Source organism: Python bivittatus, unplaced genomic scaffold, assembly GCF_059951505.1.
Source record: "Python bivittatus isolate LINGU-HERP-01145 unplaced genomic scaffold, Pbiv_v1 ctg000080_np1212, whole genome shotgun sequence".
Lineage (NCBI taxonomy): Eukaryota > Metazoa > Chordata > Lepidosauria > Squamata > Pythonidae > Python > Python bivittatus.
In genome coordinates, this window is record NW_028277035.1 from 22,054,108 (window position 1) to 22,115,055 (window position 60,948).

The 60,948-nt window shown below is 41.7% G+C and overlaps 3 protein-coding genes across 3 annotated transcripts; 1 reads left to right on the forward strand and 2 right to left on the reverse strand.

The window, feature by feature from the left end:
- The first annotated feature begins 19,263 nt into the window (after positions 1 to 19,263).
- IL17B (interleukin 17B) lies at positions 19,264 to 27,461 on the forward strand. Its single transcript, XM_007421114.4, has 3 exons — positions 19,264 to 19,351; positions 20,827 to 21,152; positions 24,445 to 27,461. Exons 1-3 carry the CDS (start codon positions 19,331 to 19,333, stop codon positions 24,689 to 24,691), a joined length of 594 nt encoding a protein of 197 aa, XP_007421176.1. The 5' UTR covers positions 19,264 to 19,330; the 3' UTR covers positions 24,692 to 27,461.
- PCYOX1L (prenylcysteine oxidase 1 like) lies at positions 27,458 to 34,609 on the reverse strand. Its single transcript, XM_007421100.4, has 6 exons — positions 33,895 to 34,609; positions 32,928 to 33,134; positions 31,422 to 31,596; positions 30,759 to 30,970; positions 30,441 to 30,581; positions 27,458 to 28,191 (listed from the first exon to the last, which is right to left on the reverse strand). The coding sequence occupies exons 1-6, from the start codon at positions 34,022 to 34,024 to the stop codon at positions 27,533 to 27,535; spliced, it is 1,524 nt and encodes a 507-aa protein (XP_007421162.1). The 5' UTR covers positions 34,025 to 34,609; the 3' UTR covers positions 27,458 to 27,532.
- Positions 34,610 to 40,034: 5,425 nt separating this feature from the next.
- On the reverse strand, positions 40,035 to 59,671 carry GRPEL2 (GrpE like 2, mitochondrial). Its single transcript, XM_007421101.4, has 4 exons — positions 59,502 to 59,671; positions 52,179 to 52,335; positions 44,655 to 44,736; positions 40,035 to 43,161 (listed from the first exon to the last, which is right to left on the reverse strand). The coding sequence occupies exons 1-4, from the start codon at positions 59,585 to 59,587 to the stop codon at positions 42,794 to 42,796; spliced, it is 693 nt and encodes a 230-aa protein (XP_007421163.3). The 5' UTR covers positions 59,588 to 59,671; the 3' UTR covers positions 40,035 to 42,793.
- Between the last annotated feature and the right edge of the window lie 1,277 nt (positions 59,672 to 60,948).

Genomic DNA, 60,948 nt, shown 5'->3' on the forward strand with positions numbered 1-60,948 from the left:
TGTCCTAGGAATGGGATTAAGGCTTTTTCTCCCCTTTTCTAGACACTGATGTTTTGAGACATCAATTATTAATTTTCTCATGCTGATCTATAATCCTAGCAGTGGGTAGAATGGCCTTGGTTGTTGCTGAAGTCACCAGAATCAATTGGATGGTATTAGAAAAGTTGGCTTGAGAGTTTTGTTTAATACTGCCTAGTGGGGCAATTGCCAAACATTTGAAATAACTGGGTAATCTGGACACCAAGTGCTTCTGACTGCATTAGCAACAATCCATTCACCAAGAGACACTGTGATTTGTTTGGGCAGAAGAAGAGAGTTTAACAATCCATCTCCAAATCCCTGTGTGACAACTTAATGGTTCGAAGCGAGTGCCAGGTACAGGCATAGAAGTAAATGTTAGGATTTTGTGAGCCATAAAACCTTTTTGCAGTCAGTGTCTTGGCCAGCCTTGCTCAGAATGGGGCCAAGCTTCACTGGGCAGATATAGGACCAATTAGGGAAAGATCTGAAAGCGTGTTTAGACTGGTTTCAAAGCCAACTTGTTGGTAAGGAAACTAAAAATGTCCATATAGGCTACAACAAGCTTGTATAACCCATGGGTTGTTGAAGCCTATTGACTATATATAATGGCCAGCTAGTAGCTTTATACTTCCTTTGTTCCAGCTTATTTCTAGATCTAAAACACCAGAATTGTGACAAATAGATGGCTATGACATTCATTGGACCCAAGCTATGTCAGTGTGGCATAGAAAGTGGCAGAGCAAAGGTGGTGAAAAAGCCAAGAACTCTCTGCACATAAATAAAAGCAAGGCATGCTATGGCCAATGCACTATCAAAAGGAAGGGTATGGCTGTCGAGAGGAATGCCATTAAGTATATTTACTTTTATTAAGTATATTATTCGTGGAGGATAACTGGACATGGACCCTGATCAGGATCTCCCATGATTTCAAAATGTAGCATCTGCAAATTTCCCCATGCAAACTTTCTTAAATATTCTTTCCCCAAAACTCTCCCCATCCAACATGCTATCTGTCCCATGGGGGAAAACTATAGGCACTTGCCCTATGCTGCTGGGAATTCTGGAAGTTATAGTTCCGATTTATCCAGAAAGTACCAGCTTGGAGAAAGTTGCCCTTGAGACTTTGCATTGGGACAAACCCCTTATCAGTCACCAGTATGTGACTCTGGGTTCACCAGCAAATCTCAGACTTGTCCAGAAAATAATACTAATATCCACATATAGCTCAAGTAATAGTTCTGCCTTCACTTCTTTGCTGAACACTCTCATATAATAAACTATGGGCCATTAAGGTTCACTTCATGTGCAACCTTTTTCTGTCATCAAGATTTGTTTCTTTGTTGGACAAAAAGCATGCATTTCACAATCATGATATCAATATAAAAGAGTGTGATATGACATGTGTGTGAGTTCAGATGCATATAACATTGAGAAGCCAACATAGTTAATCCCATTCCAATGAAACCTACATTCCATGCCCTGAGAGATGCACGGACCTTCTCCTCAGTGTCTCTGCTTTTGCTACTCCAAGTCAAACAAAACAACATTATACCTTCTTCCATTCCATGGAGATCAACATACCACAAACTTTGCTTTGCGTAGGATTTGCCTCTCCCTTTTCACCAAAATACTTGAACTTCATCATGTGTATTCACGTGCCCGCGGACGCGCACACACACACACTTAATTTCTGTTCTTTTTCCCCTAGAGTAAAGTGAGCTGGTTTTTAGAAGTATAATTGTATAACATCACACATATATGGAACAGTTCTTTGTTTAGGATAGAAGAGTTGTATACTGTACTTGTGTCCCCCCAACTTTTTTTTGGTTATTGTATTTTTTTCTTAGAATAAAATAAAGTGGAAATCAATGCATTATTTGTCGAGAAATGCTTTGTGAGAAAGCCTGGGCCTGCTGTATTTAAGGTCTTATGAACTATCTGGCAACTTGGTCCATTTCTGCCCTCTTTAGTCATGTTCCAATCAGCATCCTTTTGCAAAAATACAGGATTGACTGACCAGAAGGGTGCTTCTTCCTTGCATGTTCAGGCCTCTCTAAAATCAGTAGTAACTGCCCCACTGATGATTTTTCTTGTCCCTACTACCTTTAACATAAAAACTAGTTAGAAGGCACCTGATAGGATTCCCGCAGAGATCTGTATGGCTCCTTCCCTGATGATGTCCCATAAGGCACTGCAAACCTGGCAATTTTTCCAGGCCTTGGGACAGGGTGGTGGACGAGCCTCTGTCAATTTTTATTTGGTGTGTTTTTGTTTGTTGTAGTTCCAGACACATATCATCTGTTTCTCTTTTATTATTCTGCCTTTTTTACTATGTAAAGCACCCAGAGTCATCTGGATTTAGGTGTCCTTTAAATTGATATAAATAAATTAATAAATAAATGCCCTAAATGTTCTTTGTTCTTCTTGACTTGCTTCACTGCGTCTCGCCTTGGCTAATTCACAGGATCAGCTGAGGGGAAACCCACACAGCTTCCTTGACCTGGAACAAGAATGGCCCACTAACCATTTCCAGAGGACATGTCTACAGTACATGCCATCGTCCACCTGTAGCTGAAGCAGCTGGAGGACAACTTTAGGTGCTCTGCTTTGGAAGGGGTGGTTGCCTTCTTATCCCACCTCTAGACACTGTGTGCAGTGCACCTGGATGAACATGGGGGAAATGATGTGTTCTGTATCAGCAAACTTGTGGCTTCAGTTTATACTGCTACTTTCCTGTAGGATCACCCCGTTGCATTCTTTCCCTGATCTGTTCTCCTGTCCTTCCATTCTCTTTTGGCTGTGAAGAAGACTGGAACCCTAGATTCCCTGGCCACTTTTTTTTTTTTAATGTCCATTCTGCAGTATACAGTAAGGGCATACTGTGGGAGCAGCAAGATTGGGGCAGCATGATTTCCTCTAGATCCAGGAAGGGAGGGGAACATGGCAAAACAGCTGAGTGGATGTAATTTAAGGCCAATGCATGAGAAGCTGCTGAATCTAAATTCTGGGTAAGACTACTGTAGGTTACTTGAATATATTGAACTATCTAGACCAGCCTTCAGTTTTTCAGCAAGCCACATCACTGGGCTGATGGATTGCTGTAGATTTCTTTGCATCTTAAGAGGGAATTTCTTCTATGTGCCTTAATAGATTGGACTTTTTTTTTAAAGTATATTTTGCTAACTTTGTCTGATGGGAGGTAAAGGAAAGCAGGCAGGATTGTCCCCTTGCTCCTAGACAGTTTAATATAACTTAGTCTTGGAGACTTCCACACTCCAAATCTGAGGAAAAAAGGTCATGTCAGCTTATATCAGTGTTTGTCCTGTCCCTATTGGCCTAACCTGCAATGAGATTTTTGGGGGGTGGGGTGGGGGAATGTATTATTTCATAAACATTAGATAGCACAATGTTTGATCCAATGAATGTCATCCTGTGCCTATACCTGTTGCTAAACTTCTAGCCATAAAGCATTCATGTTACTGCTTTCTTGAGCTATACTGTTTTAACATAAACCAGCCTTCTCCAATGTAGTACCTCCAGATATGCTGAATGGGCATGGCAACTTGGCTGGGAATCCTCTGAGTTGTCATCCCAGTACAACTGAAGGAAAGCAAATGGGAGAGAGTTACACAAATTTAGGTAAATAGAACTGTGCCATTTACCTTAAAATGGACCAGAGTAAATTTTTGGGAAGACAAATGGACCATTTCTAAAGAGGAATGGTGTTATAGAATGAGACTCTATTCATGAACCTGGCAAATACCTGGTGGAATGGGTATTTGCCATGGATGAAATGTGCATCATAGAACTTCTAAAAGGGCATGCTGCCTTATGGAGTTTCCCAAAGGCAGAATTGCCCTTCTTTCTCAGTGGGTTAAGTACCTTTAAAAAAAACCCCATTTAATCCCATTTTGCCTCTTCTGCTATTCTGCTCTCCTTCAAGCACATTGACTTGTCCTTCCAGCCTTTATCATCTCAGAATTGTGCTGAACTGCACTTTTGACCAGCCCAGATGGGGCTTAAACAACAAAGTAGAAGAACCACCCAGTGTGTGTCTGCATGTATCTTCATCCATTTGATCATTGATAAAGATCATCAAAGAAAGAACAACCCCTTATCCTGCATTTCTGCAGCTGGAGTGATAATTCACAAGCTTGCAAGCTATTCCTTCTAAATAAATCAAATTAGAGCTTCAAAAGGAAAACAGAGACACCATATCTGGAGGATAATTTTTCTATCTACATATGGAGCAAATACCTGTACACTAGGTATTACAATACAGGTCAGTTTTGGAGGCAGCTAAATAAATGAGAGGAGATTCAGCTTTCCTTACCCTTATGTCCTCCAGTTGTGTTTGAATATAAACTCCTTCATCTCCAGTTATGCTGGCAGGGTACAAGGAGTGTTGTAAAACACAGCTGGAAAGCACTAGACTGTGGGAGGCTGGAGTAATCTGATCACCTAGGTCCAGTCCAGCTCAGCATTGACTGATGTTGCAGCTAAGCTTTGGGGCAAAGTCATTTCCCTTTTTTGTCTTTTTCTACATTTTGCTGATGTAATTGGTGGGCTATATGTAACTGGGTGCCTAAGTTCCTTTGGAAACAAAAGCTTCAGTCTTATAACAAATATTGCACGTGATGAATAATCCTGTAGTGTCATGTAGTTGTGATGCTTAAATGCAATTCATAGTCTTTATGTATTATAGTTGAGAAAAACACCATCACGCGTGCAGGCATTTTAAATTCTCAGGTAGGGCATGACTCAGTTACGCTGGCTAGCATTGATGTGAATCCCACAGAGACCTGCTCTTGGGCTAGGATGAGATCAAAGCTGAGATGTTTTGCTTGTGTAACATCTGAAGTTCAAGCCCTGGCATCACCCAAGACTCAAAGGAACTTTGTCTAAGAGCTTGCAGGGTTGTTGCCAAGCAAGAGAGACAAAGTTGGAGAAACTGAGTACTTAAGGGTTATAGAATCTGCTCCCATTACCAGTGCCTATGTATGCTTCTAACTGGGAAGTTGAACAAGAATCCCATAAGGGAAAACTCTCCTGCAACATTGCCAAGAAAGCTCCAAGGGTGCGGGCAGCAGGCGTGAGTTCAATTTGAGGGAGGACTTTTTTAGTTTTCAAGTATGGTTCATCCTGGAAATAGCACTTTCAGATGTTCTTGGCAGCTCTAACCCACACGAGGTGCAGTTGGGACAGGAGCCTGGAGGTACAGGAAGTGGGAAGGAAGTTGACATAGTGTTTCGATGCACAATTATTCACCTAACTTTCCATCAGGTGTTTGGGATCAAGGAACAAGAAACAAAGTTATAAGAAAGGAAGAACAAAGTGAATGTTCACAAGAACTCTGAGCATCTGGAACTTGTAAGGGGATGTGATATAAACGCTGGAGTGATAAATGCTCTCTGGCTATCGCTGCAGGATACACAAGATGCCTAGACACACATCTGGGCCTGCTTTGCTAAAAAAGACTGTTTATTGACAATGAAGCTAATTTTGCTTCCAAGAGCTTCAAACAGCAATATGTTTATTAAAGTTTTTCCAAGTGTGAGCAGGAATGGGAGATGTCAAGATTGGGGACAGCTGGGGGTGGAGTGGGGAGCTAGGAATGGGTGGCTACTGCAAAGAAAGAGCTTTCTATCACATCACAAGGACTCCATATTCTCTTAGCACCATCCACTGTCTTTTGATCTAATGGTTAGCATGCTGGTTTTAAAGCCTTTCCAGATGAACACAGTTTCCAGATGGATATGTAGGGTACTTCTGGGTGGACATTTAGAATGCTTCCAGATGACATGTTAAATTGAGGCTGTTTTTAATCCAGAATCCATACCTGGGTGATATATATGTAAGGATTGACCAAAGTAAGGCAAAAAAATATGCAAGCCTTTGAGTTCCACAGAATTCTTAATCAGGCAAGATGTTACTAAATCAAAAGACATGATGCAGATACTGTTTTTTTCTTTTAAAGTATTTTTTTCCAGAATTAACATGTCAGAATAAGTAGTAAGAAAATGTGCTGGGTTAGAAATGAAAATAGCACCATCTAATCTACTCTTCTAAACCTCTGGGACTGAGAATGATTTGTACAATAAGAATGTAATCTGGAAGCACCCTTAGATGAAGGAGATTCAGGTTAAAATCCCAGTCAGGCATGAAATCAGGGTGGGAGACAGGAAGGAAATATAGCTTAATGAGAAAAAAAAGTGCCCCACTTTGCATACCAAGTCTTATGTTCAGTACCTATATGACCATGAAAAGGAAATATACTTTGCCATAGGCTCTAAAAATGATGCCAATTAAAATAGAAAATTCTGGCCTAGGCAGATTAGTATTGTGATCTCATAAAGGCAACTTTCTGTGTTCACTTGCTAGAATAGTTTGGGCTGATTGTTTTCTCCAATCTAAGAGGGTTGTTATAAGAATAAAATAGGCTGAAAATTCTTGGCGGCCTTTGGTATGCATTTTTAAACTTATAAACAAATGCATAAATAAATAGTTTGTCTTGGATCTCAAAGCCCTTTGCAGAGATTCTGCATTTATGTACTAAACCCCCCTACATGTGAGAAAATAAAGAAAGAGATTCAAATTAGTACCTTGTAACACAGCTGTGGCCCAGCCCAGATTGTCTTGTCTATTTGTTGGTGCTGCCAGATGTGAGGGTAGAAGCAGTTGCCTTTTTGGTAGGCTTCTCCAGTTTGTTGTGGCTGCTTGGAGTTTCAGCTGTGGAAGATCTGTATCTAAGCATTTGTGTATACCATCTTCAGTTGTCCATTTAGGGACAAAAACAGGCCAATCCCTCTGAAAGTTTGCTGGGTGAATGTAGTTAGGTAAAGTATACCTAACTTGGCCATCTTGTATAGATGTGCTGTCTCTAATAGCATTGTTTTAAGACCCCATAAACTCTTATCTGGCTATGATTATGCTGATAGATTATTAAGATCCCATCTCCATTCGAGCAATCTCAGTTGTGATACATGCAGGCAGTGCCTTTTGGGAGACATGCTCAAGAAAAGGACAATTTTTTTTTTCAGCATTAACACTGCAATTTAAGAAGCCTCCGAATTCCATATCATTTGTTATTTTATGAATTGAGGGTGAATAAAATGTCTAAATCCAAGTGGAAATCTCATGGGAGAATTCTGCCAGGCAGTGGGAACCGGACTCCCCTCCTGACCCACTGACACTCCTCCTGATGAATGTCCTGGAAGAGGGCATTGACCTTTGCTGGGTGCCAGTGAGAAATTCCTTGCTACCCTTTCTCCAGATGGGATGTGTCTCTGTGTTTATGCAACCCAAAGAATCTGCAGAATTAGCTGCTTTTCATTTTGCCCTTTTTTGAGAACGGAGAGTTTAATTCCCACCAAACAATGTTCTTTTCCAACAAGCTTAAAATAAGCCCTCTAGGCTGTGGTGCTCTGCAAGCTGCTAGCATTGTGCAAATATGGACTTGTGTAGAGAGTTATGACACAATGGCAAGGCTATTTACTGTTTAGGAGAGGAGATGGCCAGGATGTAATGGGAGGGGCACCAGAAAAGTCTCAGGTCTTCATGCCCCCATATGGCTATTCTTTAAACAGCAAGAGCTTTCTTCCAGTGGATGCTATAATGTGATGAACTATAATTCTAACTAATATATGGAAACTTGTATATCAACAATTTGTATACATGCCCATAAACATGCATGCACAACAAGGGGAGGCTGTATACAAACTGTTCAGTTCATACAAGGATACACACAGATATTCCTATGTGTATGAAAGGGCAGGACATACGCTGCATAGGCTTTTCTTCCTAATCAGAGAACAAAGAGGTTGAGCGTGTTGTGCATGTGTGGTCTCCTAGTTTGGATAACAACATTTCTTGATAAAGCATGACCAAATCTGACAACAGTTTTAACACACAGACATTCATGGGGCTGCCCTGGAAGACCATGCAGAAACTTCAGCTGGATCAGCATGCAGCAGCTTGAGTAGTTATGGGAATACCTGGTTCACCCATATAATGTTACTATTCTGGGAGCCGTGCTGGCTGCCAGTCAACTTCTGGGTACAATTCAAGGTGCTAGTTATTACCTTTAAAGCCCTACCTGACTCAGGCCTGAATATCTCCAAGACTGCCTTCTCTGAGTTGAATTTGCCTGCCTGGTATCACCTAGTAGAGAGGGCTTATAGGGGGTCCCAAAGCTCAGGGAATGCCATCTATGGGACCTTTGTGCTTGAGCCTTCTTAGTGATGTCCCCACATCTCTGGAATGGCTTCCCCCCAGAATTTCAAACCAGCCCCCCCCCCCATTATAATATGAAAGAATCATGCAAACACAGCTCTTCAGAGATGCATTTGTGAGCCCCCAATGATTTTGCAGCCTGATTGGTGACAGGGACTTTTTTCTGTTAAGATTATGCTGCTTGTTTTAATTTTATGTTAATTGTAAGCTACTTAGGGACTTCAGAAAAGAGTGGCGCATGAGACAAAGTAGTAAATTAAATACATAAATGCAAGCACATCTAATTACATAGGTCAATATAGACTAAAGAGTCCCCTTAAAGCTTTTCATTGTCCTGGATGACTATTAACTCTTTACATGCCTAATGAAAACAGTTTAAATCTGAGTAGAGTGTTTGCCCTATGGAACCGTCTTCATTTTCTCTGTAGTCACCCAGTTTTCAGATATCACTGTTTTAACGGAAGGCACATTTATTATGAACACTGGAGAACTGGATGGATGGATGGAGAAATGCTCATTTCATTAACTGAATTTATAACTGTTTTTAGGTAAAGTGGTTGACATTGCTGCAAGCATACACAATATTGGAAAAAGTAGCTGTGGAGAAAATAAGCCTTTCTTTTTCACTTAGAGGCCTTAAAATGATGACAACTGTTCTCTATCACCAAATCCATGCTGCCTATTTAACACTGTCTTTTCCAGCCTCAAACACAATAGATAGACTGGCTACTCTGAGCAGCTGAATACATTTGGTTGCTGCCATGTGCTTTAGTGAAATGCAGCCCAGTGCAGTCAGAGTTTGCTTAAACTTTGCATCCATAGATGGAAGTGTCAAGACAGCTGGATCATGTTTCCAGCAACAGTTGGCTGGTGGGCCAAGTGATACAGCTGAGTGGGTGGGCGCTCTTCCTAAAAGAAAGTTACTGAATAATGCAAAGAAAATAAACGTTCAAATTCTGTAGGAACTGGTAAATAAAATAGTCTGTGGTACTGTTCTACAAGTGCTGAGAAGTTGCAGAAACAACTCTACCTGGATTGCCTTGGAGTGGAATGTTTGTGATATTTATTTCCAAGTATTCCAGCAGCGTATAAAGAAGGCAGCAGTAGGCTTTCCTAGACGGCAGCAAATTTACTGACCACACCAGAACTTCAATGAGATATTCACAAACTCCAGGACAGTTCCACCAATTCACATCTCTATACGTCTCCTCTCACATATATAAATACGCATAAACTGGACCTAAGTGATATGGGCTCACATACACAGATGGGCCAAGCAATTTTGAAAAGGCACAACCTTCCAAGTTGAGTTTAACTCCTGATGACTTCATAGACACGTCCACTGAAATGGGATTCATTTGCCACTGCTTTCTTCTGGAATTTTAACTTCCCAGTCTAATGTACAGCCCTGGTATTGCCCTGGAGGAATTTCATCCAAGTACAAACTATCCTGACCTTGCTCATCTTCTAAAGCTGAGCAAGGTCAACCAGGTATAGCGATCTGCTGAGACAGGCCAAAAGAGACTTGGGATCATATTTCATTCAGCCATGAAGCTAAGCGATCTTTGGGCCAGTCCCTATTTTGGAGATTATGTGACCCAACACATAGTTTGCTGAAGACAATGAAGTCAGTCTGCATCCTAAGGATGCTTGGTGAATCGTTAACCTGCCTCTTGGTTTCTGAGCTGCTGTGCAGAAAACAATAGTCTAAGAAAGTTCTGGACCACCCACTTTAAGTGTCCTTTTTACAACAAAAACTGGGGAGAGGCCTGAGCTTAATTAGGAATCAGGAAATCTTCTTAGGAAACCAATTTGTTTGTAGAATTGCTAGTAGTACCTCTGTCTAGAGCAGAGGATCTTAGCCTCTCATATCTGAGGTCTGCCAGAGAATCTGGGTCTTGGAAAGCAAAAATGAAACACCACGTTTTAAAATGATGTGCATATGATTACAGGTATCCAGTTATTTATCACATATTGTAAGTTTTAAGGATATTAAAAATGAACAATAAAGAAACAAAGAATAATAAAAATGGAAAATGGAGAAAAGCCTTTCAGTTGCCCATCAATGGCCAGATACATGGGTTATAGACTGAGAAGACATTTATCACTTGTTCATGGTCTTTCCTTCTTTCTTGAGATGCTTGACATGTTAATTTAAATTACAGTAATTATTTCTGAAGGTGTCTTTCTCCCTGTATATATAAATGAAGCCATGCAAATTATATGCAATGTTTACAACAATTTCTACTCTTTCATCCACTTTCCTGGTGATGCATAAGAAGTCTTCCTAAAGCCTTTTATGGATTATTTGAACATTTTAGCAGGTACGGAATACCTACCTTTGCATGGGAGGGAGAACAGTTCTCCCATATTTATGTCCTTGGTTGGATCAGGAACAATGACACACAGGGTAGTGCTCTTTCTTCCCAGTCCTAGAAGAAATTCCTCATCTGGAAAGCAGAGAGCTTCTCTCTTTTTATAATCTTATTTTAAGTATCAGGATGGTTGGTAGAGGTTGTGGATATTTCATCACAAGCAATTGTAGTTGAAGTATAAATTGTACCTTTGTGACACACTTAGAACTTAAACCATTTTTTAAATAGAGTAGACTTCAACTTGTCAGCAGAACTGTAGACCAATTTATTTTCAGTGGTGCATATCCAAGCCTAAAAGTATAAAACCTTAGAATGAGAACAGTGCTTCTGGCTTTCAGAAAAGCAACACATTGTGACAGTCGAGATTTTCTACATCTTCTGAATCGAGAAGGGCAAACCTTTTTTGGTCTAAGCCCCGAAAGCACCTCATTCTTCTACAAACAGAATTTCCAAATGTTGACGGAATGAGAAATATTGGGAAAGATCCTAAGTTCTGCAATAGAAATGAGTGGACAAACTAGGTTGGCTTTCCTAAAGCCAGTGAACTTACTCTTATGTTATTATCATGCTACGTGATTACTCTAACTATTCTGTTGTTATGCTTACTCAATTCCTACACCAAATAAACAGGGATGTGGATTCAAGCTGCCTGTCCAGGCAAGAGAGGAGACATGGACATCCATTAGGCTGAAGAGTATAAGCCAATGTTTGTCCTTGCGCAGCAGGCTGGAACAATCACAGCATCTTGGTGGGAGAGTGGGTGGGTCAGTCACCTGGGGTCCTCCAGATGTGCTCTTCTACAATATCTATGATTCCTTAGCAGCGTGGGCATGCCTAGTCCAACATTGGAGGACACCAGTTTGAATAAGGCTGGACAAAGGCCCAGAAATACTAGTAAGGGCAAGAACAATCATGCCTCTTAAACTGACCCCATAGCCCCCCCTCCCCAAGCTTGGCTTTTACTCCCATTAGCACTTTTCAATACCATCAGCAGCTGCACAAAAACTTCTGGACGTTTAGTAGTAGGCACCATACTAGTTCAGAGGAAGGTGTAGCTTGTATAAGCTCTCCAAAATAGAGAACAGTGGTAGCCTAAGTCACTAACTAATGGGCTGGAAAACACATGTGCCCAGGGCCAAGCTCCTTATTAAATTAGGGAAACAATTACAGCAGCCTTATTCTTTTATCAAACATAGCTGCCCAATTCCCCCCCTCACTCCTCCCCAATTGCACAGTTGATTGATTGATTGATTGATTGAATGATTATATGCCATCAAGTCATTGTTGACTCTTAGCAACCACATAGATAGATTTCCATTATTATATTGCACACTACCGGAAGCAATGTATTTGCTACATTCTACCTTGAGGGTTACAAAGGCATAGCAGATATATCTGCAAAGCCCACAAGCCAGACCTGAGGATAATTATTACAGTTCCCTCTTGCTCATGTCCTTCAACAACTGATATTAAGAAATAGACTTCCTCTCATTGTGGGGGTAATACGGAGCCATCAGCACAGTAGCCACTGAGTCTTATCCTCCACCATGACTCTCTATGAATTCTTTTCAAGTTGGCGAATCTCCCTCCTGTTTTGTAGTAGGAAGTTCCACAGTTACTCTAGGCGCTATGTGAAGAATCTATAGCGCATCCTGAATCTGTCATTGTCTGGTTTCAATAGATCAGTGTTTCTCAACCTTGGGAACTTCAAGATGTGTGGACTTCAACTCCTAGAATTCCCCAGCCATCATGGCAGGCTGGGGGAATTCTGGGAGTTGAAGTCCACACATCTTAAAGTTCCCAAGATTGAGAAACACTGCATTAGATTGTCATGTTCAAACGTACATATTTTATATCCATGTTCTGTAGAGATGAAGCAAGCCTATCTCATTAAAAGATTAATTAATATTAGGGCTGACTTCCCCAGCCTGGGGTTTTCCAGAATTTTGGGGGATGGATGGGTGAAATCATAACTCCCAGAATTCTCAACCAGTTGGCTAATTGCCATTATTATTCATTGATAATAATTGCCCTTATTACTTATTCTATTCTATTCTATTCTATTCTATTCTATTCTATTCTATTCTATTCTATTCTATTCTATTCTATTCTATTCTATTCTATTCTATTCTATTCTATTCTAATACCAGGGCATAGTGGTCAATTTGGAAAGAAAATAGGGAGGGTATAAACTCCAGGCATAGTAACTCCTTCAAGCCTCCCTAACAAATTTGAAGAGAATATTTTCCCAAAGCAAAAAAATGAATGAAGGGAGGGTTTTTTCCAGAACTGGGAGCAGGCATAGGAGTAATCAACCTGATGATGTGTATACACTAGGATGCTAGACTGGGTGATTTCACACTCTTCAGGCCAGTGTTTTTCAACCTTGGTAATGTTAAGCTTTGTGGACTTCAACTTCTAGATTCTAGAACTTCTAGCATGCTGACTAGGGAGTTCTGGTTGAAGTCCATACAGCTTAAAGTTGCTTAGGTTGGAAAACACTGCTTTAGGCCTTACCTCTTGGAGCAATGGAATGCATATGTGCAGGAGCATCAACTCATCTCTCCTGCTTGGCTGAGGCTTCTCTGCCAAGTTGGCCATATGCTCCCAAATACCCATAGAGGAGACTGCCTCATCTGTTAAAGACTGGGAGAAGCACTGAAAGCTTAAACACCAGAGAATCTGAAGAATTTCTGGAATTGTTGTTTTGGATGTTTCTGGATCTGTTCTTCTGCAAGGCCTGACTAAGCTATAAATTAAAACAGGATAACGTCATTTTGGTACAATCTTTCTAGCTTCAAAAGCATGAAATTCAGGGACAGTCTAGGATGGGGGGTGAAGTGGTAGAATAATTTGCCTTTACAGCAGCACCACCTTGTGACACTTCCCTGGAAATACTGGGATGATCCAGCAAGAGAAGAATCACAATACTATCCATTATTTTTCCCATTAATATCTATTTTCAAGACAAGAGGAAAATTGCAGAACGTCCCCGATCTGGAGTGTCTTTAAGTGAGACTTTAATCAGTCTTGAAGCTAGCCTGGAAACCTGGAAGCTTGCCCTGGCTTTGTAAACCCTTGGTCAGTCCCACAAGGACAAAGACTTAATAGGAGCATTAAAAATAATCACATTCCTATCAAGACCATTTCAAGGCTGATTAAAGTATTTCAGTTGCCTAATAGAGATTTCTTTTAAAATCTATTTTGATTCTCACTGCTGACTCCATTCCCCACGGCTGCTTTTGCTTTTTATTTTTAATGTGGAATAGAAAGCAGAAGAGATGATTTTGCAATTAAAATCAACTCTCTGGTCACCTGCACTTTATATTCATGTTACAAACAAGGCTGAGGCAATCCCCTGCTCTCAGGCTAAAATACGTGACCCAAAGAGAAGCAGGGCTGTGATAGGAACAGGAAAAAAAAAGCAAGATAGGAAGAAATTCTTCAACTCTTACGGCAATCAGCTAGAAAGCAAAGATTTCAGGGAGAGGAAGAACCAGCCAAGCAGAATAAAGTCTTTTCTTCTTTTCTTCTGCTGCCAGGTAACAGCTGAGACACAACCATAAACGCACAACGGCTTGACCTTAAGTGTGAAAGAGACTTTTGGTCTTGAAATAAGCAGGCACAGAAGTATTAATCAGACCTCGCTGCACAATAGTGATGGCATCCTGGATCATCAGAGGATGACATCACATTACACAGCAGTTTCCATTGACTCAAATGGGGGTTGCTTCAAGGTATACTGCTTCCTTATTTGAGGGCTTCTGTGTAATAGGCTGCCTGGCCAGGTACACAGATATAAATAGCTGCCATCAATGAGGCCCAGATTCAGAAGGAGGAATTAACTCCTTCAGAATGGTTGCCTGCTGTGAAGCGGCCTTACTTAGCAATACATTCTGTTCACTGGTACTTACTTCAACAGAAATATGGTAGAGAAAGGTAGTATGTTCAGTTCATTCCCCAAGTAAGTAGAGACTGCTTTGCCAAAACAAGAACAAAACACTAGTTTTGGAAACTACAAATTGCCTGACCTTGAAAACTAATAAGGGATTAGGGGACCAGCATTTATCAGTGTTATGAGGTTCTATATTTTACCCATCCAGCTTCTCCAGAAGAATCTTGGTAGTAGTGTTATATCCCCTTTGAGTAATAAGATGTGACTGGAGGATAGAAAAAGGCATTAGTAGAGAGGGCACGAGATCCAAGGTGAACAACATCCAGTTCCTTCTTTCCTCTGCAGAATCCAAGCCAGGCAGCCATTTTCTGATTTGACCAGCACAGAACTGTAACAACCTGCATAAGTATTTTGTCATCTATCTTTAAAAATAAATGCACAGGATCACATCCTGCTGGCATTAGGCTGCCTGCATCTTCACAAAAGCTAATCAGCTTCTCATTAGCTAACTCATCCCTCATCTACTGTATAGGTTCATAAATAAGACAGAGGTGGTTATCATATTGCTCTGTCATCCTGTTCCCTCCACTATCCAAACCAAAGATATGGACAAAAAAAAAAAGAAGAATCCCAAGATACCACTGGGTCATTTCAAATACATTTATAGCAAATGTAAAACTGTTACAAATAATTGACGCTGAGCTTGAAAAGCAACCACCGTGGATGGATTGGTGTCAGGCTGGCTAGGTTGCAAGCGTACCTGGAGGATACATGACACCAAGAGAGAGGAATTCTGTGTGTGCCCGCTGGAGAAAAAACCCTGAGCGTTGGCAAATATAATTGGCTATTTTTTAAAATAAACACATTTGTGAACATTCTTGACTTGTTTTCTTTGACTGTGTATGTGCCTTGTGGCTCTGGCCCCTATGGAGGTTTTGGTATGCAGACTGCAATGCTGAGAAATGTGGTCACCCCCACGACTTACTTGGGCATTATAAACAACAACAACATCCTAGTTATTCAAGAGGAAGAAAGGGATCTGTTTTCAGTCAAGGGGATTCTACTGCTTAATACATTGCTTGATTGCTTGATTATAGATTTCAGAACATTAATTACGGAAAAGTCCTGTTGCAAATTCCAGATGGAACTATCTGGCAGAAGTCTGAATGCAAGTGATTGCAAACCAGGTGTGCCAACACATTATTGAAACTACAAGTGCCCACAGAAAACAGCTTTGGTGTACAGCAACCTTCTCCAACCAGGCACCCACCAAATATGACTATTTTCCACAGCCCAGTTACCATGTTTGTTTGTTTATGTTGGCTGGGGAAAGAAGTCCACGACATCTGGAGAGCACCAGGTTGGGAAACTGAGTGCATGGGATTAAATTATAAATTATACATCACCAGTCATTTACTAAAAAAAGGTTGGGAGCGCAAACAATTTATATTTATGCAAGAGAAATACAAGTGAAGGTGTAAAGGATAGTGACATTTTCCCAGTGAAATGTTTGACACAGAGTCAATGGAAGCATGGATGGTGTTTTCATGGCAGTCTAAGTCACCCTGCTTGGTTTTTGGAGCTGAACATGCAGCAATCTCACCCATTCCATAAAGCTCTTTAATCCAGGTTTCAAAGTTATTTAAGGTTCAGCTCGTCATGCAAACCCAGACCAGCTGCCATTTCTGGTTAGTAGGTACCAGAAACTGAAAGCCATAAGTAACCTGTGTTTTAGAGGCCAGTTCCTACTAATCCAAAACTGCAGCTATTCTGAGTTTACATGATTAAACCTTAGGTCAATATTAAATCTTGGTTAAAGGATCATGTGGGATATAAGATAAGACAGTGGTATGCACAGACCCATTAACCACGCAGATTTGCTAAATGAGTCAGAACTTGCTCATCATGCAGCAAATTCTGTACTGATCTAAAAGTGTTAAGGTCTAGCGATGGGTCATAATGTATTGGCTGTCCCATACAGGTACCTGCCCTTCCTAATAGGTTCAGGATTAAAATGGAGAATAATTCCCCATGTGTCATAATCCCAACCAAATGTAAGTACCCCTTTTTGCAGCATTAAGGAAAAAAGGAATGGTGGAAGATCTATTCATGCTCCCCCATGCCTGGTCTTCACCAAATGGGGCAATTCAGCTAAAATACTAATCAGAGACTTGGTAAACTGTTCACAATACACAGTACAGCAGGTGTTTCTCAAAACAAGCCTTTGCTGTCTTGCAAATCCTAATCTAAAAGCAGTACAGTAAGTCTAACATCTAATTTACATGTAATAGATGGTGTATTATATCCCCACCATCTATTACATCTATCCCCTGTCTGTACTCCCTGTGTGTATCCTTCCCCTGTGTGTATCCATCTCCTTCAGTATACTTAGTACCAGTATTTTAAAAAAAAATGTTGCAAGGCTAAATAGCTGGTTGAGTTGATTTAAGACTGGAAAAAGTCCAAGAGATCTCCTCACAAGAGCTTTTCCAGTCAAAATTGGAGTACACTGAAGATGCTTCTGCACACAGACTCATCCTTAGAGATGGGAATCTAATCCTAACATCTCCGATATCAGAGGAGCCCAACATTTGGCAACAGACTCACTTGCTGAGTTGGTAGAATCAGTAATGCACTATTATGGGCCACTGAGTAGTTAAAATCTTGTCTGGCCATTTTTAGGGTTATGCAATAGATATCAATAACAGCAGAAGGAAATGATAGCACAAACAATGAATAGTAATAAGGACTAGATTCCAGAAGCAGTAGAAAAAAATTAGACCACCAGGCTCATGAATTGGAGTTAGACATGCAAAAAAGCACAGAATTATAAACGGCTTTGTCTGAGAGGCAAAAAATTAACTGGTGCAGCTTTCCTCTCACATAGATATATTGATACAACAAAACAAAGATGCAGAAACTCTTGCCAGGCATACAATATGGGAAATCCAAGTCATAGTGATTTCTTAACTTGTGTGGGCAACAGGAGCATCCACAGGCAGGTTGGGTCAAAAAAAGTAAAAATGGGAGCTACTGTCATGCAACTAAAGCCCCGCCCCCCTTTACAGCCACCATCTTGATTTTTTGGACCTACCCCTACTGATGCCCCGATAGACAAACTTTTGAAATACATAAAGAGAAATTTGCTTTCTTATTTGGGCCACAATATTTGACAAGACTTGCAAATACTTTCTTCCCCTCAATTTTTGGGGGAAAAACAGTTACCAGCAGATAACATGATAAGATAATAAGATAAGATCTAAGATAAGATAGATATTTTACTTAATGAATGTTTTGCTGTTTAACTGTTATTTAAAAATGCCTATAAAATATTCCTAAAGCAATAGCACTTTGTAATTGAACTTCATGTAAACCTGCCTTACTTACATAATTTCCTTGGAGTTCTCTGTATGATTGGCCATTTCTCATCTCCAGTATTTCCCAGTGTTGCTTCTTTTTCTCTGCAGAAAAAATATCTACGGTTGACAGCATGAGAAAGTGCTTCTCGGAGAACTCCTAGGGTATGGCAAGAATGCAAGATGCATGATGCCTCTCTTAATCTATTAGACTGACCTGGCTAGTCTGGTATTTGGAAACCCTGCTGGAAACTAATGTAATGGGATTTAAATTCAATTAAACATAGGTAATGGAGTTATCTGTTTATTTTCTCTCCTGAAGAAGGGTAGATGCAGGTAACACATGCTACAGTACAAGGGTTAGAACGTCAGTACACAGCACCTGATCTTGGCCAACAAAGAAATAGTTTTAAATAAATGATAATATAACAGGACAATGCCATACTTCCCACTGGTTTACTTTCCTTATCTCGGATGATGCTTAAACTGCAGACAGCATTGAAAGGGAACTGTGAAGGCTTGAGTATCCAGTGGCCATTTCTTATTGTCCATCTTAGTCCAACCAAAGCCCAGGTTTATGCAGAATCCCATTTTTAATTCTACGGCACTGAAACCATTTTTTTTTCTTTTTTGATCTGATCTCTCTCTCCCATTCAGGTCAGTTTCATTACTTCTGGAGAAATTTGATAAAGAAGTAAATCCAGTTGCTTCTTTATACAAAAAAAAAAAAAAAATCAGACCTGATGCTCAATAAATAGGAGAGTTGTTCCCTGCTTTCTAAGCTCTGCCTTTTTAAGCTCACCACCCGTTTGGGTGGGCAGCCCTTCCATTTTCATGATGTCCCTAACTCGCCTTTGCCCTGCTCCATGTACCACCCAGGACTCTGGTTAAGCTAACGGCTCGACTCTGACACTTTCCAGGAGTTGCACAAGCCCAGTATTGAACTGCCCAGCCATTCAGGGTCTTTAGACACACACCAAGCCTCCTCTCAACAAATGTTCTTCTCTTCCCTGCTCTCCAAGGCCAAGATCTAACTGTTGTCTTTCTCTTCTGAGCAGTTTTGGAAATCCTGCCACTATGGTTAGATTATACCTGGCCTTAATTAAGCATTTGCTTAATTTGCTTAATGCTCCCCCCACTCCACTCCACTCCACTCCACTCCACTCCACTCCATCAAGCTTGCCTGTCCTGTGGCTACCCTGTTGTTCTAATCCCGGGGAAACCAGGCTGCTTGCTGGATAGCAGACAGCCCTGACGGTTGTCCCTTCTGTCAACATCCTTGCTGGCATCCTGGGAAAATGTCTTGGTGCCAGGCAGGCCCACCTCCCGGGCGATGAAGAGATTAGGGGTTGTTGCTTTCCTTTTTAAAGCGCCCGGCCCCATCTCCTTCCCTTCATTCTGCGGCAGAGGCAGGCATCTGCAGAGCCTTTGCTCACCCACCCGCCGCCGAGATGGAGTGGGCTCCCAAGCTGGTAGGTGCTTGGCCCTCTTGGTGCCTCTTCTATTTACTTTCTGTTTATTAATGGCCTGTCAGGCTTGTTTGCTTTGAGAAGGGTAAACTCTGTCTGGATGAGCAATTGCTTTCAGAGCGCTGTAAAGTGGGGGAGGCAAAATCCAGCCTCCCAAATAGAGACAAACCCAGAGAACGAAGCACCCCTGCAGTGGGGACAAAGGGACAGACAAAAGCACAGCTGCTGGCACACTGGAACGGCTGCCTGATACGCATAAGATCCACATCTGTCCCAGCAACCCCAACAGACGCACGTAAGAGAAGTAGCCTGCCAAGCAGACACATGCCCTGTGGCATCACAGGGCAGCTCTTCCTTTATTAGCCCTGTTGTTTCACCTTAGCCAAGGCAAGAAATGAAGGCAAGGGCTGAGGAGGAGAGGGTTGGAGAGATGAGTGGACAGTGGGCTTATCTCATAGAGCTCTTCCAAGCCCAGAGGCCTCCAGATGTGTCGGGCCAGCAATTCTCATCCTCCTTGCTGGGAATTCTGGAACTCCCATCACATCTGGAGACTGCCAAACTGGGAGCAGCTGATATGTAAGTGATGTGCTTGAAATGATAAAATGCCCATTTTTTTTTCTGAGTTTCAAACAAATCAGCTCCACTGGAATTTTGGCAACAGGAATGTTTTAAAAAGAAAACAAACTCTGAGTATAGAAAGGGCAAAAAGCATGGTTATTCTGACAAAGGGTTGCTTCAAGCGTTTACTATGAGAATTTTCTTTTTAAAAATATTTATCTCTGTGGGTTGTGTGATAGATAGCATTCAGTGTGACCTACTTTGGCAGCCAGGGAGTGGGGGAACAAGGAATAGGGCTTATCTCATGTTCCTATTGTTTCCTACAGAGGAGCCCTTGAAACAAAACACTTGAACTTGGAAAACTTGAGAATGCTCGAAATGCCCTGTCAATCAAACAGGAAATCTCTGGATGAGGTGCATAGATTATTGCCAGGCATCTCATGGAAGTACTGCTTTTCACCCTTAAACAAACAAACAAACAAAACAGGTTTTTTGAGCATAGTGCCTCTGTGCTCATGGACCCAGGGTTACAGAGCAGGCACTGTCAGAGACAGTCAAACTTTGACTGAGGAGAAATCCAGTTGCCACTCAGTCCTCAAGCTCATTGAAAAATCCTGAGTGAATCACCAGCTTTTAGGTTACTGCCAAAAGTTTCGTGGGAGGATACCCTAGGTTGGCCAGTAGGAAATCAAAATTATTAATCAGTTTTTATTAAATGGTCAACAATATTTTGTTATATCTGAACATCAGACCTGCTTCTGCTTTTTTGCCACTGTATCTTATTTTGTGTTGGTTTGCCCGTTGTTCTTTGATATTTGCTAGAGTTTCTGTTTCATTTTAAAACCATCACATGATGCTGTGTTTATAGAACCTAGGTTTGTGCAAATGAATGAATACAGTTTGCCTGTTTTCTTTTCCAGTTGCTTTTCTGTGCTCTCTGCCTCTCCTTGGCCCTGGAGGCCACCCCAGCATCAAAAGAGCAAAGCAGGGGAACAAAAGGAAGAAGGAGAGGCACAGCCAAAGTCAGGGAACAACATCTGCGGGCACAGGAATCCTCGCCTGACCCTGTGCTGAGGGTAAATCTGGGGGCCCTCACAGACTACACCTTCGTGGAGGATTATGAGCGGAGCATTCAGGAGATGGTTAACCAGCTGCGGAATAGCTCTGAGCTGCTGGACAGTAAATGCCAGGTCAATCTGAGGCTCTGGATGTCGAACAAGAGGAGTTTGTCTCCATGGGCCTATAGGTGAGGTGGAGCAAAATTTGGTAACTGGAGGAGTCTCTCTCTTTCACCCACTCACAGAACTTCTCAGCTTCTTTAGCATGGTGACCCAGCAGTATTTTATTCTCAACACGACACACAAAGCAGTCCACGAGCTAACAATCTATTTTGCTAGGGAGGGGAAGAGATCTTACCTTTATACTCAACTGCTGGCTTTGCGCATGAAAGGGCAAAAGCCAAAAAGGTAATAAAAACTAACAGGGTCAAGTAAAACAGGCCTGGGGTGGGGAGGACTTTTTTTTTTTTTGGTATCTGAGTTAGTGTTAACTCCTGGCAACTGCCTGGACAAAGCCCTGCAGTTTTCTTGGCAAGATTTCAGAAGTGGTTTGCCATTGCCTGCTTCCTAGGGCTGAGAGAGAGTGACCGGCCCAAAGTCACCCAGCTGACTTTGTGTCTAAGGTGAGACTAGAACTCGTGGTTGCCTGATGCCTGATGCCTTAACCACTACACCAAACTGGGTCTCCAAGGGAGGACTTGGGGGAATATATTTACATCATCTCCATGGCTGGTGTAGATTACACACTGGTCTGTCAGGTAGCTAAGAGGGATTTGGATACAGTGGATCCATGAGCCTGTTCAACACCAGCAAACTCCATATTTACTCTTTCTGGTCTAAGAGGTCCAATATCAGAACTGGGGTAGAAGTGGAGACTTTATGGGGACCCAAAAGTGGTTTTGATGACCCTCTTAGAAATCCTACAGCCTCTGGGGAGCCTTCCTGGAGATTAGTGGAATGTCGCTTAACTCTGTTTAGTATTGCTCAGACTGCTAAGGGTCATCTGAGCATCAAGGTTATATTTAATTCTGTATAGTGAATAGGTTGGATTAGAACAGGACAAGTATATCTCCAGCCATTCCATGTTCCCATTTAGAATTTTGCACTGGGAACAGCTTCTAATAGCATTTTCCTAAATAACTTCTCTAAACAAAAATATTTGGACTGCTATTAAGGGAGTGAAATTAAAATAGGAAAGGAAGCATGCATCATGAACTTCAATCTAAAACTGAATTTCACTGTAACATAGCCATGTAATGAAATCAAAGTAATCCCAGACTTCAGTGATTGGTTCAATGCTTCAGGTTCATTAGCCAACTCAACTCATATGGGATAGACAGGGATATAACAGAACCTAAAGCAGAAATACTAAAAGCTTAGTCCTTTGGGGAGGATCTAGGTTGTAGTACGCTCTGTTGGGATTCACAGACTTGCGGCACCCCTAGTTTAATTATTGTAAATTGGGACACTTGAATTGTCCAGAGCAGAAGTGACAGGAAAGAACCCATCTTGGTATCATCAGAAATTGAGTCCTACATGCAAAAAGCCTCCGAGCAGCATGTGCTGTTGACAAAATAGGGCTTACAGGTAGTCCTCACTTAATGACCACTTGTTCAGTAACTGAAGTTATGACAGCACTGAACAAGGAGATTTACAACTGGCTGTCGCAGCATCCCCATAGTCACATGATTGTGTTTCGGACGCTTGGCAACCAACTCGCAATTATGATGGTTGCAGTGTCCCAAAGTCACAATTGCCACTTGTAACCTTCACTGCTGGCTTCCAACAAGCAAAGTCAATGGGGAAGCTGGCAGGAGGTCTGCAAATGATGATCATGTGACATCACACTTAATGACTGTGCAGGATTCATTTAATGACCACAACCGGAACTGCTGCAACTGCCATCATAAGTCAGTGTGGCCCTTTGATGTTGTGCTTTACAACCATGTTGCTTAGCGATGGAGTTTTCAGTCCCAGTTACTGTAATTAAGCAAGGACTGCCTGTACTTGTAATGGATTTAAATAGTAATTGTCAAACTGAACCTTCTACCTAGAAAAGCCTATATAGTGATATGTTCTATAGCTCATTCATGAACAAACCTGAATTAGTATGAATTTTCAACACTGTTCAATCTTCAGATCAAGAAGCCAAGAAGTTATTCAAGGTAAGTAAAAAAAATTAGTTGTCTGAGTTTGTGGCACTGTATCCCCCTCTTGTGGTGTTTTGAATGGTCCATGAGTTTGCTGTATTTCTGAACACTGAACAAGTAATTTCATTCATCCACTAAGAACTGGAGATCACAAATTCTAACAGATCCAGCAGTAAAAGAATTGGATCCATTTACACTCTGCTTCATGGGAGGGAAAGGAATGCAATCTATCCCATTATTTCCAGTGGTGCATGGAATCGCTGCTGCTTCACTGGCATTTAGCTTTGCTCAGCTATGATACATCAGTGCTTTGTATCAGCTTCTGGCCTACAGTCAACAGTACAGCCACAGAATGTGGCATTTAAGCTATAAGGACTTCTAGGCAGATATTGCTAAGCCTGGCTCTGGTTCAAGGACTAACAGAGGAAAAATGTGACACAGAAGCTTGGGATCATGTGTCTGTAAATTTATGGATACCAATGGATGCTACTATATTGATGGTGGTAGAGGGGGATTGACCCACTTGACACAGCAGAAGAGACTTGCTGGCACCTGCATGGAGGTACAGCTTTCTGATTACTTCTGTAACTTAGTTAAGCAATCTTCTTAATTGAATGGCATCATTTTTTGGAACAAATCTATGACCATTTAAAAAGAAAGCATTACTCTAAGTCAGTCTTTCCCAATCTGTGAATTACAACTACAAGAATTCTTGGCTGGCAGGGCCATTGATTGGGAATTCTAGAAGTTCACATCTCAACATTTCTAGAGGGTACCAGATTGGGAAAGGTTACTTGTGCTCCCACAAGTGGAAGCAGTTGCCTATTGTAACATTTTTCTATGTAGAGGACATTTGCCCTGTTGTCCCCCTGTTGAACCACGAGTCCTCCCTACCATATGACCATGAGCAAATGGGTCATGTGCAGAATTTTCTCATGGGAGAAAGAAGTCCTTGGCATTTCCTTACAAAAGCACTGGAAGTGCTACAATTGGTAGTTGTTGTCTGCCACCCTTTATTCTGGGACATCTTCCAGTGATGCACTATCTCCCTAGTCCTGACTAAATCCTGTCATTTGGATTTGAAAAGGAAACAGTGATTCTGTGTGTATGGGCAGGCATATTGCATATGTTGCACCTTCTTCAGTCAAACACATATTTTCCTGGGATTGTGTGATCCCCAGGAAAAGCAGGAGCTTCTTGAAGGAGCTTCCAAGAGGTGCAACATGCATATCCCAAATCACTTTTTCCTCTCCATATTCAGATTGCTGCACAACCCTACCAGCCACCAAGAAGAATATGCATGTTTTGATGTCAACGCATTTTCCTTTAGGATAAATCATGATGCATCCCGTGTTCCAGTTGACATCCCAGAGGCACACTGTCTGTGTGCAGGATGCATCAATCCCTTCACCATGCAGGAGGATCGCACCATGGTCAGCATTCCTATCTATAGCAAAATCCCAGTGCGGCGGATGCTGTGTGAGCCAACTAAGCCTTACAGGAAGAAGAAAAAGTGCCATAAAGAGTACAAGATGGTTATGGAGACCATTGCTGTGGGCTGCACTTGCATCTTCTGAGGACACACGAGGAAGGGATTTCCTGTTCCTATTTCAAGTTCTTATGGATTAAGTACTATTCCTGTTCTTCTAAACTTCTCTGTTCTTTTGCCAAATGGGAAACACCAATGTACTTTCAGATGCTGAAGTCACTTGCTCAGCTCCCATCTCTGCATTACCCTCAAGAAGGCTGGCAATATACTCAGCCAGCAAATTACTCATTATGTGCCCCATTAGTGCTTTAGGCCCGTACCAAGGCAGATCAGGCTACTTCCTCGCTTAAATGATAACAGCACTTGCTATGAAGCTACAGCCACAGTCCCCACTGGCATTTTTTCTCTTATCTGGCATCCTGATTTGCATAGGAATTTAGAGAAGAAACATTAGAAACGAGTGAGGGCAGGAAAAAGGCATTGCATGATATAGGCTAAAATGTGTATCTCTTTTCAGGCTTTCAAACTGCTTGGTGACTACTCAGCTTATAAAGCTGAGTTTATGGCCAACTTTTAGAGTTGATCAATATACAGTATAGACCAGTATATATTGTCTGTATGTGTGTGCTTTCAAGTCAGTCTTGAATCCTGTTGACCACCCAGATAATTCCATGAAGTTTTTCTTGGCGAGATTTTTAGAAGTGGCTGGCCATTACCTTATTCCTAGAGCTAAGAGAGTGACTGGCCCAAAGTCATCCAGCTGGCTTCATGCATTCAAAAAGCACCTTTTATAGCATCCTTCTTGAACAGTACTAGAACAGTGAGTATAAAACACTTTGGCAGAACTAGCTAGCTGGGTTCACACTTTGTGGCATTCATAAGTCTGATTACTAAACCACACTTGATGGTGTGGGTCCTTACAAAATACTAAGCCAAACCACACTGTGGTTAGCCCAGTGAGAACCTACTCATCAACAGTTTAAAGCTAGAGTGCTCCACTGCCTTTCAAGTTGCAGCAGAGAATAAGCCTACTCTGTCAAGCAGTGGAGGAAAGTGAGAGGCTTTTTAAGTCAAGATTGTTTGGCAGGCTACTGTTCACCTTTTAGAACGCTATCAAGAAACACCTTATCTTAATACCAGCAGCCCCAGGAGTCCCACACTCACAGTTCCGATAACAGGGCCCGCATATCAGCAGGAAGCTAAAGGAGCACTAAGGGTGGCATTTGTACCAAGAGTTAGTAGACTGAGAGGGCAGCAAGAGAGCCTAAGAAACCCACCATGCACATTACTGTGCACACACAGTGAGGGACCTGGGTATCTGCAATAACCAACCTATGCCAATTCCTCTTTTTTACCCGATTCATCCATTTATCCTTCACTGTGGAGAGGAACTGCAGCTCAGGGGCTGAGGACATAATCTATTTGCAGAAGGGCCCAGGTTCAACAAGCCAATAACACTATTTTCATTTTTGCAGTTCCTCACAGGTCAGCTAAAGGCTGTAACTCAAGGTACAGTGAAAAATCTCATTAGAGGGTAGCTAGGCCCATTTATTCTGCTCTTTCTGGAAATGGGAAGAATTTGCATCATTTTGTTCAAGAGGCAGTTCTGCTGTTTGACCATAAAGTGTGTCGCTCACCTGATTCTGCAAACACTTCATTGATTTAACAATATTCATAAAACAAACACAAAACCACAAAAAAGCCCCTCTATCAATATCCATGCAGTACACAAGGTAACAATTGAAATTAAGTTTTTTCTCCAGTTTCTGGGAGGAAAAATGGGAAGCCTCACTGTTTTATTGCATCTGGGATTAGCAGAAGCAAATTACCCTTTACCCTACACAGCTGTTGTATGGGAGCCCAGCTTCATTAGCAGCAAGTAGCAAGTGTTCAAGCCCCCAGTTCACACACTCTTTTCAAGATTCCCAGGATCAGCACAACTGAATGGCTAGCATATTGTGGAATCTACTCAGGAAAATTCCTGAATGTCAGTCCAGTGGTTTCTCCTGGTTTAGAAATCAAGGAAATCTTTTTTAGCCAAAGGCTGGAGAACAGCAGGCTCAGTCTGTTTCGATCCAGGAAAAAGACCCATCTCCATGGGATGGCTGGTAAGGCAACTTCAGATCAGCCATTAGTTGTGCGCATGTAAGTTTATCAGGGTAGTGGATAAAAAGTTCCACGATTCATTAGGCTATTTAGCGTCTCTCACTGTCCAATGTTCCAACACACATTCCTTTGCTTCACCATCATTTGATCTAAGTCCATGGGGCTTTACAAGAAACATAAGGGAGCACAGAACCTGGGATGCCAGGAAAACAGAAGAGTCATAAAAGGTCTTATGCCCCTGAAAGTGCCATTTCCTTTAGCTAAGGGGTTGAAGCACAAGAATAAAGTCCAGTATAAATTATTTGAGAAGACTGCAGCTGGAGAGACAAGAAGGAAGTTTCAATCCTGAGTTGCAGCTGTTGGGTGATAGGCACAACTGTGCTGTATGAATATGATTCAGCAGGTCAGGAGAGCCCAAATGCAATTTGATGCTATTTAGTTTCAATCCTTTTCCAAGATTATCTAAGAACCCTGAATAACTAGATAGACAGAAGCATTAATTCATAGACTCCTTGAAACACAGTGATGCTATGCTAAAGGGACTGCCATGACCACAGATAATAGATGCATGTATAATTACACAAATTTGCTAGTGCTCTACTTTACTTCTGTTAAATTTGCAGTGCGACCTTCCTTAACCTGGAGGCTTTTGGGATGTGTGGGGACTGCAACTCCCAGAATCTCCTACTACTGATTGGGAATTCCAGACACTGCAATCCAATATAACTGGAACACAGCAGGTCAGGGAAGGGCACTAGATTAGCCTTGAATACCCTCCTCACTCTGCATGCAATAAAGTCTTATCTCGCAGTGCTTGCTAAGTTCACAGTTCAGTCTTCACTTTGTGCATTAAATCTTTCTGGTCTATTTTCTCTACATCGTGATTCCACCTATTGTAGGCTAAGAGAGCCACATTTTTGGCTGCCACGGCAGACATTTCCATGGAGCTGGCTGCCCACTCCATGCTGTTGAGGTAGTAGAGGCTGTCATGCAGGATAATAGGTGGGAGGCTCTTGACTGATCCATAATCAGGATAGGCCTGCCATTCTGTCACCTGAACAGAGTAATAAGAACGGAACAGAATCTTCAACTCTTGTTTCTCCAAAGGATGCTGAGAGTGGACACGCCACACAGCAGCCTCTTGGGGCTGTTTTCGCTTGAAGGTATTAGATATATTGACAGGGCAAATATTATCCATGGAATTGAAGAAGAGGCCAGGAGCTTCTGTGGTGAGGATACTGGCAAAAGGAAAAAGCTTGGGATCTGGAAAGCCGAAGTATGAGGAGTTGAGGTAGCCATGAACGATGGAGGTGACCGTGGTATGAAAGGTTCCAGGGAACTCAGCAATAGGAGGATCAAAATTCTGAAAGGTAATATTGTTCTTACTGTCATGCAGCTGAGTGGCAATGACTACTATGTCATAGAAGTTGGAACCTGGACCTTCTTCATCTTCATAGTGCACTTGGTAAAGGGTTTTTCCTTCTGGATAAAAATGTACAGACAACAAATAGAAAAAAACATTAACTCAAATAGACAGCTACAAAGCAAATCATCATCATCATCACCACCACCATCATCAAAGAAGCTGAATAGACAAGGCTTTAAAGTGAGAGTTTCCCATGAAACAATTCTGCTAAGACCTCACAGTTTGCCATGCTTCTTTGTTGATTCCATTCTTTCTGCAGCTCACCCACTGCCTGCTGGTTTTATTTTTCAAGACTTACCTGGCTAGCTAAACCAGCTATAAGCCCTCACGCATCCTGTAAAAGTAGCAGATAGGAACTGATCAAAGGGCATAGAGAGGATTTTTCTGACTGGTCACAAATAAGTAAAGGGAAATCTCACTAGTGTTTGACTTCTGTAGGTCAAACACTACAGAATATTGATCATATGAAAAGAAATTGAATTAAGTTGCAGACATCTGCTGCTATTACATTTGGGATGTAGATTATAAACAATTAAAATTTTATTTAACATAATACTTTATGAAGAAATAATATAGGATGTAAGTTGTTTCTGTCTAGAAGTACATCACCACAACAGCTGATCCACAGAATAATTTATTTACTATAAGGACCACCAATGTTTCTCTTTCTTCATTTTATATATACTAGTTATCTCTTTTTCTTTTCTCCCTCTTTTTATTCTGTCCACCTGAAAATGCTCTATCTCTTCTTGCATAGTTTTCTGCCCCTCTTCTTTATAAGGGAGCACATAAGTTAATCCCTTACTTATTTTAGTAGAATGCAAGTAATCTACCATTTTGTTACATTCTCCCTAAATGTGTCACGTTTGCTCAACTGGGTATGCTTTGGGTGATCACAGCAACAACAAATACCCTATATACAGGAACATCTCCTTTTCTTAGTTTAAAAAAAAAAAAGACTGTGAGCACTTAGGAAACTTCAAGTGTATCTCTGTGCAATAAATATGCCAACCTTTAAAGCAAGTGAAGAGAGAAAGTAACCTGAGCAGTCCTCCAATATAAAGATCCTTGTTTTTAGTTGTGTTCTGCCTGCTTCTTTGCGTGCATCAATGGATTTGTTACATCAAAGGCATTTAGGTGGCTTCCAATGTGCAATTATCCAGAATTTTTTAAAGTGGGTCCAGATGATAGCAATTTCTGTCCATAACCTTCCTGCATTTTTTCACTACTTCTATCTTTTTTCCACCTTTAATCCAGTTTTAGCGTTACAGCTCCCAACTGGAGCCCGGGTCCCTCCTTTACAGTTGTAGCTAATAGAGCTCTAAAAAGCAAAGGAAACCCCTTTCCTCAAAGCATTGAACTAGCCATGTCCTGTGGAAGACTCAGCAGCTTCAGAAGTGGTCTGCACACACATGTGCAAGCACAGACATTTCCACTGGGCCTGGAGAAAACTGGAACAGCTGTGCACAGATATCCATGACAACTGGAGAAAGCTGCAAAGCAGCCATGCTGAGCCTTCCAGAGGATGTGGCTCTTATACAGCTTTGTGGAGGGACACCTTGCTCATGCTAACCTGCTTTGTGACATTTCCATTTCTAATGCTTTGTTCAGCCCGAGTAAGTCATCCTCGCTTGCTACCTTTTTCTACCACTGTGGTGCACTATCCAGTTAACACTTATTGCATGTATTAAGTAAAAATATCTCCAGAAAGGCAACAATATCAAGTAGATTCTGAATTCCAGGACTAAACCAGATGTAACACTTTGTGAATATAAATAACCTTGTGTGTGCGTGTTTCACTCCTTGCCACCGCTCAATAAAGGCATTCTCGCCAATGTTGGTTTTTCTGAAGAACCTTCCATTAGCGCCAACAGAGGCTCCCCCCTCCCCCGAAAAACAAATAAATGTTCTGGAGATGGTGAATTAGCCAGGGGTGTGGGAGAATAAAAATATGTTACATTTCCTTCCATAAGTTCTAGGGTGGATCAGGCATCTCTTGCGCTGCAATTCCCTTACAGAATCTGCATGTCAATTGCATTTATCCAATGAACAGCACATCCAGCTTGGCAGCCAGACACCACTTCTTTCTAAGCTGCTTTTAAAGTTCAATTCTCTGGATTTGAAGTGCACCCATATGAATATAGGAAGCTCTCTTGTACAAAGTCAGACCATTTGTTCATCCATCCCAGTACATTTACTTGGTCTACAGCAGCTCTCTGAGATTTCTAGTCCTGCTACTCGGAGATCTTCTAGTCTTATTTGCAATCTTGGGAGAAGTAGAGAGAGATGGGTTTGTGTGGCGTACCTGAACTGTGCAGAGAGACAGCTGTCACCGTGGCATGAATTATGGTGGCTTTTGTTAGCTTCAGCAAACCTGAGCACACCAGGTTGTTGCCGCCTTCAATTGCCCATCTGTTGCCTTGCGCTCCTGCTAGTAACATGGCCCCTAAAGAGAGAAGTACAGAGGAGGCAGCTGTCAGAGAATAAGCTAGCTAAAGTTGTAAAATGCCAGGCTTGCCTACAACGTGTCCTTGTCTCCCATGCTTGAGCAATGGCCTATTGAAAAAGGACTCCCTGCCCTGACTTAATAGGTCTGGAGCAATGGAAGATGGGTAGCACTCACCTGCAAATGCAGGCACCAGTACTGACTGGCCATAATTGGCCCGGAGAATGGCCATGATGACATCATCGATGAAGCGTTGTGTGACGCCCACCTCCAGCAGGGACTCCACTACAGAGCGCTGTGTCATGTTGACAAAGGTGTCACCCCCCAGTGAACTCAAGAGTTCCTCAAGGTGAGAGAACGCATAGCCATGGGCTTGATATTTGTAGATCCTGCAGGTCATAAAAAGGGAAAAAAGCTAGAGCAATACGACTTCTCTCTTAGGAAGTGTCAGCCCTACAAGGTAGACAAGACTAAGAAACCAATGCCATAGGTCAAGACTATTTTTTATAGCTCTAGCAACAGAATCTTGCAAGTCTGAATGGGCTTTCCCCCTCCCTCCCTTTATCTTTGTGTGAACTTGGGTGGGACTTGTCTTAGACATTTTCTTAAATTAGTTTCTTGGCTTGGGCTCAAGCCCCACTTATCTGACTGCTGCCTTGGTAGCGGCTTTTCCTCCTGTCCTTCGAGGCTATTCCTTATTCCCTCAACAGGAAGTCTTCAGAATCTCCCATATACTATATTGCTACCACCCAGCTAGAAGCAATTTTTGATCCAAGGAAGATCATCTCATTTTTCTCTCATTGCCCTGGAAGCACCCGTGATAGCCTCCTTGTTACCTACCTCATGAACTTCTCCATTACTTCCTCTACCCACATTTGTAGACGCAGAAAGCTCATGCCATAGTGCCACCAGAGCCGAAAAAGGTTGAGTAGGTACCAGTCTGTCTCCTCAAGGACAAATTGTTCCCCAGTAAAGATGGCGCTCTTTCCTGCCACTTCTCGACGGTGCTTCAGTCCTACAGAACAGAAAACAAGGTCACAGTAAGGCTGGCTTATGTCCTTTTAACCATGATGGGCTTTGCAAGAGAGGTGACCTTCTTGATCACTTTTGTTATCTACTTCTAACTTACACTGATTCTGAGAAATCCTGAGATTTCTAGTCCCTCTTTCTCAGTCATGATTTTTAATACAATTTCTCATTTGCTGTCACACTCATTCTAGCGTCTTCCATTTTGGCACTGCAGAACTCTATGACAGCAGCCAGATTTTGTTAACACAAAATCAAATTTTTGTTATGCTTCATCTTGGTTCACAACAGCCACTTCTAATTGTTCTGGCTCTGAGCTTCATGCTGCTTTTTACGGCAGAGGACTGTGTCTCAAAATTCAGTGACGACTGGTTAGGAAAATAAAGAGAATTCCCAACTCTCTTTAAAAGTAAAAACAACTTGGTTTCTTCTGGACTCTGGCAGAATTATGGCTAGAATTAATTAATTTGTCCTTATGGCATACCGGCACTTTCTCCCCTCAGCCCAAATCATACACTGATATTTGGGCCAGTCACTCTCTCCAAGCCCAACTTAGCTCACAAAGTTGTTGTTGAGGGGAAAAATGAGAGGAGGGAGCCCTATATATGCTTCCTTGAGCTTAAATGAAAGGTGGGGTTTAAATTCAATAAATATGTAAATACTATAATGTTACAGGGTTGATTGTCCATTTCGAGTTTTGCTCCAAGGCAGATTTGATGATGATGATGTTGTTGTTACAGCTGTTGTTACATTATATTTACATTCCACCTTTCCTCTGGGAGCTGAAGATGACTTACATGAGGATTCCCCTCAGTTTAGACTCTTAAACAACTCTGTCAGAAGGCTGGGCTGACAAAAGTAACTGGTCCAAAGTCACTCAGTGAGCTCCATGTTGTACGGAGGCTTGACCCTGGCTTTCTTTCATCCCAGTTCATCCCTACTTTAAGCTTAAACACCCATGGATCAAGCATATTGCCATGATGTATATATTCATAGTGAATCATCATCATCCATTCACAAAAAGGAAGTATTTTAGGGGAAAAAGAACTTCCAAGGTGGAATCTCCCCCAAATAGTCCAACTGTATTCCATAAGTACAGATGGGAATGGAATGGAATATTCTGACAGGATATGGCTGGCTGGCTGAATAGGACAAGTAGGTGAGCTCCCTTGTAACAGAACAATGATGATTCTTGATCTCATCTACTTAGTGTGCCAGAGGAACCAAAGATCTGCCATACCATCCAAGCTCAGAGGCAGTAAAAGGATATGTGGAAACCAAACCTGAAGTTCATAATTCTAATTGGTCAACTGCACTTACCCAATTGCTGCACAAAGTCCTCCATGTGCAAGTTGAGAGAGTGAAAGAAGGCCCCTCCGCTTTCGTAGGACTGCTTGTTGACTGTAACTGTGGCCAGGCGACCCCCCACCACAGCCTTTTCATACACATCCAGCTGGACCTGGGGCCCAAAGTGCTGCTGCAGGAAGTAAGCCACCGATGAGCCGCCAATCCCAGCTCCCACCACAGCTGCCAAAGCAAAGCAAGTGTGTTGATTAAACACCACCATAAATAGATCCACCTTCATCAAACAGATTCAGTTTCCCAGGGAAAAGAGCATTGCTCAAAGCACATCTATGTCTAACAGTGGGGATGCCATAAAAGAATAAAAAACTCTTCTGGCTAATTTGATTCCAGTTCAGCTTCAAAACTGTTATCTCACTGTGAAAACTATCTAGATGTTATAACAGCCTTCCTCAACCTCTCAGTGTGTTGGGACCGCCACTCCAAATTCTAGCCAGCACAGCCAATTTCTGAGAATTCTGGGTACAACAGACCCCATGCATCTGGAGAAGGGAGGTGCTATCACCAGCGGCCCCCAGGCAGAAGGAACAGGTAGAGGACATCTGCCCCCCAGTGTCTGTGAGCACAATGGAGACTCTCTCGCATCAGGAGTGCACAGACATAACACTCATGTCAGGAAGCAGGGCTGAAACACACACCTTAACCTAGCCATTGGGCTGGCTTGACTTTTTTTTAAAAAAGAGCATTACTGGATAAATTTCAGAGCACATGCCAGAAACAGCTACGAACACTCCAGGATGGCCACCAAAGCGCCAAACCCAGCATGTCCCTTGAGAAGCCAGATCAGCCCCACTTGCAGCAGCATCGCTGACTTGCCATTACGCCCATTTTCCCCAGTAAAAATGCGTCAGTTCCAGGCTGCTTGGGCGCAGGATCCCACCCTACGGGGCCTTGTGGTGGTCTAATGCCATCCAGGAACGCCTACCTATTTTGCCCGGCGGAGCTGCATCTCCTGCGGCAGCGAAGGAGGGCTCCGTTCGCATCACCCCTACAGCTACGGTAAGAAACAAAAGCCACCGGGGAGGAGAAGGAGGCTGAGGAAACTCTGCCATCATGGTGGCCACGGGAAGGCGGGGTGGGGGTGGGGGCGCAAGAAGAGGTGGAGGGGCGGCGGCGGCTGCAAAAGCGAGAAAGGCAAATCGCAGCCCCGCAGCGGAAACCAGCTCGCCCGGATGCTTCTGCTGCAGCGACCGGCGAACCGGCTCCTTGGGGCTTTCTGGCCTCCGGCGCGACGCCGCGATTCCCGAGATGTTGGGAGGGAGGGGGTGTAGAAGAGGCAGCTGATCATTGGCTGCGCCTCCCGCGGCCTTTTTGACCGAGACGGCCTCTCTAAAGGGGGAAGTCCTTGTCTAGCGGAGGAGGTAGCGTCCCCAGCGCGAGCGCCCCTTGCAGGAAGTCCTGAAACGCCAATAGATGAGATGTGCTTTCGCCCACAGCCCGAACTTCAGTGCTCTGGCAAATACGCCTTCGGAAGCTGCCTCGTTCGCCGGCCGCAAAATCCCTGATTCTCGTCGCCATAACCCTGTGGGGCTTTCCAAGGTTAATGTTACTCAGCCCTTTATAGTAAAATATCCCGCGCCCGTGCAAGGTAATCCTGGGGTGGCGACTCCTTTGGGGCCGCACCGCCGAGGCGCGGCATTCCACGGAGCGACTGCTTCTGAAAGGGAGGAGACGCTCCTCTTCTGCCTCCAGAGATTTTCCTGCAAAAATGCAAAGGTCAGGTGGTACTTGAAGCACCTGACTTGTTTTTTATTTAAATCCAGAATTCACCCACCGTAGAGTGCATTCGCCCGACACACTGAACCAGAAAGTAGCTGACACATCTCAGCCTTGTTGTGGGAATCATAAAATTGGATGTTTATGGTTCAGTGTCATTGAACCCAGAATGCTGATTCTTTGAGTGAAACATGGTTTGCGCAGGCTAGCCTGCCAGATCCACAGGTAGCAGCAACCCTAAGCTGACCTTAGCTGAAAAAGCTAAGTTTGATACCTGGATAACTGAGAGACTGCTTGTCTCCAGTCGTTTCTGTCCACCCAGTATGTTCCAGCAGTGTATGCGCTCCAGGTCCCCTCCATTAAACACTGCCATCTTGTGCGACTGAGGAAGCGTGCCTTCTCTGTTGCAGCCCTCACCCTCTGGAACAGCATCCCCCCAGAGATAAGGGCAGTTCCTGCTCTCCTGGGGTTCTGGACAGCTTTGAAAACCTGGCTTGGGTCTCAGGCCTGGGGCTGATGTTTGTTATTTGTTTAATGACCCGTTTTGCTTTGTGGATTTTGTTATTAGAGCATTTTAGTCTGGGCTGCTTGTTGATTTAATATCTTTAGCTGTTTTTTATGTCCAGAGTCCACTAAAGTTGGGCAGCCAGTAAATTGAAATAAATAAAATAAATTCAGATGGTCCTTGTTTAACAACCACTTATTCAGCAACCATTCAAACTTACAATGGCGCTGAATAAGGGGTAATTATGACCGGTCCTCATGGCCAGCAGAGCATGATCGCCATTTGACACCTTTGCCAGCTTCCTGTAAGCAAAGTCAATGGGGAAGCCAGCAAAAGGTCGCAAATGGTGACCACATGATGTCCTTGCTTAATGACCCACAGTGATTTGCTTAACGTCAACTGGGGTGCCAGAATTTCTGTTCCTAAGCAATGTGGTCATGTGACAATGCTTTTTACAACCATGTCACTTAGTGATGGAAATTCCGGTCCCAGTTGCTGTCGTTAAGTGAGGACTACCTGCAACTAAATAAGTTGGGTTGGAGTTGATTAGTATCTAGACATGAGACCTAGAAATCCGCAAAGTTGCAAGAAATCCCCAAAGAAAGCTGAAGCGATCCACTTCTAAGTTGCTGTTAAAAAAAACAACAAAAAAACCCAGCATGGATAAGTCCACATAGTCACCAGAGTCAAGTTTGACTCAAGAGACATTATACCGTTTTAAGCCTCCCATGCAAAGCCAGCTTGCTAGGTGCATACCGTATAGGGTGCATTGGAATGGATGGGTTGTATATGCTCAACACACTGAACCACAAGCTGAACTAAAAATTAACCAAACTTGTTCTAGCCTCATACATTGTATGAACCCAGCCTGTATAGTTTATAGTTTATACTCTGGTGTTCATGCAAATCCAACCCATACTTATACTACCCATAGGTAAGTCTACTGGGTGGACAGAGCCAGGAGGAGGAAGGGAGAGAAGTGAAGCCTGCCCAGAAACCTCCTCCAGAGCTCCCTCTGGCCCCACCAGGGCTTTTGCCCTGGAATTGTTTCTTAAAATATCATGAACGCTATTTGTATGATCATTGATGTATTTGTAAGCTGCCTTGATAGGATTTGTATCTTGAAAAGTGGGATATAAGTAATCTCTATAGACACATACCTACATATATATAGCCATCACACTATTCCCTTTTGAGTAAGCAACATTATGCAAAATGCAAAAAGGAGTCTAATAGATGAAGGCAGGGTGTAAAAAAAGGAAACAGAGCTTTCTTCCTTTTCATCATTTTTTTCCTTGGGCACTAACTTCTACAGCGCTTATTTCAATTCCATTTAATATATCACTATTATTCTTCCAGTGTTCATCCCGAATAATTTAATCACTTTTATTTAAATTGTATTTGTAATAGTAATTTTATTAAAGATTACAATTTACAATAAAAACTAATACAAACTAAAAAAATAAAAGAATAAAAAAGTAAAAATAAAAGGTATAGAAAAGAAAAGAAGAAAAAAATAGGAAGAAAAATAGAAAATAATAAATAATAAAGAAAAAAGAAATATATAAAGAAGTTACTTCTGCCTTCATCACAAGTATAAACAATTTTAGTAATTTACAACCTTAAAATACAACAAATAATCTCTTCTCATATGCCATCTCTTATCTATAAACAAATCCATAAAACCCCATCATTTCAGTCCTGATGTCAGCAAAAGTCCATTAAGGGTTACCAGAGATAACATCTTTTTTTTTTTTTTTTAAATCCATTCGATCGTGCCTGATTCTAAGAGACTGCCTGGACAAGTGACTGGTCCAAGGTCACCCAGCTGGCTCCTGGTTTCTAGCCTGATGCCTTAACCATTATAAAATTATTATTTTATAGATAATAAAAATATCTATTTTAACTTTGATCAAATAAATCTATTTTATATTCCTTTCTTTTACTTCTAACAATCTCAATTGTTAGTCCCTTCAAATAATGTTCTAGAATTTGACTTTTCATTTTTTCTTTGTCACTTCTCACAAAATTTTTAAAGTTTTAACAGGCCTCTTTGTAAATCCAATATAAGAAAATTATCCAGGTCACTCTCTTGATTTGTTATGTGTATATCCCTTTTAATTATTAAGACATCAGCCAGTTTCTTTTGTATGTCCCGTGTAACGTCTTTTTCCATCTCATTCTTGTAGCTTGCCATTTTTAAATCCACTTTCAAATTAGTCTCAGTCTTGTCAGGTAAAACTCGTTCCTCTTCCATAACATCTTTTAAACACAGTCTATCTATAGAGGCAGACACTCTTAAAATTAACTTCTGGGTCCATTGTTCAAAAATGTCCAATGTTAAAATATTTTGCTTCATTCTGTAATAGAAAGTCGAGTGTTCTTTCCCTTTAATTGTAATCTTTAGTTCCTTCTAGTTCCCTCTAGTGCCAATTTTAAAGTCTTATTTTTTAAAAAAAGAATTCAAAACAAAAGCATTTTCCCATGGGAGGGATTCTTATAATTAATTCCAAATCTTATTTCAAATTTATCTGGACCCTTAGTCCATTTGTAACTTTCTAAAATCAAAGTTTTAATCACCCTTTTGCTGTTTATTCCAGGAAAAAAAAAATTAAGTCCTTAAACTTGCATTTAAAATTTCTTTCACTAAGGATTGAAGGAAACTCACCTGGTGTTGTAAAATACATCAATCCAAAGGTTCTTAATAGCCAGAAAGCAGTTAACAAGCAATTTCCGAAAGTGATTAGAAAAGGAAGTATGTGAACCTAGTGTCCTTATAGGCACCGACCACGGTTTGAGCAAGATGGCTATTCCCTCATCTCCCAGAGCTCTAAACCTGCCAGAGACCACTGTCTTGCAGTCTTCTTGTGAGGAGCAACTGTCTGGAGCACTTGTGGGTGATCTCAAATCCTCTCCTTGTCCAGAGAAGAATTACAAAGAGCTGGTCTACTTGCTGGCTCTTCATTCTGCCAATCGTCGGCTGTTTTTTGCAGAGCCATCTTCAGTTCGCCATTTCTTCCCCAGAAGTCCTTATTTAAATTGTATTCACTCTGCTAAGGCTCCCTTTCCCCCACTTCCAAAACAGTTTATTTCTATGAATATCATTCTGCATTTCTCTGCCTCTTAATCTTAACCATTCCTTGCTCTGGAATGGTTAACTACATTCTTTGTAATTTTGTAGACAGAGATCTTTGTAGAGAGAGATCTTATTCTCTGTCTACATATAATGCAGTAGCTCTCTCATTCCTCATTTTCTGCACTGACCATTTTCTTATGTGCATTTTTTTTCTCATTCATCCTTTTTCATACTTTGCACTACACTACTCCATGCTCTTCTCTGGCACTGTGTAACACAATTCTTTTCCTTCTGTTCTAAACAACTTCCACATGCTCTTTTCCTACATCCATTCATTCTGCTGGGAGATTAATAATACTCCTATAAATTAAGCTTGATTCCCGATGACTCCATGAGCATGTTCATTTCCTGGCAACAGTAAGGAAATGGGTTGTCATCACCTTCTTTCAGAGCATTTGTCCAACTTTCCAGTCTAGTTGACAACTGGAATTGTTTTGATGTTCTCCCACCCAAATACTCTTGGTGTGACTCTGATAAGGATTTGTATATCTATCAGTCAAGGGCAATTAGGTACAGCCATTTGCTGTGACAATGGAAATAAAAACAGGCGTCTTGTTCTCAGTAGACATATTCAGTTTTCCTATTTAGAAATCTGTTCCCTTTTTTCCCTTTATCTTGGGCTCTGTCATTGTATGGTAAGTTTGGGGAGTCATAAATACTTGCCAAACTATTACAATTCTACTAATCCAGATTTATCACATCACTATGGCTGGCCAAAGCATTCATTCATTGAATTTATACTTCTTTCATTGTAGATAAACTGCTGGACTGCTAGGTATGTTTTTCAGTAGTTAACCCTCCTGGGATGGCTTCCCTCACCATACCTCCAGGCAGAGACCATGTATGCACAACCATGTCCTTCAATGTTTGTCTTCTCTCAACCATCTTGCACTTGAAGCAGACCCTTTCTTCATTCAACTTCACCCAAAGGACAGGGTAATCCCAAATGTACTTACTATTGCATAATATTGGTTTTGTTCAGTCCCAAGGCCATGATTTGGCTAGGTTTATCCTACAAAACATCCGATACATCTAAAGGCACCACACACCCATCACAATGCTGTGCTGCATAAAATTCATAGTGCTTCCCCCCCCCCCCTTTGGGGATGTTCCCGTGACCTGTCTGAAAGAGCTTTTACCAAGCTTCACCTGGGTAACCTACCAGCGTAGAGTGTCAGGGAGATGACCTTGAGAGAAAAAGACAAGACCTATTATATAAGCAAAGAGGGCTGAAATATTCCTTAAGTCCTTGGAAGGAAGATAGTATTCAGAAGAGACTCAGGCAGGTTCTTCTCAATTCACTGGGTATAAGAGGGAGGAGAGGCAAAGCACAATCAAGGCTTGCAAGATTCTGTTGCTGTAGCCTATCTCAATAAAGTATAATTCTAAACTTTCTGTGGAGTTGGTTTCTTGATCTGATCTACCTCATAGAGCTTGTAAAAGGCCCACCCTTTCATTAATTTGCCCCTAGTTTCACCTACCAGTCAGCTGATTTTTTTTTTTATCATATCCGTTTGCTATTCAAGTGTTCTCTAGGAAAATCGCAAGGACTCTGGTTTATCGACAGATATAAACAGCAGACTCAACAACACATTTCATTACAGCCTCCGCTTCAAGTATTTTTTTTTGCTGAATTATACTAGCTTACTGAGTTGAATAGCTCCATAAAGTCAGCTCCCCATTTTCTGCCAAAGCTCACATCCTCAGACTTGATCATTAATTTTATTGAACTTACTCAGTGATTCTATGACTGTTTTATTATTTCTAAAAAAATGACTAAATTAAACACAAAACATATGACATTAATCATTTCTAAATTAATATTGCTCACAATAGCATCTGCATATTAATTATTTCAAAGCTGAAAAAACACACAAAAAATGGCCAATACTATTCAGCCTTTTCCATCACTGGTGATGATGTGTCAAGCTGTGCTGGAAAATTGTGGCAGATTTTTGCAGAATTATTAACAGTCCAGGGATCATCCTTATACTGCTGTTCACTGGTTCATCTAATCCAGTCATTGGAAGTTAGATACAGTACAGTACATAGTCCCTAGGGAAGAGTTTTCGCAACACAGTTATGAGATTCTTTAACTTGAAATGTTATGAACTGACCTGTTCCATGCAAGACATGTGCTTTATACTAAGTATTGACTCTTCCCACTTTAAAACACTCTATGGATTTAGAAGACCTTTTATTGAATTAAGCAATTTTATGAAATGTGGAATACCTGGATGGAGAATTTGTGGGTTTGGTGGAATAGCTAGGTCATAATGTGGAAGACCAAATTCAAAGTGAATTTAGAGCAAAACAGTCTCATAAATTATTTGGCTGGGCATAATAAACTCAACTGTATGACTCAATACCCAAAGAGATGTTCATCTTCAAAACGCTTTACAATTTTTAACTAGCCAAAGCATTCTTGTAAGATAGATAAATATCATATCCCCACTTGAAAGCAGCTTCTTGAAAAGTTCAAGAAAACAAAGATTATTTAAGCATCCATTTTCACAAACAATTTAGCACTGAAAATATTCTTTTACTGGCCAAAGCACTCTCAATTTTGAGAGATATAAAACCAAATTGAGAAAGCATTCCAAAGGAAAAGTGTTGAAGCTTCAAGCCACACAGGCATGGTACACGCATTCTCAGGTCATGTCCAAATACAACTGCCCAAGAACAGTTGGGAACAGAATGACTGAGCAGGAAGGCTCAGTCTTGGACTTAAGTGGTTAAGTGCTGCCTAGAATCTTCTCCAAAACATGCACTTGGCTGATTGTAAAAGAACCACAGAACTACCATCTTCTATATGTTTAAAGGTGAAAAATCATTTTAAAAAGTCCTGCACTACTTAAGGAAAACATCTCAAATATCACATGAGTAAAAACAGAAATGGAAAAAATGAAGAGATTCAAATAAGAGTGCCTCTGGGTTACTGTAAACTGAAAAAGCTCAGATGAAACGTACACCACAGATTAGGAAAAGTGAAATGGGAACAATAGTATGATTAATAAGCAAATTAAAAATAACTCTTGGAGGCAAGGCTTCTTTCAGAGAACAGGATCCAGATTTAGTCATCCTTTAATAGACCTATTGAAATCAATGGGATTTTATTGACTGACTTTTCAATAGGTCTATTCCTGAGTAAAACTGCTTAAGAGAATAATAAGCAAAGTGCAGGAATAACCATTTCTTATAATGGACCAATATAATGTAAGTAGAGTCCTCAAAGATCAATCTTTTGTCATTTGTTTCTAAGTATTTAGGAGCAATGAAATGGCCAAATCAGATGATTCAAGGCAGTTAAAATAATATAAAAATATTGTGAATAGGTGTTAAAAAGGCAAACAAGTTTCAATGCAAGTCAGTGTAGGGTGATAAAACACTGAAGCAAGACATCTACATTCCATATAAACTCTGCAGGGCTCAGCATGAAGAGGAAAGCAATCATCGGTGTACTGTAGATATCTAGAGGACAATGGCAACCTAGCATGCAGCAACAGTGGAAAAAAATTATAATCAAGATTATTAGTAATGGGACTGAAAATTAAAACGCTCCCAGTATCTTTATGCAAATCTGTGGTGCTGTAACATCTGGAATATAGTACTAGTCACTGCATTTAAAACCGGTATTGCGGAGCTGCTAACGGTGAAGAGAAAGACAACTAAAACAAGCAGAAGAACACAGCAACTTCCCACAGAAAAAAGTTGGTGGCCATCAAGCAGCTTATGAAAATGCTGGGAAAATGCTGCTATGGGTCCTTGGTCTGATCTAGCAAAACTCTTCATGTTCTTCTATTGACTTCTAACATTCATAATATTGAGTTCTAACATTCAGATCATTTTTAGTGAATACAGGAAGCTCCCTGATGCAAAGCTAGGTCCACATAGCTCAATACTATCTATAGCTTTCCAGGATATCAGGCTAGAGTCTTTTTTACTGAAGATGCCAGAAATAAAACTTGGAACCAACTGTATCCAAACCACACGCTCTACCCTGACTCATTTTCTTTCCTTTCTTAAAATACTAAGAGTTGCATACAACTATGTCCCATCAGACAGTGGAACAGATTTCTTACTCTCCTGGAGCCTTCCACCTTCCCAAATCTGATTGGAAAGTTGAGGAGATCTTCTGATGGAGATCTCTGAGGCATAAAGATGAAAGGAAAGCTGTGCATTGTTGGAATGCATTCTACATTCCTTTTTCTCTTTCTACCACTGAAGAATTTAATGCAGGCTTGAAATTAACAACAGAAAAGGGGAGAGCACTTCTTACATTTGTGAAACAACTGAAAAAATCTTTACACAATAGGAAAAAATAACATTCAATAACTACATCTTGAAAGGGAAGGCCAAATTATCACGCCAATCCTGAGAGACCAGAAAATCATACCAGTGTGGCTTAATAAATAAAGCAGCAGTAATGATGTGGACAAAAGAAGTAAGTTCTTAGGATCCCAATTACTAAGGTGCAGGTTCATCACATTCATGAGATTCTACTGCCACACCTACGTGTGCATGTCTGATAGTGCGGCCATGAAGTTTATAGCCATCCAGAGTTACTAAAGCCACAGTGCCTGGTTGCATATCCTCTGCTGGCACATGACACACTATTTCATGATCATAGGGGTCATATCTGCCACCAATTGGGTTCATTTTTTGCAGGCCATGCTTAGTAAAGATGCTTTGTAGTTTGACTTCTATAAGAGTCAGGCCTTCACAGATCTTATTCAGGGTCAGAGTTGGGTCATTGTCTTCTTCTACAACACTCTCCAAGGTTGTCTTCAGGATATCTGCTACTTCTACCAGATCTCTACAGAAACTCTGGATGCCTGTGGACATACAGATATGCAAAAAGTCAGGATGATAATTCAGGAACATAAAAACATTTTGGAATCCTGGATTGTCTAAAATAGGACTTCCCTAGGCTTCAGGGACAGCAGTGTTTCTGCTGATTTGATCTGATGCTTCCACCAAAACTGCATATTTCTTTTAACCTGTAAGAAACTGTTCAGTCATATCAATCCTGACTTCTTTTGATTAAGTTTCATTTTATTGTCATCTCCAGGTCACTAATGAGTCAACCCAATTATTTTACACTCCATTTTATTTAGTAATATGGTGCAATAAAACTCTGTCTCATGGGCATATTACTGACCTTTGACCCCCAATCCCCGAATTATTTCATCCAATTTTCCCATAGTTCAGGAGCTGTCAACTTTCCCTGGGGACAGGGGCCACAAAACACTCTCTTGATAAACCAGGGTTTTTTTGTTTGTTTGTTTTGTTTCCCCCCACCAAAGTTAGGAATGGAAGGAGGATACCTTCTAGGCAATAAACACTCCCATTTCCACCCTTTAACTCCTTCCCCCAATGCTCTGAAATTATACAGTGGGATTTTGACAATAAAATACCTGAATTTCAATGCCTTTGACTTCAGGCTGCTTTTGGGGGCAGGGAATGTAAGGGTTGAAATGGTAGTAGAACCATCATGCTGAAAAGAACCATTTAGCTGCCAATTTTGGTGGCACAACCGTGGAGTGCCAGGGAACTTGCAACCAAGCTGGTGGAGGCATGCATAAGGGCTATGATTTTACACATTACTGACCATCAGGAGTCAGTGTATAATTGGTTTTGTCCTTATTGGTGGTCAGCAGTGTATAAAACCAGGAATATATACAGGTAGTCCCCAGTTTAAGAACGAGTTCCATTCCCAGGGTCTGTCCTTACGTCAAATCTGTATGCAAGTTGGGACAGTATTATTGTATGATACTGTATATGTAGTATTGTATATTTAACTCAGACTATTGTGTATTTAACTCGAACCACTGTGTATTTAACTTGAATCATTGTGTATTTAACTTGAATTTTGCTATAATAGGCTCTATTGAACTGGGTGTTTTTACCCAGGGGACTACATGTACTGAAACAGCACCCCCGCTGGGGTGGTGTCGTCTTGGAACTTCTAGTATGAGGGCATGATATAAAATAACAGCTTCATCTCACTGGTGTGAGAGTTCAAACTGAGGAAGGTCTATAGTACTCATAAATAGGCTAGGAGTTGCCCATCCCTGTTATGTGTGGCATAGTAGTTACGGTGTTAGAAGGTCAAGATTCATGTCTGCCCTCAGACATGGAAACTCACTAGAGGAGTTTCTCTCTTAGCCCAGTACATCCCTGGATCCATCTAACTGTCCTCTAAACCATTCTCTTGTACTAGCCATTCAGATAGCAGGGGGACCCCTCTTGCACCCCTTGTACCCCTCACTTCCCACTGCAGCAAACTCTGTTCGTTCTGGCACAACACTAGCATCTGTTTACTTACCAAAAATCTTAGCATCCTCAACAAACTTTTGTGTCCTCCGCCTGACATTTTCAGAATCTGTTAGGGCTCTCTGGTACCGTTCCTACATTCAGGGGGAAAAGCAGAGTCAGACTAAAGAATTCTAATCCAAGTAACAGAGGATGAGTTTCTATATTGCCGCCAAGAATATTTAATGCGGCTTGGTCAGACAACTTACTTGTAGGCAACAGATTTGTTATTTACTGGAAAAAAAATAGCCTGGCATAGGAATTAGCAAATAGTATCTTGATATCTACTGCCCTACAATCTCCACTTCTCCTGGTGGAATTCCATCTGGCATTCACAAAAGCGACAAGCTTCATTCCCAGATAGGGAATGCACAACCCCGCCTTAAGCAGGATCCTCCTGAGGAGAAATGCTAACTTTAGCACATAGCAAAAGAAGAGATTCCCCACAAATCCTCCCTCTCCAGGTTTTCTCCCACAACCCCTCCTTCTCCTTGCTTTTTTTAAAACTGCAGGTAGGAAATAGCTGAGCATCATGGCTAAGGAACAGCAAAAACCTCTAATGAAAGGCTACAATCTGCAAGAAGCTGGAAAAAACCCAGACAAGCGAGAAAGGAACTTTAGCTTCAGGCATTAGGTTTCCTAGGAAACACGTAACAAGCTCAGCTAGAAATTCTGCAGATGATTTATTTTGATTGGGAACATTTTTTAGTCCAATTTATTTTTTCTGGTGTTTATTGTGTCTGAACAAGTCCAGTAATTCTATGTTGTTTGCAATTTGGACCCTCTTTGCAGAAGTTAGCTCTTCATAGGAGCAGAACAGCATCACCTGATCTTCTGCCATAGCTTTGCTATGGAAGTTCCTTCTAAGTTGCTACCTGAGATTGGAACCACTTTTATCTCATTTGCCATTGAATGCTTGCTTCTGACTATTTAAAGGGTTCTTTCTTCGCTCTTTTCTGTTTTTCTTTAACAACAAGGCTTAATTTTATTTATCCCTTGTAAGATTGGTCTATCTCCCAAACCACGGACAGAGAAGGGAGAGTTGATTTGAGCCACATACCTCAGTGTTTTAGAGGCAGGAAGTGGTGATATAGAAATTATTTCATGTTTTTTTTTCTCCTTTTAATTTGCTAGAAAACAACACAGGTTGTGGAGTCACTATCTCTCTTACATGTTGGGGTTGGGGGATGACATTCAGTGAAGCATTCCCTGGAAGATAGGTGGTGGCAGCAAGAACTACTAACCCCCATACCAAGGCAGAGGTAGAGCTAAGGTGTGTAGATCTGGAGGGCTTTTGGAAGAGATGGGTTAAAACTTCCAACTTTTCATCCTTATGGGCTCAGCCCTGCCACTATATTCATAAATAAGAAACAGGTAAAAGGACCGTTTCAGAAACCCATTCATGGGTCTGTGAAATAAAATAAAATATTTTAAAATTTCTCAGCTTCAATTTTTAAAACAGTAAGTATCAACAGAAATGACCCACATAAACCAAAGCTCTTTGGGATCCTCAATCATTTTTAAGAATGTAAAGGGGCCCTGAGACCAAAATGTTTGAGAACCACTGATATAGATCGATATATGCTTATGCAACACAACAGCAACAAAATTGGGAAAATGAGAAAACAGGGGCTCTTACATAAATTGTTTCTTATAATCTGTGATAAAATGTGCACAAGAAAAAACATTATTTGCCAAAGTAATAGATAGTGAAGTTCTTCAAAAGCTATAATAGTAGCCCCAGCAAATAGCATGGATGGATCATCTAGAAAGCTAAGCAGAGTTGGGAACTGCACTTGAGAATGCCAAGACTATGAGCAAGAAAAGGGGTGGGGAGAGGGGAAAATAAAATAAATAAAATAACCCCTAAAAGGCAGCTATGAGAAACCACTTCTTTATCATGCCAAGAAACCTGCATGAAAGCATCCTGTGAGTCACCAGGAGTTGAGCTAGACTCGAAGGCAACTTTAAACTCTGCAGACTTCTTCCTCACTTACTGACCAATAACAGTAGTTGGACTTACCACGGAGTAAGTCACTGGAAGATGGCCTGGACAAGAAAAGGTTAACTCCACCTCTTCTAGCTAGAAGCTGGACTTAAGACTTCTTCCTGTCCCATGAAGGAAATCCCCTCCCTTCAGTCACATGTATTGACTTCAGCTGAGTGTGGTTCAATTCTTCCTTTATTGTATATTCCACTATAACAAAACTGGTAAGACACATGGGAATGGAAGAATAATGTGTAACTGTTAGTGAAAGACAGCTCATATCCCAGCCCTGAGGTTGCTTGGTTTCCTAATCTTCTGTTCTAAATAGGGTGGGATTGTCAGTTCCATCTTCCAGTGACCAGAGAAGTACTTCAGAGAAAACTCTACTATTCTTAGTCACTGGAGACACAGCTGACAGGAAAAGGACATACTACAGCAAAATTTGCAGTAACAATTTATAGCACTCAGCATCAGTTAAGTTGAATTTACTTATTTTATAATGTTTTATAAAGTTAGAGAGTTCCACCTGGATAGCTGTCTCTCTTACAGAACATACTATGAAGGAAGGAGACTGTCTCTTGCTGGCTGTATACACCAGGGCAATGCTTTCTCCAACTCAACTGCCAAATGTAGAGTGGGAAAGTTTGTAGGAGATAAAACATTAGCACTTTTGTCCTTCACCATATGATTAGGTGGATTCTTAGAGCCCTGCACACATTTAATCTGAGCCAGGTATGTTTTATAGGGTTGGCTGGATTTGAACCTGATGTTGAGAAGCACAATCTCTAATGCTTGATGGAATCTGGGAATTAACCTTCAGCACAAAGTAAGGATCTAGCCTCAGAATTACTTGGTCATGAAATGTATAGATAACCAAGGGTACCCTTAACTTCCCAACCTATCAAGCTGAGGTTACAGCTATCAAAAAGGCCTTCTTCCAGATAAGCAGTGCCCTTTCCTCATCCAAGAGAACACAGCCTAAAGCAGATGCCTGTATATGCAGCATAGCCCTCTCTCTAGTCCGTAGAAAACCCAATACTTCAGGAACCCTTGCTGACAGTACCACAAGTTTCTCTCTTTTGTATCACCGTTCTTGGAGCAGGTTATCTGGTGGTTAAGATAGTTTTACCATAAACTGGAAGATCCATGTTCAGTATCTGCTCTTATTCAGTTTCCGGGCACAAAGTTGTAGCTATCCTGGACCAGTAGCTTGAGACACAATGTCCATATGTTCTGAAAGATACCACTGGTGTTCCTGTCATCTCCACCATGGCACAAAGCCATGGTCTCTGGGGCCAAGGTTATTAGAATCAACTGTGCTTTAGGTAACTTCCTTTACACACCATCTCAGATAGCAAAGAAAAAAAACAGGAGTGCAAAGAGTAGTCCTTTCAGTCATGATGCCACCAGGGTGTTAGTGCCTTCTGCTGCCTTGTTGTTATGGATCAGTCTGAGTCTTGAGATGCAGAAATTGAAGAGCTTGACAGAACTTCACCCTGCACCACAAAAATTAGCTGAAGAGTGTGTACTTGAGGAGACATGGGTGCAGGCTGAGTCAGCTGATCCAAAGACTGAGGTACATAAAGTCTGGAGCCCAGCAACACATCACAAATTAAGAAGAGCAATGGAAGAGCCATCTACTTGAAATAAAGAATTATGAACCAGTTAATTAGTCAAGCTGATAGTCAGAGGTTAGAAGAGATGGCTTTTTGACTGGCTCTTTGTAGCAAACAATGTTTGAATTTCCTACCTATGACTTTGTCTGGGTGCTATTGTTGGATTAACTGGAACCTGGAAATGGACTATTGCTTGCATGTAAGCAACTAGACATCCCAAAGGTTTTAATCTAGCCATCAGTACTCTGAAAGAACCTGTTCTTCCTCAATAGCAAGTTGAGTGCCATCCAACCTAAGAGGCCTATCCTCCAGCGCTATATCATAAACTGTTTTATACTGTCTATCCATGTGGTTTTCTTGGTAAAATACAAAAGTTATTTACCACTGTCTTCTCCTGTGCAATATGAAGCCTTTGCATTTTTACTGAAATGATAATCTGCTTCCAACATGTTTTATATCATTGCTGCCTAATATAGGAGCATACTTGCTTTAGCTAGGCATCTAGGGTGACATTCATGCCTTTGGCAGCCCTGCTGAAGGTATATACTCTTGGTGTGCCCTCTTGTTATTCTTCACTTATGGGTCCCAGGTACACCCCCATTCACCATGATGAGGTATTACAGTAGGACTTATTTTTATTTAGTTATTTATCATATTTATATAGCTGCTCATCTCACATAAAGTGAAGAGGTCAAGGCTGGTGTAAATACAGACTCCTTTAAAAGGCCCATGGAAGCCACCATCATGGTGAATGACGCCAAACTGAAATGGAAGGCTCTGAATTGAAATTGATTGCCTTCATATGCAGGCAGTGGGGCAGGGGGTGTTCTGACTCATGTGTGTCAGCCAGCCTCTGAGAAATCTACCAAATATAAAAACCTATCTTTCATGTGAGTATTTTTTCATTTCTATTGTATATCCCTAGTAATCTGTTCTTGCAGTTGTGCTCTCAGATATGCCAAAATATATGCAGTTCCCCACCACTTAAGAGATAATGGCAACATGCTGAAGGTGTTTACCTTGTTTCTTTTCTCCTCTCCCTAGCTATTGGGTGGGTGCTTTGGTAGTTGAGGTTGGGAATGCTGTATGTGCTTCCTTGTCTACTCTTGTCCAAAGGTGGGTTGGGATTTTGGTCTTTGATACAAAGGATAGTACATTACTTTCCATTTATTTGGTTTCCTCCCTTGGGCTATAGAAAAAAAGTCTTAACCTTGTTTTCCAAGAGCAACTCAACCGAACTCAACTCAGCTGCCTCTTTGAACAGCTTCATCGTGCTTTGCTATGAGATTGGCTTTCAGTCTGTGGCCCATCTCCCAATGCCTAAGCCATACAGTGCATTTGGAAAGTATTCAGACCCCCTTCACTTTTTTCAATTTTGTTATGTTGCAGCCTGATACTACAATCATTCAAATTCATTTTTTTTCTCATTAATCTACACTCAGTACCCCATAATGACAAAGTGAAAACAGAATTTTAGAAATGTCTGTAAATTTATTAAAAAGGAAAAACTGAAATATCACATTGGCATAAGTATTCAGACTCTTTACTCAGTACTTTGTTGAAGCACCTTCGGCAGCAATTACAGCCTCGAGTCTTTTTTGGTATGATGCGACAAGCTTTGCACACCTGAATTGGGGGATTTTCTGCCATTCTTTGCAAATCCTCTCAAGCTCAATCAGGTTGGATGGGGACCGTCAGTGGACAGCCATTTTCAGGTCTCTCCAGAGATGTTCAACAGGGTTCAAGTCAGGGCTCTGGCTGGGCCACTCTAGGACATTCACAGAGTTGTCCCTAAGCCATTCCTGTGTTATCTTGGCTGTGTGCTTAGGATCGTTGTCATGTTGGAAGGTGAACTTTTGGCCCAGTCTGAGGTCCTGAGCGCTGTGGAACAGGTTTTCATCGAGGATATCTCTGTACTCTTCTCCATTCAGCTTTCCCTCAACCCTGACCAGTCTCTCAGTCCCTGCTGCTGAAAAACACCCCCACAGCATGATGGTGCCACCACCATGCTTCACTGCTGGGATGGTATTGGGCACGTGATGACTGGTGCCTGGTTTCCTCCAGATATAATGTTTAGAATTGAGGCCAAGCAGTTCAATCTTGGTTTCATCAGACCAGAGAATCTTGTTCCTCACAGTCTTAGAGTCCTTCAGGTGCTTTTTTGCAAACTCCAAGCAGGCTTTCATGTGTTTTGCACTGAGGAGAGGCTTCCGTCTAGCCACTCTGCCATAAAGCCCAGATCGGTGGAGGGCTGCAGTGATGGTTGTCCTTCTGGAACTTTGTCCCATCTCCACACAGATCTCTGGAGCTCAGTCAGGGTGACCATCGGGTTCTTGGTCACCTCTCTTACTAAGACTCTTCTCCCCCGATTGCTCAGTTTGGCCAGGCAACCAGCTCTTGGAAGAGTCCTGGTTGTGCCAGACTTCTTCCATTTGAGAATTATGGAGGCCACTGTGCTCTTGGGAACCTTCAGTGCAGCAGAAATTTTTTTGTTGCCTTCCCCAGATCTGTGCCTTGCAATAATCCTGTCTCCGAGCCCTGCAGGCAGTTCCTTTGACCTCATGGCTTTTGCTTGCTCTGGTACAGTATGCATTGTCAGCTGTGAGGCCTTCTATAGAGAGGTGTGTGCCTTTCCAAATCATGTCCAATCAATTTAATTTGATTATTGGTGGACCCCAGTCAAGGTGTAGAAACAGCTCAGCAACAGTCAAGAGGAATGGGAGGCACCTGAGCTAAATTTCAAGTGTTGTTGCAAAGGGTCTGAATACTTATGCCAATGTGATATTTCAGTTTTTCCTTTTTAATAAATTTACAGACATTTCAAAAGTTCTGTTTTCACTTTGTCATTATGAGAAAAAAATGAATTTGAATGACTGTAGTATCAGGCTGCAACATAACATAATTGAAAAAAGTGAAGGGGGTCTGAATACTTTCCGAATGCACTATAAATCTTGCCACCGCAACTGCTTCTGTTGCCATAAATCTGGCTGCGAACTGTAGACAGTCCAGAGAGATATTTGCCATCAGGGGGAAACCACAGAGATGACCTTGGAAAAGCTATTCAGAATGGTTACAACAAAATATGCACTGAGCCCAGGAAACAGGGTAATTTTTAGGAAGACTCCAACTGACTCCTCCCTGACTCCCTGAGGTATAAGAGGGAAAACCATAGTAAGGCTTGCAAGATTTTGTTGCAACAGCTATCTCAATAAAGTATAGTTCTAATCATTTTGTGAGTCTATTTCTTGATCTAGTCAACCTTAAGTTGACTAAATCAACTTGAGTTCTTCTGCTGTAACCAGTTTATTATGCCCTCTCTAGATGCTTGGCTTCTACTTGTATATGCGATGGCATCAAATGTTCATACTACTGAAGCTCAGTTAAGGATGGAAGAGACAGCTGCTGCCCCAGTTCCCAGTGTGGATGCTTCATAGTGTTGCTCCATGGTCTTGCCTTGCCTTTGCTCATTAGGGTCAATAAAAGCCTTTTCTCCTTTTTTCAACACCACTAATTCAGATACTTAGGACTGCCATCATCTCATCACATTCCCCTATGTAGGAGATATCAATTGTTACCACTCTAACTCTCTTCCTGGGTGTTGGTATCCTTTCACTCTCCCACCAGCATCCTGCTGGTGGAATAAAAGGGTATCAAGTGGGTTCACTCCCACTGTGGCATGAGAGTCTGGATGTTGCCAAATTGTTTGGTTATTTTATTTGAAACAATGTATTTCTAAATCATGTTCAATTTCAGTTGCAATTTGATAGATGCAGCGCTATTAAGCTTTATTCATTGATAAATACTCTATATGGTCCCACAAATTACAGAAAAAACATTACATTATATAGGTTATAGAACTGAACCTTTAAGAAAATACACAGAAATGTAGATGTGTGGTTCTCTTATTCCAGATGCTCAAACCAAAGTTACTTACTGTTAAGACACGGAGTTGTTCTTCTAGCTTGATGGCCTTGTGCTCTAAATTGTTTCCACTCAAGATCTGTCTAGATTCATTCTGAGGATCTTCTGGACCACAATCATCCCCTGTGCTCTTTTGTTGTGCAGCAGTACTGAAGGCAAAGAGCAAACCTCTGAAACGATATAAGGACCAAGACTGTAGAGAAATGTACACTTGCAAAAACCTATCTATTTCATCTTTATTTTTAAAATAAAGATTCACTTATTAACTGGGGTGGCTGTAACTCTTTTGGTTTGTATCAAGGAATCTAGCCTTAGTACTGTGCTACAAGGTAGGGATATTTTTGTTCATATTTTTATTTTTTTGCCAACAGAAAATGGACTTATTCACAGACTAAGATCCAAAAATTTCACATAGCTAGGAAGTTTCTACATAGCTTGGAAATTTGGTTCAGGTGTTCCTGATTTACAGATAGGACTCTATGATTATCTGTAGGCATAGGACATTATCTACTATGATAGCTTTTTCCTATTTAGCACCTTACAGACATAGGTACAAAACGACACAAGAAAGCAACTGGCTGACAAGCAAGGAGACAGCCCTACACAAGCTATCATTTACAACACAAGGTAATTTTTACAATTATACTATGAGCTAACAATTTGCTACTGCATATGATCAACAGAATGGAAACTCAAAGCAGGCAACTATTTTCTATGCTAATTAGAATTTTAGAATCCTTTGTAGAACAAGACACATTTATGCTTCTAGCAACATCCTACATAATCCAACAGTCAACTATATGTTCAGCAGAGGTGAATTCACTCATCTGAGAAATAGCTGCAGCAGTTTTAGACATACAAGCTGGTTTTGCCCAGAAGGTAAAGTTCAATATACAAACCCTGAGTGATCAACTCTTGGAACAAAAAGCTACTACTTTGCCTTCAGTGAGGAAAATTCAAAGTTCTGCCACTGTTTCTATGTGTGGAAGCACATAGAGTTATGAAAAGGCAAAGTCCACAATTAATTAATTATCTATCAGCAGAAGCTACATGGGAATCCTCATGGTAAATAGCCATATAGGCAATTTTATTAAATTTGCTAATACCATTTGGAATTCTAATTTCAGTTTTCCCAATGATCTTTTAGATGCCTAGATACTGCCTCAACTCACAATGACGTCTTAAGTAATTCAGCTAATGATACCTGGGTGGGGCGGGTGGGGCAAAGGATTCTTACTAAAGCCCTCTGACAGGTTGTGCTAATAATTTGGGCAATAAGGATGGCAGCAAGGGAGCTTGTGAAACCAAACATTCATTAATAATGAATAATGCACTAGCTTCCAACCAGCCCCACCTGCTTCTCTTCATTTTATTTCTCCTCTCCAGCCCTTTTTTAAAGAAAAAAAAAAAAACTTCTCAAAAATGAAGAATTATGAGTAAAGGTTAGATTCCCCCCCCCCCATGTACACATACATATAGTATACTGCCAACTACTACTAATAATTTAGTAATTATTAAATAATAATTTCCTCAACCGAGGGGCCTTTCAGATAGTCACTCACATCCTGGTCACCTTACAATTGGACTACTGCAATGCACTCCACATGGGGCTGCCCTGAAGATCATTCAGAAGCTACAGCTGGTTTAAATGCAGCAGTGCGAACAGTGATGCCCATTGTGTCACTGCTGCTACACAAGTTGCATTGGTTGCCAGTTGGCTTCCACGTGCAATTCAAGGTACTGGATGTTACCTATAATGCCCTTCAAGGCATAGGGCCTGGTTGTCTGAGGGACCGCCTATCTCCTATTGTCTTTGCCTGCCCAGTATGTTCTGGCAGAGTAGGTGTTCTCCAGGCCCTCACATTTAAATGTGGCCACCTTGTAGGACCAGGGAAGCATGTCTTCTCTGTTGCTGCCTCTGCCCTCTTGAACAGCACCCCCTACCCAAGATATGGCTTCCACTCTCCTGGGGTTCCAGAAAGTCTTTAAGACCTGACTTTGCTCCCAGACCTGAGATTAGGGTGTTTGTGGGGGCTCTGTCGTATTTTGATTGTTATAGTTGCCTTTAGCCTGGACTGTCACATTCTGTTCTGTTTTTTAATTAACTGTGTATTTGGATTTTGTAAGCTGCCCAGAGTCTACTGGAGTGGGCAGTCAAAATACAATTAATGAAATAAATAAAAAAAGAAGCAATTAAAGAACAGAAAGCCAAGTGCAGTAATAAGTAGAGAGGTTAAACCATGGAACTTTTTAAGGATCTGTACTGAGCCTGGTGCTTTTGGACTTGTTTATAAAGGATTTGAAGCTAGAGTTGAGCAATGAGGTAGCCAAGTTTATTGATAACAATTATTTGGGAATCAAAAAGCTCCAAAAGTACTCAGTTGGAAAATGAGGATTAAAATTGCAAATATAGCTTAATGTAAGATAATACAAAATGATTTGCACAGGATGAGAAAATCATAATCTGACAGATTTGTGGATAGGCTCTGAAAAAATAATAACAGAAGGACTTGGGTACTGGTGATGATCTTTCAGTATCAGAGGCCATATACCTGTTGCTATGGAAAAGTGGGAGAATCCTATTGCCCTAATGTGCAGATTGGTTGTATGAACAGGGTATTGGGCAGCCCACTCTTCTTTGGATCCAGCAAGAGGCTTCTTACTTTAAGGACAAGTTTAATGTATATTAAGCATTTTTAATTCCAAGGAGACATCTTTACTGTTAAGAGGCCAATCGTATGACATTCTTCAATGCATAGTAAAACTAGTTTTTAAAAAAATAATCAAGAACTCAAAGGAAATGCAAGACCTTCTCTAAGAGTCTCTTAGGGTGGTAACTCTTATAGACATCCTTGAATGCAGTTGTATACCCATTTATTACAGGTAGTCTTTGTTTAGTGACTGCCTTGTACAGCAACTGTTCAGAGTTATAACACTGATGAAAAAGTAACTTTGCAACCAATCCTCACATTTATAACCTTTGCAGATCTGTAAAGCGAAGGAAAGCTGAAGACCATAGGCACAGTTGCAGTTTCACTTAACGACCACTTTGCTTAACAACCAAGTTGCCAGTCCCAATTGTGGCTGCTAAATGAGGACTACCTGTACATGAGTAAGCTTCCATGGACACAACAGAAATTTTCTTTTGAGATTAAAAAAAATGGTGATATACACTGCTAAAAGAAAGGTTATGGCTTAGTACAGGGGTCCTCGAAACTTTTTAAACAGGGGGCCAGTTCACGGTCCCTCAGAATGTTGGGGGGCCGGACTATAGTTTGAGGAGAGGAGGAGAGCCGCCAGACCCGGCATACCTGACATGTAGAATAGTCCGGCTCTGCGATCTCCCTCCTCATGCATCGCCTGCAGCTCCCGACACAGCCCCGACACTTCCGCTTCTGGCAGACAGCAGCGGTGGCCAATCAGGCGGGCGGGCCAGATAAATGACCCTGGCGAGCCGTATCCGACCCGCGGGCCATACTTTGAGAACCCCTGGCTTAGTAGATGGGTGGTCTCATGCCATATAATAGAACTTTCTGAAGCCCACCTATCAGTTTTATTTTCATGACAGTTACCTACCTCAGTTCAAAACAAAGATGAAATTTTGCATCTATCAAACATGTTTTGAATGTGCTGCTGAAAACAGGCAATTCGCCACTGAAATTCAGTGGCATGTTTTCAGCCTTTTTGACAGGGATTTAGCAACAGAAATTGCAACGGTTTGCCTACCAGAAGGAAACCATCCAGCTGACTGTATGACTTGGGAATCTAAGCAGGATTGAGCTTAGTTAGTACTTGAATGGGAGACCACTAGGAAATATTTTGCCTTTTATTTTTTGTTTGCCCCAGAAGGCAAATTTTAATCTGCAGTTAGAATTTTTGCTAAATCAGCAATGATTAAATCAACTAGAATTTGAAGCCTTACCTGCCAAATTAATAGCAGGTAAGTAGGGTTCCAGAGCACTTGAATTATCTCCACTCTTAGCACAAAGGCCCCCCTTCAGCTGTCTCACTTGAAGGCAGAAAGGCTGGAAAAGGGCAGATCAGGACTGTATGTGCAGCCATATTTCTTCTCCACAGGTTCAGGCAAACACCTGAATGAGGCTTAGATTAATAAGGCAGCCACTTAGTAAGGACACAAGCTTAAAATATGTTCACAAACATTCAGAACATCTCATAAATCTCTTGTCTAAAACAAACAGCCCTTTAAATGCTTACATTTTCTCACTGGTTGTTTATATCTGAACATAACTGCACATGCTGTTTATTGCGTATTTGAATGAGCCTTTGCCAAAAACTTACATAAAGTAAATCACTGTCTAGACACGCACTCTTTTACCAGCTCAGTAAATTCTGCAGTGCAACACATAATTTATAAAACGTCTTGCTACTTCAAGTAAACAACCTTCTTCAGTCTTTAGGGCCAGATTCTGAAAATACTAAATATCCACAGAAAAGAGGTGCCTTGTGTCTTTACCCGGGCATACACATCAGGAGCTAAAAAGACCTGCCTAAATGGTGAAGTATTCAGATCAAGTTGCATTACTTATCTGAGCCCCAAGTGTGAACCAGTTACAAAAAAAAAGAAGGATGGATGGCAATTTTTAAGGGACTTGCCTGAATGACAACAGCTAAAGTAGAACAGCTAAAGTTTTCTCTTCAACTGAGTCTGAGAAATTACTGTGTCAGAGCAGCAACTCAGATGTTCTAAAACATCAAACCACAGTAGGCACTCTTGTGTTTTTAATTACCATTGGAAGACTAATTACTTCCAATTCCAGATCAGATTCCTATATAGTGCTGTGCTCTGTGTGAAGCTGCCTTTGAAAACAATCCAAAAGCTTCAATTGGTTCAATACAGCTGTTAGTTCTGACTGGATGCTTCTAAGTATTAGCAACCCATTTAATTTGGGATTCAGTGGAGGATGGTGAATTTTGGATCTTCTGAATTTTAAAAACCCAAGATTAAAACCCCAACAGTTGGTTCCCTTTGTATGAGTCTGCCCAGGAATTCTATTCGGTTCTAGAGGCCTCGTTTTAGGCATTCTGCCATCAGACATACAGTGGGGATGGGTACGTGGAAGAAAGCTTTTTAACTGTGATCAGAAATCACCTCCAAAAGATAGTATACTTGACACTTTGAGGTGACTATCCTCAGAGTAAAGCTTAAGTAGAACCACACCCTCAGAACATTAAAAATGGTGTTGAAATCTAAGATACTACGGAATGCACGTCTTTTATTACACAGATGTTTGCACAGTTGACAGAGATATATCACATGCTGCGTATTTGCCAATGCTTTGCAAAGTTCAAAGGGAAGTTCAATGTTTAACTATAGAATTTACTGTGAAATCATTTACATATATGTCAGGTAAGTTGTCTTTTTTCTTACAGCACTTTGGTTTATTCATCTGTGTGTCCATTACACACAGGCATGGAACCTATGCAAGGTATATACATTACACAGGCATTTTCCCCCACTTGTAGTTAACAACACAAACATGCCCCTGAAACCTTTTTTTTCTGCCACAACTCCATGACCTTGCCTTTATCTAGTCCCCAGCCCATGAGCTAGACAGGCATGAGTCATCCTTAGCAGCATTAGTGTGAAAGACCAGCATGCCCCTCTTACTCTGACGTCATCCAAGGATGGCCTCAAAATGTTTAAAATCTGCCAAGTTTTATCATCCAGGAACTCAGATGAAACAGAGGCAGGAAAGGGATCAGTAATGGGGACAGCAAATTTCATGCCAATATAATTTTGTTGAAGGTAGTTGGACAGCACTATAACTCAGCAGTGAGCAAAAGCTCCTAGTTATTGTTTTGTGAGTTATAGATTATACTCTACATTAATATGCACAGCTTGCCTACTAATGCCCAACAGTGGAGTTGCTGGAAAACGTGCAGTGTCTGAACCTACCTGAGCAAACTCAGCAACTATTCCCAAGATTATTTAAGTCCAACTATTGGAACCTTTAAAAAATCAGGTTGATCATCAGCAGTGTTTTAAATGTTTATGAATTTTGGTTTCAAAAATGTTTCAAAGAGAAGATCTACTACATCCAGCAGTGAGTCCTGATATTTTAGCCTGCTATGCCCCCCCCCCCAACAATACTTTATCTCTGCATTAAGGCCATTTGCCTGCAAACACCATTTTCTTGGGGATGAATGTTACCTTTGTATCTCAAGAGTAAGCTTGGTTTACTCAGTTTAAAAACCTATGCCTTAATGTAACAATTTTAAACCTGTGTATTACATTTCAACGTTGCATTTGGTCTATGAGCTGCTCAGAAAACTTGGAAGCAGCTGCATAACTCCATTACAGAAACGAAGACAAGTGGTAGAGAAACTCCAGCCTGGTTTTCTCACTGAAAATCCCCTCTCCCGAGCCGCCCCTCCCCCCACATCTTTTCTGCGGGATTGCTCCTGCATTCAGGCAGCCCCGGAGCTAAAGTGCCGGAGTGGGGGAGGGGAACCTGAAAATCAGGGGCTGTAAAATAGAAGGCAAATCATTTGAAGTGTGCGGGGAGAAACAAGCCTGCGCGGAGGGAAGAGCGAGAGAAAGAAAGGTGGAAAGACCAGGTGGGTGGGGGAGCGAGGCTGGGGCCGCCTCTATTCCTGGCTTCAGCTATGCTCACTTCTCGCTCATAAACCGCAGGCAGCTACCCAGAAACGAATGCCGCCCCCACGCTTCCTCCCCACCCGCACCAGGCAAAATGGCTCTTTCGCCCGACGGAAAAGATGGGCTGAGCGGCCGCCGATCTTGCACGCATCTCAAGAAAGGCCGCCTCATGAGCTCCAGCAGCATTCAGCGCCGCCCAGACGACGCAAGTCCACCAGCTGGCCGCATTTTTCTTTCTCTGCAGAGGAGGAGGAGGAAACCCACAAGTTAGCCCAAATTCTCTGGAAGCTGCCGCTTTGCAAAAGATGCACACGGGAGCCAAGACGCGCCCCCTGTTAGTGCCAATGGCTGGATGCCATTCCTGAGCACAGGCGGGGATACTATAGCGAGGGAATCTGGGAGGCAGGCGGCGGCGGCTCCCGCGTCGCCTCGTGATTCTCCGAGAGCCGCAAGGGGCACCCAAGGGGAAACGCTTTAAGTCGGAACAGCCTCCGAAACAGCACCGCTTCGGAGAGCTGCTCTGCAAAGAGGGAGCACGCAGCCGCCCCCTCCAGCCCCAAGAGGGACCGCTCCGCCATGCACGCTTTGGAAAAGCCGCCTTCAAGCTAGCGCTCGGCAGGCCAGCAAAAAAAAGCGACTAGCCCGTCTTTCCCGCAGCGATGGAGGAGAACCAGCCCGAAAGACAACGCGACTGATAAAAGAATGACCGGGCCGTACCTGTTGGAGTGGAACTGAGGGTAATTCAACTGGAGCAGAGGGCTCAAGCAACTCCGCGCCGCTCGCACAGACCTGCCCGCTGCCATACCGTCGCCGCCAGACTGAGCGAGGCGCCCGCTGGAGAAAATAGGGAGAGGACACACGACTACAACAACCGGCAGCCACCGCGCCCTTGATAAACCGCAGACTGCAACTCCCGCCAGGCCTCGCGCTACAAGAATGCTCCGCCCTGGAGGCGCGAACCTCGTGGGAAGGGGGGAATTTGTTAGGTTGGAGGAGAGCGAGTGCGGAGGGGGGGGGGGAAGGGCGTTACCTCTATTGTGGCAGGCAAAAATGCTACAGGTGTGCTGTATATTTGACCATGTAATAGGAATATTGCACGGGAGCCTTCCTACTGGACCGGCCATAATACTTTCCTGGCTCAGCCTTTGTCGTAGCTAACCGGTATTGTCTGTGAATTGAGAGATTTTTCTTATACTACGGACCAATTCAGCTCCCTTCGTTTTCCAAATATCTTACGGGTTGTCTTTTGCGCTAAGAATTACATGTAAAAGGTTGTCGAAGAAATTACCATTTTAGGGCAAAAAAGTGTGAATAAAAAGCTGGCTACTTTTTAGGAGGAAGCTATTATGACTTGTGGTCATAAGACTCACAGAACTGAATCAACTATCTGGGTTTCAGCAAGTTCCGCTATTGCAGACGTGCATGTTACAAATGTTTTTTTCTCAGATCTGTCCTCCGTGACTTCTAACTAGAGCTATCATATCTGGGCTGCAAAAATTCCGATGACTGTTGGATGTCAACAGATAGGGTTTTCTGTGTCTCTGTTGCTATTTGGAGGTTGTAGGGATCTTTGAAGCCCAGATACAATAGGCTTAGCTTAGACTACACTAGAGCCACTGTAGTGTAGTGGTTGACCCATTAAATCTAGTGTTATGTCTCAGTTTGACATTAGATCTCACTGGGTGACTCTAAGTTACTTTCTCAGCCAACCCACCTCATAGGGTTTTCTTTGTGAGGGTAAAATTAGAGAAGACCTCCCTTCTTCATAAAGCTGCCAAATATTGCCCTCAGTGAAAAAGTTGGATATAAATACATCATAAATCTAATTAGAGCAGCATTCTAACTGAAGCAAGTGCTCAGGAGCCCTGAATGGGCAATATATTGTGGAAGGTGTTAGTTGCTGGCAATCTAGCTCTGACCCACATTCTAGTAGATCAGTTCTCAACCATCTTAAGAGCCATCCATCCCTGTCAGAGCCTGGGTCCCACCATGTCTGTTACAAAAAGCCCTTTTTCCCCCAAGAAGAACATGTATATGTTTATGGCCATTCTGGTGCTGTACTTATAATTTATGGTAGGACTGAAAATTTCATTGACTTACCCTATGTTTAACCTAAACTCCTTTAATGTTTTTTGTTGCTTGATGTAAGCTACTCAGAGCCATT

Coding starts and splice junctions, on each gene's coding strand:
- IL17B (XM_007421114.4), top strand. CDS start 19,331: ATGGAGTGGGCTCCCAAGCTG. Junction 19,352..20,826: donor TGGAGTGGGCTCCCAAGCTG/GTAGGTGCTTGG, acceptor TTTCTTTTCCAG/TTGCTTTTCTGTGCTCTCTG. Junction 21,153..24,444: donor TTGTCTCCATGGGCCTATAG/GTGAGGTGGAGC, acceptor ATTTTCCTTTAG/GATAAATCATGATGCATCCC.
- PCYOX1L (XM_007421100.4), bottom strand. CDS start 34,024: ATGATGGCAGAGTTTCCTCAGCCTCCTTCTCCTCCCCGGTGGCTTTTG. Junction 31,597..32,927: donor GGACTTTGTGCAGCAATTGG/GTAAGTGCAGTT, acceptor TCTGTTCTGTAG/GACTGAAGCACCGTCGAGAA. Junction 30,582..30,758: donor ACTGGTGCCTGCATTTGCAG/GTGAGTGCTACC, acceptor TTCTCTCTTTAG/GGGCCATGTTACTAGCAGGA.
- GRPEL2 (XM_007421101.4), bottom strand. CDS start 59,587: ATGGCAGCGGGCAGGTCTGTGCGAGCGGCGCGGAGTTGCTTGAGCCCT. Junction 52,336..59,501: donor CCTCAGTTCCACTCCAACAG/GTACGGCCCGGT, acceptor ATATCGTTTCAG/AGGTTTGCTCTTTGCCTTCA. Junction 43,162..44,654: donor TGAGGATGCTAAGATTTTTG/GTAAGTAAACAG, acceptor GTATGTCCACAG/GCATCCAGAGTTTCTGTAGA.